The sequence below is a fragment of the Phaseolus vulgaris genome, chromosome 1 (assembly GCF_051622355.1).
Source record: "Phaseolus vulgaris cultivar YP4 chromosome 1, ASM5162235v1, whole genome shotgun sequence".
Taxonomy (NCBI): Eukaryota; Viridiplantae; Streptophyta; class Magnoliopsida; order Fabales; family Fabaceae; genus Phaseolus; species Phaseolus vulgaris.
This window is the reverse complement of record NC_143498.1, coordinates 48,705,041-48,766,858: the sequence shown is the minus strand read 5'-3', so window position 1 is coordinate 48,766,858 and position 61,818 is coordinate 48,705,041. Positions and strand designations below refer to the sequence as shown.

The 61,818-nt window shown below is 32.9% G+C and overlaps 8 protein-coding genes and 1 non-coding gene across 13 annotated transcripts; 4 read left to right on the top strand and 5 right to left on the bottom strand.

The window, feature by feature from the left end:
- Nucleotides 1-7,181: 7,181 nt before the first annotated feature.
- Nucleotides 7,182-8,642, top strand: LOC137814579 (uncharacterized). The gene has a single exon (XM_068617388.2). It carries the CDS (start codon nt 7,438-7,440, stop codon nt 8,293-8,295), a length of 858 nt encoding a protein of 285 aa, XP_068473489.1. The 5' UTR covers nt 7,182-7,437; the 3' UTR covers nt 8,296-8,642.
- A 7,195-nt stretch (nt 8,643-15,837) lies between these two features.
- Nucleotides 15,838-17,445, bottom strand: LOC137814574 (Glutaredoxin family protein). Its single transcript, XM_068617382.2, has one exon. It carries the CDS (start codon nt 17,259-17,261, stop codon nt 16,086-16,088), a length of 1,176 nt encoding a protein of 391 aa, XP_068473483.1. The 5' UTR covers nt 17,262-17,445; the 3' UTR covers nt 15,838-16,085.
- An 8,458-nt stretch (nt 17,446-25,903) lies between these two features.
- TRNAV-CAC (transfer RNA valine (anticodon CAC)) lies at nt 25,904-25,977 on the top strand. Its single transcript has one exon. It is a non-coding gene; the product is annotated as a tRNA-Val (tRNA).
- A 5,092-nt stretch (nt 25,978-31,069) lies between these two features.
- On the top strand, nt 31,070-31,734 carry LOC137814573 (uncharacterized). Its single transcript, XM_068617381.1, has one exon. The coding sequence runs from the start codon at nt 31,138-31,140 to the stop codon at nt 31,615-31,617; it is 480 nt and encodes a 159-aa protein (XP_068473482.1). The 5' UTR covers nt 31,070-31,137; the 3' UTR covers nt 31,618-31,734.
- Nucleotides 31,735-36,656: 4,922 nt separating this feature from the next.
- LOC137814576 (SOUL heme-binding family protein) lies at nt 36,657-40,636 on the bottom strand. 4 transcript variants are annotated; one of them, XR_016523191.1, is made up of 8 exons: nt 40,245-40,630; nt 40,068-40,154; nt 39,898-39,968; nt 39,109-39,205; nt 38,856-38,994; nt 37,890-38,025; nt 37,348-37,457; nt 36,657-37,253 (listed from the first exon to the last, which is right to left on the bottom strand). XR_016523191.1 is itself a non-coding variant. In XM_068617385.2 (8 exons), exons 1-8 carry the CDS (start codon nt 40,453-40,455, stop codon nt 37,179-37,181), a joined length of 897 nt encoding a protein of 298 aa, XP_068473486.2. In that variant the 5' UTR covers nt 40,456-40,636; the 3' UTR covers nt 36,657-37,178. The 4 variants fall into 4 exon arrangements, 1 of the variants encoding a protein (XP_068473486.2); XR_016523193.1 differs by having other exon boundaries at nt 38,856-38,960; XM_068617385.2 differs by having other exon boundaries at nt 38,856-38,960; nt 39,104-39,205; nt 40,245-40,636.
- A 115-nt stretch (nt 40,637-40,751) lies between these two features.
- Nucleotides 40,752-43,888, top strand: LOC137814575 (uncharacterized). 2 transcript variants are annotated; one of them, XM_068617384.2, is made up of 2 exons: nt 40,752-42,527; nt 43,535-43,888. In XM_068617384.2, exon 1 carries the CDS (start codon nt 40,752-40,754, stop codon nt 42,204-42,206), a length of 1,455 nt encoding a protein of 484 aa, XP_068473485.1. In that variant the 3' UTR covers nt 42,207-42,527; nt 43,535-43,888. The 2 variants fall into 2 exon arrangements, with proteins under 2 accessions (XP_068473485.1, XP_068473484.1); XM_068617383.2 differs by having other exon boundaries at nt 43,464-43,888.
- A 690-nt stretch (nt 43,889-44,578) lies between these two features.
- LOC137814578 (ubiquinol-cytochrome C reductase UQCRX/QCR9-like family protein) lies at nt 44,579-47,243 on the bottom strand. Its single transcript, XM_068617387.2, has 3 exons — nt 47,071-47,243; nt 46,939-46,986; nt 44,579-44,843 (listed from the first exon to the last, which is right to left on the bottom strand). Exons 1-3 carry the CDS (start codon nt 47,188-47,190, stop codon nt 44,796-44,798), a joined length of 216 nt encoding a protein of 71 aa, XP_068473488.1. The 5' UTR covers nt 47,191-47,243; the 3' UTR covers nt 44,579-44,795.
- Nucleotides 47,244-50,170: 2,927 nt separating this feature from the next.
- LOC150029672 (uncharacterized) lies at nt 50,171-55,600 on the bottom strand. The gene has a single exon (XM_090296871.1). It carries the CDS (start codon nt 55,598-55,600, stop codon nt 50,171-50,173), a length of 5,430 nt encoding a protein of 1,809 aa, XP_090152997.1.
- A 3,015-nt stretch (nt 55,601-58,615) lies between these two features.
- LOC137814572 (ribonucleoside-diphosphate reductase small chain) lies at nt 58,616-60,134 on the bottom strand. Its single transcript, XM_068617380.2, has one exon. It carries the CDS (start codon nt 59,734-59,736, stop codon nt 58,747-58,749), a length of 990 nt encoding a protein of 329 aa, XP_068473481.1. The 5' UTR covers nt 59,737-60,134; the 3' UTR covers nt 58,616-58,746.
- Nucleotides 60,135-61,818: the final 1,684 nt, after the last annotated feature.

Genomic DNA, 61,818 nt, shown 5'->3' with positions numbered 1-61,818 from the left:
TCATCCCACACAAGTTTGTAAACTTACAAAATCTTTATATGAACTAAAGCAGGAGAGTCGACAATGAAACTCAAAACTAACTTTGTAATACAACTTGGTTATGTTCAAAGTACAGTTAATCATTCTTTATTTATTCGCACAAACAATCATTCCTTCACCCTGTTGATATATTTTGATAACATTATGTTGGTTGGCAATAATCTTTAGGAAATTTACTCACACTAGGCCTGATATCAGTTTTGCAGCTCATAAACTCAGTCAGTTTATTTCAAATCCACAAGAACCTCATATGACAGCATCTCGTTGTGTATTACGATATTTGAAAGGATGTCTTGGTTTTGGTCTATTCTTTTCTAGTAATAGTAAAATTGTTATCAAAGTTTTTTTCTGATTCAGATTGCGGAACTTGCATGGATTCTAGAAGGTTTATAACTGGTTATTGTGTGTTTATGGGAAACTCTTTAATTTCATGGAAGTCTAAAAAGCAGTCTACAAAGAATTCCACAAAGGTCTCATTCATTTAATTCAAGTTTCTTCCTTTAATCTAGTGGTTGATATGTTGACCAAACTTTTGCATCCTCATGAAAGATATACATGTTTCAGCGCTATTAGATGATAAAAATGATCTCATATAATATTTTATCTATTGTAACTGCTCTATCGATTCTGTTGGAACTGCTTTATCGGTTGTAACAGCTCTATCGGTCGTAACTACTCTATCACTATTAGTTTTTTTTTTTTTTTTTATCTTTTATCTTTTTATGTGCCTTATAAATATAAGGCTCAATAATGTAAGTCTGCAACAATTATTGATTAATAAAATATATATTTTTTTAATGAGATATACAAAAACGAATAGTTATTACTATTTTCGGGTTGAGAAATTTGAAAATGGTTACATGATCAGAACCGTAGTATTTGCATCCTTTTCAAGCACTGCATTGTGGTTCGTAATTTCAAAATGGGCAACATTTTTTTTTCAGAGAATGGAGGATAGTTTGTAATGTGTATTAAGAGAAAAGTAGATGTTACTTGCAAAATCATTTCATGATCAATAAAAAAAGAAATGTAGATTGGGAAAAATAGAAAAGGGTTAAAGTCATATATGGAAAAGAACATACGCATATTGGATCCAATTTCAGAGACTGAAACAGTAACCATTGTGTAAATTGAAGAAAGGGTGTGTAATATCTAGTTTTTTTAAAATAATAAAAAAGGGGAGTGTAGCAGTAAAATTAGAGTACAAATAGCATTTTTCTTGTTACTCTCTATCTTTTTTGGTCTTGAGATGAAAATTACTGCACAATTGGCCGGTATTTCTTCCTACATCTCATAAGTAAAATGATCAAATATCACATTCACTCTCATTCTGAAAAACTTTTATCCAAAATATATTTAAGAAAAATTATTCTAAAAAACACATTCTATAATGTATTATAAAGTTCCATAAAGTGTATTCAAGAAATCCTTTTCTGAAAAATATTTTTTAAATTTTTTTGTTCATTTCCAGAAAATGTTTTCTGAAATATATTTATAAATTCTAAAAAGGAATGTTCCAGAAATTTTTTTGAAAAAAATAATCTGAAAGTCATTTAAAATAGAGAGTAAAATAGTCTTTTTCAAAATTATGCGGTGCACGAGAAGTTGATAGGAAGAAACACGCACAATTGGTGGAGACTGTTTCTTCCTGTGGAGGTGCAGAAAGAAACAGCCTTAGCGGATTACAGAGGAGGGCGAGGCCCAGGTCTTTATACTGAACAGGCAAAATAATTATAAATGTTGGCCCAAAATTTAAAAGATTCGTAAATAAAATATAATGCTGTAGGATCAATTTAGATTTTTATTAATATTTAATGAATACAAAAATAAATTTTATTATTTTATTTAATTTTTATATAATAAGAAAATAATGTTAGGAATTATATCTTCTCATAAATAACGAGACTATAACATACTAGCGGGAACACAGACACCTGTGTATCCGCATTTTTTATTTTTGTTTCTTTGATAATTTTTTTATTTTTTAAAATCAATTTCTCTTAATAACATTAAAATTAGAAGTTAAAGAGTATATAGTTAAAGAGTAGTGTGTATTTGCATTTTTTATTTCTTTTTCTTTAGTAATTTTTTATTCTTCAAAAACAATTTCTCTTAATAACATTAAAATGAGAAGTTAAAGAGTAGCTTAATAAAATAGTGGAGAACGGTAATTAAAAGTTACATACGGTAAAGAGAATGAATGAATTTTCTAAATTTAAAATGACATTATCATCATCATCATTATGTTGAATTCAAAACCGTCACTCAAGATAGAAAATAATTAAATAGAATTTGAGTTTTATATTTTCTTATAATTTTTAATATTTTATTAATTATGGGTAAAAATATATGTATTTGGTAATAGTTAAAATTTATTTAATACATTGCGTACCAAATCTCCACTCTCCTACTAAAGTGGTCCACAAAATATTACAAATATCTTTAATTTTTTATTTAATAGAGAAGAAGATCTTTAAAACAGAAAAGTAACTAATCAATCTCTCCACTCTTTCCACTCTCCAGTTAAATAATAACAAATAAAATAAATTAAAAAATTAAAAAATTATTTTATTAGTTTTTGAAATTATAAAATGTCCAAATAACCAAAATAAATTAATACAATAAATTATTAAGTAAGGATAAAATGGAAAAAAAAATTAAGAGTACTTAAGAGGGGAATAAGAAATGACACAATGACCATAATACAATAATAAAATTAAATATTAATATAAAGATAAAATAGAAAAAAAAAATTAAGAACAGTTAAGAGGGGAATCCCCTTTATATATAGGTATAGATAATTTATGTAAAAAAGTTTATAAGTTATGTGATATTTTTTAAGTGCTCTTATAGCTTTAAATTTGAAGTATTATTTTTGTGAATTGAGTTCACTCTATCCAATTATATTCTTGTAGAGTGGGTTGAATTTTTGGGTTAGGTTGAGTTTTGTTTAGTGTTTCAATCAAAACTAGATTAAGTAATAAATTCATAAATTCAAAATCTAATTCAATCCAATTATATAATAAAATATCATTTACCTAATAATTTTATTTTTAAAATATATTTTTTATTGTTATAGATCACATAAATTAATTGTTCTGTGTTAGAGATTAGGTAGTTCAAGTCAAATGAGATAATAACACTTACTTGTTATTATATATCAAATAGAAAGAGTGTTATCAAGTAGAAAAAGTAATACTCTGATTATAAATTAAATTTTAATTTTTGATTTATTGTTAAGTGTAATGAAGATTAGACAAGTCAAATTAACTCTAATCATGACTCTTAAATCACTACATTATTAAGTTGAGTTATAACTTTTAATATAGTAATAATTATTTGATCTAACATTTATCATATAAGTATTTTTTTCATATATTTTGTAAGCATACACTAAATATTAAGAAACATTACAAATGTTTTTGTTGATGTTTTTTTTTTGAAAAGGTAGCAACTTTTCAAAAATTACCCGATTGTGTTACTGGATAAAAAATAATTAAACTTGATCTATATATAATAAAACTATGCAATTGCAGTGAAAAAATATTATGTTAATGATTCTTTTTCTACACTTTAAACTCTTACATCTCACATCTTTGGAATCTGAAGCTAATCAAGTGGTGCTTATATATGCTATATTCTTAATTAACGAGAGATTATTAAGCATATAGCTAAAGATGTTTTAACAAACTTTGAAATTAAACCTATCTTTATACAATATGATAACTTATATAATATAAGTGATATAATATTTATTGACTAGTTCAATGTGTACACTTGATATGGATGGTCTAGAAACTTCATTTGGGAGGAACTTGGACTATTCAAATACTTTTATGGAAACTGTTTCTCCATCATAGTTGGAAGATATTTCCTTCTACATATAAGAATTTATAATATTTTATAAAATATAAGCGAAGTAATTTTTATTTTGATTTTATAAGATTAAGTTACATTTAAAGTATAATTTTTAATATAGTATTAGAATATTTTAATCCTATATCAGCTATAATTTATTAGATTTATCAGTTATCATATCGTTATTAGACCATTCATAAATATATAGTCTCACGAAATTAACAATTTTAATATGATAGAAAATATTAAAGATGTATAACATTTCATAGTATATATATAAAAGAATGCAAACCTCAACTTATAAGTTAATTTTTATAAGATTAAATTATGTTTAAAATTTATTTTTTAATATATTTTTTAAAATATTTATGACAAACTAAAAAATAAATAAAATTTTAAATGTAAAAAATAATCTTATCAATATTATTTCATTAAACTTTAAGTGGGAAATATCTTAAAAATTATTGTATCAATGTTATAATTTCTTATATGTAGAGGAAATATCTTAAAAATTAAAAAAAGATTTATATAGACTTTTATTGGCCTTCATTCTTAAAAAGATGACATTCACCTTAAGCATATAATTATAAAAGAAAAAGAAACCATGACAGGGCCAGCCATTAATTGAGCTAAATATCAAGTGAGCTACAAAATTGAAAGAAGAAGGAAAAGGACAGCACAACTACGTTTGAGCACTTTGAGGAAAGGTGTCGGTCTCAGTGTTTGGATTGGTGACACTACATAATTTCTAAGCAGTTAAAATCTCAAAAAAGTACTTCAACAGTCACTATCAATTTCGTATTAATTTCTTACTCATTTTGTTATGGTTCCTTATATTTTTGTTAAATTATAATTTACGGATAGTTAAAAATATAAACTATAAAAAATCACACCATTTAATTTTACAAGATATTTTTCTCACATTTTTGTTCTCTTCAGCTCACAACTGACTTTCACACGTCATGCAAAAATAAATCCATTCATTTTTTTTTCACGAAAAGATACATATTTTAATATATTTCCATTCCATCACATTCTCAATAAACTATTTAAAATAAATGTTTTAACTATTCCTAAAAAGATAAATATTTTTTACATTATCAAATGATTAAAAATTACTTTGAATATGATTCTGAAAGCAACTAATAAAAAAAATTAATTACTTTGAGAATTATTTGAATTAACATTATATTTAAAATAAATTCATTTTAAAAAACTCGACCTTATATTTTATTTCTGATATATCTAATTCATTTGAATGTAAAAGCATTTTTGAAGACGTCTTTACCCTGTTATCTTTATCAATCAATAACAATCTTTAATATAATTAAATTATATTTAGGAGACGTTCAAGTACTTTCGTCATGCACGTCAATATAATGTGTAATTGTTAAGATTTTTTAATATATATTACTGAGTTGCTTGCAATTGTATATAGCCATATCTTCTTTGCAATATTATAATTAATAGAAAGTTGGTGGAATTAATTAACATAATAATATAAGTTTTGGTTCATCTCATCATTCAACTAATCCATATGTTAATGCTCGTTTGGTTTGGCGTTGGAGACTAAGAATAGAGAAAAAAGAAAAAAAAAGGAAAAAATGGTTTTTCTTATTATAAAAAACTACAACATATATCATTCATAATTGGGCCCTCAAAATAAGCAACTTACGTTTCCTTTTAATTATGTCGTGTACAAAATTTAATATTAAAATATTCTTGTTTGGTTGGTTTACCATTATTGCTAACATAAAAATTGGATAGAACTGACTTTGAAAAGATTCAAAACAATTATATTAAAATGCTTGTTTTCATTAAGAAATGCAGCGAGTAAAATTTTAATAACGAATCAAAAGAGTCTTAAGAAAATTGTTTTCAAAATCATCTACACTTTCTTCGATAAAAAATAACTACATGTTATAAAATCTTAACAGTTATAATGTATTGAAGTTCTTTGATAAAAGAAATTATTGCAGCAACTTTTTAAAAATTATATAATTTTTGTAAAATGTTTAAGGTTGTTTCATTCAAACCAGTGAATGTTTAAATTTTTAATTTTAATGGAATTTTACTTTATATTGTTTCTAAATGGACACATTTTCTCTTATTTACATCTTTATGTGTTCACATGTCAAAGCATAACATCACCCCACTTAAAAAAATATCAAATTAAAAATATAGTTAAATAATTAAAAAACTTCATATAAATTTATTAATGATTTTAATCAAACATATTCACTATCTACATAAAATATCCTCTCTATATATAAACATATTAGTCTTGACCCTTACGAAATCAAATCGGTCTCATTTTTGTCTCCTACTTTGCATAAAAGTTTCACAAATCATAGTTTCTTTTAAATATTTTTTTCCATTGGTCTAATAGCGTACGTAGAGATAACTTAAATCTATATACAAATTTAATTTCAATTGTACTCCTTCAAATAAAACTTTTAAACAAACAGACGAAACTTGAAATTTGAATAAAATAAAATAAAGATAAAATGAAGCCATTATAAATGGTAATTCAACACATAGAAAATCTAATTGCAGCAGTGATTTTGGTAAATTTGTTTATGGAAGAATATAGAAACATATTGATTTGGTATTGTTTGGTTTGGAATGAGTTGGTAGCATGCATGATGACAAAAATAATGGTGGGGGGAGAGAGAAACAAATATTTGCATCACATAAAAATAAAACCCTAACGTAACGTGTTCTCTCAGGTGCGTACATATCCATGTGAACATGTTGATCTTGCGAAGATAGCTGAATGAATTCAAGTAATAAAAAATTGAATGAGAAATACCCAAGGCAAGCTTCATTATGCAGTGCCTATAAATTGGAATCAAACAACAGTTGTGTTGGAGGACGACGCTGAACCAACCAGCAACAAATTTAAGAGAGAAAAGGTAAAAAAGAATAGAAGAAATTTAAGTTATAAATTATAATATATAACCCGCTGTTTTAAAATATGCAAATTCAAAACCAAGGGCGTAGACTCTGACTATGCGTTTCGTTTCGCCATTGCTTTCGTATACTTTTGACCACCACAAACAAAGATGCTTTTCTTCCTCATCTCATCTTTTTTATCCCTCAAAACGGAAACGCTTTTATTCATTTTTAATGTCTCACATGCAATCTTCAATGTAGATACAAATAACTTATATGCTAATAAAAAATTAATTATATAGATGATAGAACCTTCTCAAAATATCTAGTGTATGTTAGAATGAAATTTACAAAATGGATAAAATGGAATAAAAAATTATATATATGATTTAAAATGGTTTTTATTATTGATGAAGACGAAGAGTTGGCATTTGGGAAATTGAAAACCAAACAAGAACCACTTCTACAGTAATAGTGTGACTAGGCACGTTGAAACTCTCCCTCCAAATTATATATACTCATTTTCTCTCTCATTCACACAACAACATCACAAAGTCACAATCTTCAACAATTTTCTTACCTCCTTCGCAGTATCTGCGTCTCTGTTTTTCTCTCTCTCTCTCTCCCTCTCAATAATCATTCCAAATGCTCCAGGTCGAAACACTGGTTTCAGCGTGCGCCGGCGGATCCAGCGATCGGAAAATCGCGTGCGAGACTCTCGCCGGCGACCACGCCACGGATCCGCCGGAGCACCACCCGGATTCGCCGCCGGAGTCCTTCTTTCTGTCCAGGGACGAGGAATACGAGTGGTGGGACCGCAACGCCGTCTACGAGCGCAAGGAATCGACCAAGGCCAATTCAAATTCCACCAACCTCAACCTCAACCCTGGCACGAGCTCCAACAACAACTCCCAGCGCTTCTCTCTCAATTTCAAGTCCAAGGCTTCCAACATCATTGGCTTACCTAAGACTCAGAAAGCCTCCTTCGTCGACGTCAAGAACCGCCGCAACAACAAACCTGGCAACATCAGGTTGTTCCCGAAACGCAGCGGTTCCGTCGGGAAGTCGGAGTCCGGGTACGTGGAACCATCCTCGCCGAAAGTCTCTTGCATGGGAAGAGTCAGATCCAAGCGCGATCGAAATCGCAAGCTGGTATGCTCCAGAAAGGATTCCCAGGATACGCGTACAAAAGAGAAACCGAAAAGAAACGGAAAGAAACACGGTTTTTTCGAGAGCTTACGCTCCATTTTGCGGTCCGGTCGAAAGGAAAAGGCGGACCGGAAACCGGATTCTACTGTTCCGTCGAAGAGCGGTGCGGTTAATTTGAAAGCGCGGGACAGCACGTCGAGCGTGAACGATGCGTCGTTCGAGGAGTCAATTGTGTCGCGGAACAGCGTGTCGGGGAGCGAACCGCCCGGTTTGGGTGGCATGATGCGGTTCGCGTCTGGAAGAAGGTCTGAATCGTGGGGAGTAGGTGATTCCGAGGGCCACGTGCCGCGATAGGATTGGTCGGAGTTAACCGTTCGGCGAGGGCAAACACGAAGTGGGGCCCTCTGCCCTTGGGTGTAAGCAATTGATGAAGAAAACATTATAAAATTGTGGCGACTGGCGAGTCTTTTTGTGTGGGACCCTGGGCGTCTGAAGAGCGCCTCCCGGCGTGACGTGGCGCGTGGAAAAATTTTCAGTTGTTACTTCTAGTATTTGGTTTTTGTACTACTGTGGTTGAATGAATTTACTGGGTTGGTGTTTTCGTCACTGTATTTTGTAGCCGCACAGTTTTGTAAATACACAGGAGTCATGAGTGTTTTTGTTTCTTGAAATTGGAATTGGAATTGGGCAGATGATGTATATTTTCTTTCTTGTCTTGGGTTTCAATAATTGTATGAATTGTCGAACGGTGCATGCGTGGCGGGTTCCTCTCCTTTGCGATTGAACAAAATTATTAAGCATGGGTGTTGCTTTACTGTTCTCAATTCTGTGTAGTTGAGGAAGACTACACGCTACACTGCTTAGTTTTCATGAATTATTGAATTAAATGATCGTCCATGGAGGAGGATCAACTTTACAAGATTAACCATTTTTTTACTAAGTTATATGTCTTTTCAAGAAATTGGGGTGCCGGTTAAATTTTAGAATACCAATTTGAGAAACTATTTTGTAAGTGTGTGGATGACGAGGCTTAAGTAATGTTGATCCACACAATACACAAATTGTTGTTGTACTAGTAGTCTCTGAATTCTTCAAAGCTCGCGTGCATGTGGTTGGTGGGATACTTGCGATTACATTCCGACGCTCAAGTCAATATTAGTTATTAGTTTTGTTATCTCAGGACATCAAAAAACGTACATTTTTCCATTTTAAAAGTCTTATTTATAGGTTGATATGAACCTCCATTTGCGTGGATCGGATAATCAGTTCATTAAGACGTGTGTAGTGGTCCTCAGTGTATAATGACTCTATGAAATCATGAGAGTGTACCCAAAGTATGTTCTTGACCTATTCAACGCCAATTATAACCACTTTCTTACTACATATTTATTATGTTGTATTATTAATTTCACGTGTTCGATTGTTCCAGATAACGAAGAATACACATTTTAAATTTCTTAAGGGGGGATTTGGACAGGAAGATGGTAGAAAAATCAATTATCTAATAACAAAACATCATAGAATCATCTGGAATTAGTGTACATGAAATATTGATAAAAGGAAGAGAATAATTCAGAGTTGTCTTAAATGGCTAAAATGTCAAACCCCATCACACATGATTCAATTCCACGCTTTTCCATTTGAACTTCCTATTCAATCATGCTTGCTAGCTGTATTTGCTCTAACTTTCTCCATTACACCTTAAAACAAACTTTTAGGTTCGACTCTGAAAGCTTTGACCCGGGCGACTAGAAGCATGAAGAAGACCACTAGGTTCAAACACGTTCCTTTCACACACGCAATCCTTCAATAGGGCAATTTTAGACGCCCTTGTTGAACTACTTAATAAAAATGGGATGAAAATCCAGAAAATGGAGACTAACATCACATTAACAAGAATGAAAGCAAAAGCTTTGGAGACTAGATAATGTTCTCTAATGCGTGTAGAATCGGTTCCAATCGGAGTATGACCTTTTTTTCTTCTACAATAAATTATCTTAAATGTCTACGCCAATTAAACTGGTAGTGGGTGCTGTAATACTTTACTAAGTCCACAAATAATAAATGTCATGTTTAAATATGTTGCAATTAATTTCCACATTTTTTTGGACTTTTACAGAGTCAGAGTTAAAGCTCTCAAAGTTCGAAGAATATTTATGGATAATTCCTCCACTTCAGACTTGTAATTTTGAAATGAGTTTAATGTTTCGCAATTGGATTGATCTTTTCTCTGTTTGTTCAATTAACCTAGTCTTTGAATGGAATGTGAGGAGTGATGTTGTGGTACTAGAGAAACACCAAATTCTTCCTACATTTTCATGTTTTTCTTTTCCATTCCCGTATTTCTGAAAATATCAAAATTATTTCTTAAGTTTTTTAATTTGACAATATATAATCAAGAGACTTTTCAGAGATTATGATATCCAGACGTAAATATTTGTAGCTTTTACTTTTTAGATTATATATTATATTTCGAAATATAGTATCTATAATATAATACAAATTTTGCATTCTGAAAGGAAAAATATACAATATAAATTTTATATTTTTAAATATATTTTTTATTATACAATTCAAAATGTGTTATTTTTTATAAATATATTATTAGTTGCATAATCTAAAAAGTATTTTTGGATAAAAAATACATTCTAAATTATATAATATGAAATATATTTAAAAAACATAATATATTTTGAATTCTACAGTATTTTTTTAAAATCAATCAACTTGAAATACAACAATAAAAAGTCAGTTCACCAACCTCTAGACCATATAAATTTTATCTTTGGCAAAAGGGCTGTGAAAGTGCTTTCCAAAATAAAAACGGACTGGGAGTGCGACTTAGAGAGAGAGTGCACCCGAAAAGATGAAGATAATTAAGAGAGGGTGTTGTAGGAGTTTTTTCCTCAACCATATAATTTTTTATATGCATCCAACCTAATTTTTTAAATTCAATATTGTCTTGTTTCTTTTGTTTTGAAAAAAACTGCAGAGGAGTGTTTGTTACTATGATGTACGTTTTTAACTGAGTTAGGGGTGATGAAGTGGGTTGCTGTAACAGTGGAGTGGAGGGGATAAGAAATCAACCAATGTGTTTCTCCTTCATACTTTTTCTTAGCTTAGCTGCAGATGAATCTCAATATCCGGAAGCCTGAGCGTATGGTTAAGGATGCAGGAATTTGGAAGTCATTGTCATGGCCTATGGATATAGAAATCTGGAAGGTGGTTTTTATTTTCTATTTAAATTTCTGAATGGACATATCTAGAAGTGAATTATGAATTATGAATTTTCATATCTATAAGTGATTTTTGAGTTTCGAATTTTTATATCCAAAATTGTTTGATCAAGTTTAAAGATATTAATACCCGGAAGAGCGTTGATATGTGAGTTTTTTTTTCTCAACATTGGCAATGAATACAATGGACTCATACATGATAATTTCATAAGAGATTGATGTGTGTGATGGATTAGATGATATTGATATGTAGTAGTCAATATCCTTTTCTCTCCATAAATTTCCTCTCCGTCGTACCTTAGAGAACTCGGTAGTGTGTATGTTAGGCGCGTAAAGGATTAGGAAATGCTTTGGTGTAGTGGGTCATAACTTTTATTTCATTAGTACAAAATACATTTTACATAGTTCATTAAGGGTACAAAATACATTTCACATAGTTTAAAGGTACAAAAGACATTTTACATGATACTATATGGTACAAGAAGAAGCAACCTTTTTTTTCTATTAAGGGTAAAACGACATTTCCATCCTATCAGTGTGTAGGATGAAATCATGGGGTGCACGAAAATTTTTCTAAGAGAAACAATCTATTCCATCTGGGATATTGCTTCTTGCATCCTCTTTTATAAACCTTCACCCCCTTCAATATGAAGTTTGCAAAATGTCTGAATTGTCCTGTTGAGTTTTTTTAATTTAACCTTAACCTTTTATCCCTTCCCTCCTCCTTCCCCCACTTCCTTCTGCAGCACATTTTCAGCTACTCTTCCGCCTCTCATTTTGTCTTTCCCTTCCTCTCTCTTTTCCTTGTCTATTGCTTTTTTTGTTGTATTATTATCACTAGAGAGCAAAATTCTTGTCTCACGATTTCGTCATTGTCATTGAAGGTGCCACTTTTCCCCCTTTCTAGAATGATTATTCTAAAATTGTCTCGAATTTAATTATAATCATAATTTTGTTCATATATATACAAAATAATCATGATTAGGCCTGTGGTCCTCTAAATGATCGCGTGCGTTCAACTACATCTATTAGACAAAAAGAACATTGAGGATCCTAGTTACATTAGTGAAGATGAGCAAGTAAAACAAAACATTCGACCCTAATATAACAATAACAAGACAAAATATATAAACAACATTTCTTGCTCACTTTACATCGGTCTGAATAACGAATGCTTGTAAAAATATAATAAAACTTTATCTTTAATTCAACAAATACAATAAATATGTTTCACGACTACACTGTAAATACTAATATGCCAACATTTATTGTAAACTAATCAATACAATTTTGTGAACCTACATTCATTATCCTATGAATTACAAAATACACCATACTTCCTATCAACATCATCTACCCCATTTGATATTTTCATATAGAACTCTCTCTTCATATTATTTATTCCAAAAATCTATTTTAGCTAAAAAAACATTTCCTACTTCTTACGTTCCATAATAGACAATTTAAAATAAAATAAAAAAATATTTTCCAAAAAGACTAATATAGAATAGTAATTATGCTTTCATAAGGTCAATCCAAAATTGTAATTATGTATTCTAGAAAGGTTTTCTGAAATGCAGAGTTACAATTTTAGATTAAAATTTTTCAAAAAAACACAATTACTATCCTTGATTGGTTTTTCTAGAAAACAAAATTTTCTATTTCAGAATACTCTTTCTTGAGTACACCCTCAACATAAACCTCCTAGAATGAATATTCTGGAAGTATTGTGAATTTGACATTTTGGAATCCTTGCACAGTACTTCTAGAATGAATTTTTTGAAATCTACAAATATGCTTTCAGAAACACAATTTTGGAATACAATAAGTACCTCTTACACTATTTCACAGTATATTTCGTAGAATGTTTATTCATCATTTTCGGAAACACTAATCCAAAAGTCAATGTTTATTGGATAAACAGATTCTGCATTATTTATTCCAGAAAAGACTTTTGAATTTCTCTAACTGTATTTGCACCATTAAAACGAATATTTTTTTTTTAAAAAAACACCTTGGATATGTAAAACCACCTACCCCAACTTAATCAACTCATTTTGGAGTTGCAGGTAGAAATTTTGGAATACAGGAAACAAATGCCATCAAATCTAAATAAGTTGGGCCTCTCATGGCCTAAAGGCTCGCTTTCTCCAGCCCAACTTACTTGTCTTTAATCTGAAATAACCAAACTTTTTCTTTCTACACCAAATTATTTTTAACCTGCATCCAATATAATTTTTTTCTTCGAAAATACCTCAATTCTGAAAATGAAAATCCATAACTGAAAATATTACATTATAAAAAAATATATCCAGAATTCAAAATTCAAAATTCAAAACCTCATTACAGATAAAAAAAATTCGTAATACATAAAATTCGTTCTAAAAAAAAATCCAAAAACATTTTGAAAAAAAATAAAATATTCGTAATGTATAACCAACCTTATTTAAAGATATTTTCCTCTTTTTATATTAAAATTGGTACACCAACTTTCAATTGGAAAAGATTGAAATAAAACTAAAATATTCTAAATTAAATTAATATAACGCGAAAAGAAAGAGTGTGATTTTTAAAATTATTGATCCTAACTGTTTTTATCAGTTATTGGTGATTTTGTTATCATTACATGACCAAATAATCCTAGGAATGGCAATAAATAATTTTTTCCTTTAGAATATTATTCATATTTATATCCATACAAAGTATTTAATATCTGTTTTCGTATTCATAAAACACTATATTAGACGTGTGAAAATTATTTATAATTTTTTGACAAAATTTCTATTCAATATTTAGTTTTATATAATTTACCAAATACATTGTCATCTGTGTATGAAAATGAAACTCATTGAAATATTATATGATAAAGTGATAATGTTTTTTTTTCTCAAATACACACTCAAGTAACTTGTGAGTTCCTCTTGATTTTGAAAAATATTTATAAGGTGCACATGTAAGAGAAAGATGTGAGATGACATTTGGGACATAATTACACAAGCAACTATTGACAATATAAACATGTGAATTCAAATATTGTTTCATATCTACCTGGTTATTGTAATTCACATTTGCTTTTATTTCACCACCTTTTGTCTTCAACAGGTTCTTTCCTTCTTTATGGTGTCTGAACAAATGATTCCACCCCACTCACAATAAGGGAAAACAGACAAATATCATCTGCTAAACGAATCTCTCTCTTAAATAATAACCTAAAGAAAATCTTTATGAGATTTTAATGACTTGACCGTTGGTTTTAATGTTTTGTACACAATAATAAAGTATTGAATTGTGTAAATCAGGAAAATAATTTTTTTCTTTCCTTTGATTTGAACTGAAATAATGATAGATTCACTGTAAACAAGGTTTTACTTTTTATTTTATGTATTTTTTTACTTCAAATGAATTAAATTTGAAATACTAAATTTAAGTACGAGGAGGTGAGTAATATTTAATTTTGTGTGAAACTTCACATGTCCATTAATAAATAATTGGTATGGAGAAAATGACAACTAATGTTATGCATGTTGGCATTTCGACAATTGATTTAAGTCAAACTTCAACATGGCTTTTAAAGTATAAAGTACCTCCATTGACCTCTAAATTCAAAATACCAACACATTGATTATAAGCTTAATGGTTTTAACTATATAATGCTAAATGTAATAGAGCTTAGAAAAAGTCACACAGAAATACATGAGACCTGTTGTAACACTTTAGAACCCAAAGAGTAGAATCAAACTAAATGCTCAAAGAAAATTATTATGCATTCATGAAAGTGTCAGGATGTAATCTCACTGTAATTTGGTCAACACTTCAATATACTTTTGATAGGGATCTAAATCCTTCATAATGTGCTTACTTCAATTCATAAGAAACATATTTTGGTGTCTTTTTTTTCTTTTTCACTTTATTTTTAATCGTTGAGACACAGAAGTGTAAGAACTAATTGAAGAAATAATAAGAGAAGACAAAAGGTTGTAAAAACTAATTGAACTTAATTGTACAAAATTGTAAAACTATTAAGGTGATCTCATATATTTTGATTTACTCAATAATATATATATATATATATATATATAATAAAATTATAATTATTGGAAGGTATAAAATAGAAATAATAATAAACCTCTACCCATTAATACAATAATAACAGTAAAATAGTTTAAGAATAATAAAATCAAAATTAATAATAATAAAATCATAATTAATAATCAACGTAACTCGCATTCATTTTATTTTTAAAAGTTGGGGCAGAAGCAACAAGTGAAGAAGAAAAAAAAATCAGTGATGGACCATTTGTGTTTAAGCATGCCTTGGTATTGGCCTTCAACAACTCCTTTGAAACTGAGACAATTGACTAAAAATATCAGAAGGGGACCATAGAATTTCAATCTATTTGAGTTTTGTTATTCATACAAAATGTCAGAATTTCTCTCTGTATCTTTGTGTCTAATTCTGATCATGCCCTTCCTTATTCTTGAAGATCCTGTTAAGTAAATCATTTCACTCTGATCCAGATTAGATTCATATGTGGATATTGAACCACTAGCATGCCATGCAAATCGCAATGTCCAATTCTTTCATTACAGTGAAAAAAGAGCTAAAGATAATGTAAGAATTTGGATTGAATGAAAAGAAAAATAAAAATAAAAACAAAGAATGAGCAGAAGTTAATGATTCGTGTAAATTAGAAATTGATTAGAGAAGGAACAACCAGTGTCCCAAAATACAATACTAGAACAACTAAACAACAAAAAGGGAACTAAAACACTCTTTAGAAACCCCCCTATTCTAAGAACATGACAACATAAATTGACAACTGACCAAGCACACCATGTTTGTTCTGTGTCTTCCTACAAATCCAGATCAGAAAGAAATCATCCCAAAAACTAAAACCAACTCACAACCTTAACGACACAAAGGGCATTGAACCAGTCCATTCTCATTGCAGTGACCACACCTCACATTCTTCTTGCATTCCTCATCCAAAACCTTACAACTTCCATTACACTCCACACACATCACAAACCTCATTCCACCACACCCTTCACAATCACCCAACGTCTTGGGAAGAATCCCCTCAAAGAGAACACCCAACTTTCCCTCTTCTTCCAACTTCACAACTTCCTCAGCTCCCCCAACCAACCTTCCCTTCACAAACACAACCGGAACCTTAACTTGCTTCGTCCCCATCAGCTTCCGCAACTCCTCCTTAAACCCTGAATCCATTGACACGTCTCTCTCAATCACATGCACGCAATAGGACTCAACAATGGACCTAACTTTATTACATTCCTCAAACGTCTGTCTGATCCCCCGCAACGTGGTGGTGTAAATGACAACGCAATTTTCCCCTTTGGGTGGACACTTTTCCTCAAAGGTGTTAACAAAAGTTTGTGTGTCCAAAGATTTTCTGACCCTTCGGGTTCTGGGGGTGGCCCACACCATTCTCTTGATCTGTTCTTCCTCTTCGGTGAGTTCTTTTTCGTAGGAGGCCAGAAGCTCTGGATCAAACAGAGGGCTAGGACTCCTCCTCTTTGTGTCACTGCCGAAACTGTTCCTTCGAGCACGAATCGGAGACGCTTTTAAGGGAGAAGAAAAATTAGAAGATTTGAGGATCCCCTTAGGACTAACATTGTAATCCAAGCGTCTTACACCGCCATTGGCTTGACCTTGAGCCTTGTTCTCCTTCCCTGTGAACTTCTTAAGACTCCTCGGTGACCCAAATTGGTTGAGAAACTTCAAGGGGGTTTTGGTGTCAGTAGCGAGGAACCCACGAAGGAAAGGTGTGGACTTGGGGCTTTTCTTAGGGTGGTTTGAAATGGGCACTCCCTCTTCGAGACCCTCCATGAGTTCCCAAGCGTTGATCACTTCGGGTTCTTCGCGATTCCGAGGAGGAGATACTTTGGCGGTTTTGGATTCTTCAACTGGTAGGGGTTGCTCCTTCTCCTTGTCCAACATGAGTGCTCCATAGGTGGAGGAAGTGAGGGAAACGATGTGGTTCATGTAACCGCCGCCATTTGTGATAGTAACTTGTTCTTGCTTGAGTTCTCTCTTGACGAGTTTTGAAGAGACGCAGCCCATAGATGGTGATGAGTGAGTGGGGGTTCTCTCTAACTCTATCTCTCTCTTTTGTTAGTTTTAAGGTATTGAAGAGGACGAAAAGGTGAAGGCAACGGCTCTGGAGGTTTTCTCTTGTCCCAACCGTTACATTGTCTGCAACGGGCCCAACGGTCAAAAATTCGAATCTGGAGCAATTCTACTTCTATTCTCATTTCCTTCTTCACCTTGTTTACTTTCTATCATTTTCAATAACAATAAAAATACCATTTTCCGAGAGTTTTCAGAAAATGCATTTATGAGAATAAGACAATCCAAGAATAGAAATTCAATATGTTTTTAGAAATTTGTTTTCCAGAGGAATCTATAAGAATTTTTAGTCTCTCTAAAACTGTTCTTTTTAGTTCTACTAATTATTACACTTTTCAATAAAAAATTTTATTTTTATTTCTCAACTAGGCATTTTCCTTTCTTAAACACGCCTCCAAAAAATTAATTGTCAAATTTTATTAAGTTTAAATGCTTATAAAAACTAGTGTCCAAAATATATTAAATTTATTTTTTAATATATTTAGTGTGGAGCTTGAACACTAAATTTAAATTGATTTTAATTTAATATGAAATCATAACTAAATCAAATTAATATTTTGTGATTATTTTAAATGAAATTTTATTATTTTTTTATAATTAGAAATGTTAGATACCTTTAAAAGGTTATTAAATGTTTTAAAATAAATAATAATAAATATTTTGTAACAAATTTTGGTGAGAAAAAATATATTTGAAGTTTTTTTAAGAAATGTTTTATATTCGTGTTCTTGTCAACTGACTTGGATCGACTTTGGTGGTAGACTTTTTCTTTTTGTCGTTGTTGCTTTGAGATACTTATAATTTACAATGAGTAAAGTTCCACTTGTTTACAAAACTCTAATGATCAAGTCACTGAGAGCATATAAGTATATCAGAATATAGTGTATGAGCATGGGATAGTATCTCAAAATTAAATTTACTTTATTCATGCCTAGCTAATTCAGTTATTCACTCAGTTGTTGTTTTTATTTTAGTTATCTTTTTAATATATCTTGTCAACGGTTTGAGCCGACTTCTTGACATGTCAGTGAGCTTATTATTATTTTGGACCGAACTAAGTATTTTACCTTTATAAACCAGATCAGTCAAGATAGCACGCTTAAGTGCTCGGGTCGGACCCGAACATGTTCGACTAGTACAATTTGTAACTTAACTTCTCATATAGTTAAAAATTTTAATATATTTTTTATAATATTTTAATAAATTCAAATGTATTGTAAGAATAATACACTTAAATTATAAAACAATACCAAAGAGACATATGTGTATGTTTGTACGGTAAGAATAATACAATTAAATTATAAAGCAAGAGAGAGACTAATGTTTGTTTGTTAGTACTTCATTAATTTTAAATATATAATCTTTTATTTAAATATAATAAGTAATTTGATTGGATTTCCAAACTAGAAGAGAAGAAAAAAAAATATTTAAAAATAGTTTTGACCCTTTTTTTTATTAATTTCGTTATTAACACCTTTAGTATTTAGTGCATTTTGAAAACATTTTATTAAAAGAGGAAGACCTTTATGGAAATTAAATACTGGAGTTATTCGATATCAGTTGTTTTCAAAGGGAGTTGTATCACAACAGGTATTTGTTTGAATTAGATTTGGATTTATTAAATAAGTTTTTAATTTGAGTTTTCTAAATGAAAAATTATTAATGGGGAAAATTGAACTAAAATAATTAAATAGATTAGTCAACAAAAATAACATCAGTTTATATTTCCTATGTTGTTAACTAAAGATTAGTTTGAAAATTAAAAATAATAATAAGAATTTCAACGTAAATTATAACAATTTTTTCCCTAAAGACGAATTAATTTCATTTTAAATTTTATTATTATTTTCCCTTAAAAAAAAATCATGAAATGGGAGGGAGAACTAAGGAAGACTAAAAATATTGTACGCATGGATAATTGCAAATAAGTTATTCTACAAAATCAAAATAGATACATGTAGATGAAATAAATGAAAGTTTTTTCTATACTAGTGCAAAAAAGACTTTTTATAACGATTTTACAGAACTTTTTATGACGAGATGAAGCACGAACTGGCCATAACAATACGAAATGAGGCATGAACTAGTGAGAACAAAGTACAAACAACGAAAAAGAATTAAGAGCAGCCACGAAAAATTGCAGGAGATTAGGGTTAGAAAAGAGAGTTTTCACGCAGAGAAGAGAAATCGGGTTTGAAGTTGGAGAAAAACTTACAAAGTGAGCGTATGCCAAGTAAAAATAAAATTCAACGTATTATCTCTAGTAAAACTGAAAATTATCAATAATAAAATAAGTTATTATGTCGGGTAAAATTGAAATTGTCATAATCGTAACTATGACGATCTTGACTTAAGGTGACATAATAAGTTTTACATTTATTACATAAATGTCACCGATCATTTTATATGACAAGTGAATTATATCGGTCATAAAATGTTGTCATTGTTTCCTATTTTTGCATTAGTGTCATCTACTTATTAACCACATGATAGACAGTATAAAATTACAAAGGAAAAAGTTATTCTGACACTTCAAAAAATTACAAACATTTTACAACAAATTATAATAATATAATTATTCTACTATAAAAGAAAATTGAGATAATTATTACTTCTTCCTTCGTCGTTCATTTTTCTTCCTCCATTCCTCACTTCAACAACTTCAATCCATTTAAGATAACTCTCCTCCTCCTTTTTTATCTATTCTCTCTCCTTCGTACACTCTTGGTTGGAATTCGGTATCCGATGTTTGGTGTAATTAATGTGCGATAATAACACATTTTTTTCTCGAAACTTGTGACTATTTATATCATTATTATCGGTCAGGTTAACATCTGAACCATAGTTAAGAACACACGTAACCTAATATTTATCCATTGTTTAGATTCGTTAATCTCTTTCTGAACCTTAATGGATTTGGATATGTCGGTTGAGATGAACCAGGTACCAAGCCTCTTATATTCGTTCGGTTCCGACCGGTACAATAATAATATTTTAAATTAAAAATATATATATAATTAAAATAATAATTTATTGGATTGTGAAGAGGATGTATTTTACTACTTACCACCCAATTATAAATATACACGTGATTATAAATTTAAATGTTATAGTACAAATTATTATTATAGTACTTATTATCTCAAGTTTTGTTCTATCATACATGAAAAATTTAATAAAATTATTAGTAAGTATTGCATAGTAAAATTATTAGCAAATATTCGATGAAAATTCTATTTTACTATGAAAGTAATAAATATTTGATTCTAAACTTATATTCTTTAATTACATCCTAAATTAACTTAAATATTGAAGTATAATAATAAGTACTTTGTGGAAAAGATTGAAGAACACAAAGGGAAAAAAGAATTTGAATACAATAAAAAATAATTTGACTTTAGAACAATTATTATTAAAGTTATTGAAATAATAATATTTTTTTCTACTCTGTTTTTTTCTATGAAAATAATCTTTATTTTATTTATTCACTTATTTCTCCTCCACTTACTTTATCCTACCAATTTACAAGTAAAATACATTTAAGCATTTTTAATATTTCTTTTATGTTGCATTTTGACTAAGGGTTTCACGGTTGGCAAGGAAGGAAGAACGAATATTAGGATTGTTTGCTTCCAGATGAATACGAGTGAGAGGATGAATATAAGGAAGAACGACTTATTCACACTTTCTCTCACATGAACGAATTTAAAAGGAAAGTCATGTTGACTAGAGGGAATTAACTTAAGGCCCTTTGTGTCCTTATATTTTGAGTTGATATTATGTCAATCTTTGTACGCGTCCCATAATTAATTATATGTTTTTAGTTGATAATTGATTATGCCAATTTTTGTATACGTGTCCCAACTATTCTTATATTTTGAGTTGATAATTGATTGCTAATATTATTTTTTTGTATTTTTTTAAATAATTATTTAATGACACTGAAAATAATATATAAAATTTTAATTAACTAAAATCTACACAAAAATACCTCTTATCTTATTTTTCAATTATTTTTAAAATAAAGATAAATTTGTAAACTTACACTTTAATATCTTTAAAAAAAATAAAAAATCTCTCACACCCACCTCACTTACAAATTTCAGAAAAATCTATTATACATAATCATCACTTTCTTCACAATTTTTTTCTCAAATTAATTTAAATTTACTTTCGCAAATTCTTAGTCATCCTTGTGACTCCCTCGACCTAATCCTTACCATGTGAATGCAAAAGCACCAATATTAGCATCACGGGTATCTAACCATATACTTTAAGTTATATTAATTCTGCAAACAGAAAAAAAAATAAAAAAAATGAGAAGGATTCAGCGGTGCCGTCTAACCAGTGAGAAGAAAGTGTCACCATCTTCATCTTCAACCAATGTATAAGCAAGATTATTATTTTATTATTATAGCGACACAAATGAAGAGGGAATGTTAGAAAATGTGTGTTGGGTGTGACAAATTGTGGAACTTTTATGTTCTTTTTCTTATAAAATTCTCTCATTTCCCTTTCACTACTTCATCTACAACACGTCAACAAAGGAGAAGTAAGTCATGTTTTACTGCCCAAGTGCAAAACCCAACTTTGCATTCCCTTAAAAAAAAAAAAGGTTGGATAATGATAATAGTTAAAACAACCTTCTTCAATTGTTCATTCATTATTATGTATTGCATGTCAAACAAAAAAAATCATCTAAGTTTTTTTACATGTATGTTTTTCAATTATAATAATATAAATTTGTTTCCTATATTTTTTTAAATAATTATTATGAATTTCAATAAAATTATCGTATATGGTTATCTGTGGTAGTATACAATTTGTTTTTGTCTTTCTAATAACTTTTTATATTAGCTATAACAATATTAATTTTAGAATAAATAATTTTCCACAGTATATTAGAAAATAATAATAACTTGCAAGAACACTTAAATGGTTAACTAAAAAAAATAATAAGAAAAATATACAAAATTTAATGTAGTTTAATTGAAGTGTTAATTAAGTTAAATATACATTCGTAAAGACAAACAATATAATCAATATAAACATGCTTAAACTATCAAATGATGTACTAGATCATAGTGTCTACTACCTTAATTTAAAATTTTATTGAATCAATCTTCGCACAAAATCTATTTATCACTTTTACGGTTATTATAAATTAAATAATTCACTCTAATAATATAATAAAATGATAATTTTGTCTAACATGAACACTTTTAATGTGTTCCTATAAAAGTATAGTATATGAATGAAGAGGAAATAGAAAAAGTGTGTCGAATTTGTTATTTATTTTATTTCTGTTATTTACTTAATTTCATGTTTATCAATTTATCTCTTTAATTTTTTTCCCACACTTCTTATTTTTATTCACTTGCTCCGTTCTTATATATTATTTTCATCTCTCCAAATCGATAATAAGACATCAAAATAAACTTTTAAACTTAAAACTCAAAAGAAAAATATAAATAAATAATAGACCCGTTTTTTGTTACTTTGGTCAGAAGAGTATATTATATATGAATTCTAATTAAAACTCGCAATTTGATCATGAACGGTCAAGAATAAAACAAATAAATCATTAAATTTTGTTAACTAGTTTTAATAAATATTTTAATCATTCATATATTTATATAATTTAAAATCATTTATCTTATTCTTATATCAAAAACAATTTTCTGAATAAATACATTAATTTTAAATATTATAATTTCATAATATATATATATATATATAATAATAATAATAATTCATAAATAAAAATAACAAGTTTTCAATTAGAAAGATATTAATTTTTTTTTCAAGCACAACTTCTACTGTGGACTAAAAAATCATTACAAATTAAAAAATTGTACGTATTTCACATTTTATTAAATGAGTTTCATTAGTAATTTTGTATTTTTCAATAATTTTAATTAATATAATTTATTTTATTTTAAAATAAATTTAAAAGAGTTATTAATAATATATTTATTTTTTAATTTAACTTAAATTATATTTGATCTAATTCTTTATAGGATTTCGTCTATCTGGCAAAAATTAGTACAAATACATATACTCTAGTAACAATCCAGCCACTACATATAACATGATCATAATAATAACTAATATATATATATATATATATATATATATATATATAAACTAATAAAGAATTTATCTTTATTAATTATTTTATATTTTTAGTCGAAAAGTTTCTCATTAAATTTTTTAAGTTATGCTCAATATGATGTAAGTAACTAATAAATACGATTTAATATATACTTGTTGTTGATATGTTTATTTATAAGATCATAATAAATATTTAAATTGAGATTAAAATTAATTATCGGGTTATCTTTATAATTTAAGATAAAATTTCATATCATACTTAAATTAATAATTTCTTACTAAGAGATTTTTTAGAATTCATAAAAACTATAACTATCACGACATTTAAACAATAACCAATCAATAAAAATATTCAATCAATAGTCTTCATCGATATCTCGATACTTTAAAGGTACAAAATGATAAAATTTTATTTCAATTAGTTTATTCAATTAAATTTGTTTTTTTCTAATAATTAATTATGTTTTTTCTTAATAATTTTCTATTAACATGACTGAGTCAAAACAAAATTTAATAGTTTATTCATAGAAGTTAATAATATGCAATTCTTCAAAGACTTGCTTCTAAAGATGAAGTAAAATACTAGTTGTCATCTTTACACTTTGGATTATTAATTTTGACTTTAAAATTTAAATTAATATAATACTATACAACTTTAATTATGTATATAGGATATTGTTTATTAGACTTCAAAGCTTTATGTAATTTTATCTTTAAAGTAAAGTTTCAGAAAGCTAAGAGAGAGAAATTTATATTAAATGGATTATCTTTAACTTCAATTCTCAAACAGTGGGAAACCATTCAACTATCTTATTACTACATATATTTTTAATAAATTTGTCTTATAAATTTTATGATAATAATTTATGAAATATCTTTAAACAGTAACTTATTTAAATTACAACCATATTTTAAATAACATTTTGTGCTACAATATTTTCACAGTAACTCGTACAATTGATAAATGACAATGTTTCTTGAGAATTCTGAAAATCTTATTAAAACTATTTTCCCACAAAATTAGTCTATAATATAAAATTTCTAAATAAAAACTTAACATTTTTATTTAATAAGTAAAATAATTATAGATGTATAAAACATTGATGAAATGGTCCAACTCCACACAAGTTGCTTGATTTATTCACTTTTTAAATTCTCACTGCTTGCTACCATCATGATGCACAAATATATCATTACTGGGTTTATAAATATTTTCAGAAAAGAGACAGTACTATCATTATTCTAATAATCATTTTCTATCTAGCCAGCTACTACAATAAATCCACAATCATTCTAAAGAGCTTTAAAATGGGGGCAGTGATAAGATCAAGACAAAATAAATAAAGTGCATGCATCAGGCCAACGTAACTGAGTGCACCATCTTGTAACCTAATTTTCATCATAACTAAAATTATATTTTTTGAAAATATCTACCCAGATATTATTTGTGTTATTAATGTGTAAATTTTAAATTCAATTTAATTTTACACTAAGTGTTAGAAGAAGAGGTCTTTAAATCTAACTCAATCCCATAAAATCGGTTCATAAGATGAGATTTGCACCTACTTATATACTATGAAATCTCTTAATCTTTAGTTGATGTAAGATCTCTAACACATCCCTAACGTCGAGAGTGACCATTTATGCATGAGATAACATATTATGGGTGATCTGATAACAACCGATATCGGGTGATCTAATAAGTCCAACAAACATTCGATATGATAGGTTTGAGATGACTCTGATACCATAATAAGAAGTGGACTTTAAATCTAACTCTTAAAAAACATCTTTATATCTCTACTCGAACTTTCATCATATATATATATATATATATATATATATATATATATATATATATATATATATACCCCTTTTTATGAAAAAGATAGAGTCATACATATATCCACAATGCTTGAAGTGGTGCAGCATATATCAGGCTAAAAGCCAGTGATAGTTTGCCAAGTTTACCACAATCTCAGAAATGATATTGATGATTTTCCATCAGAAACAAAATATCTTGATTAATTTGCTTGCAACCAAAGCATCTTTCACTATACACTTCATTTAATCTACAAAGCACATACTGAGATTTTTTTCTTAAAAGGGAAAAAAGTGTGTAAGATTTTTTGGAGAATTTCAATGATCTAATAATGAATGTTTCACACTTCGCCATGGATCACAAAACATCTTTGTAGCCAAGCAATGAGTCAAGTAATCTCATTCTGTCAGAATTTTTCACATGTAAAAGGGTTCAGTATATATTATGCCATATAGATTCTGTTCACACCTGCTTAAAACACACATAACTTGGCATATGCTGAATAAAACACTCTGCAACTCAACATGAAAAATGTTAATACGATCAGTCTTAAAAATTGATTTTTAGCATTTAAAGTAATAAGTTTTTATCAGTGCTCAATAAATAAATTTGATCTATATTAACTCTGTGAAGCAATGTGGTCTGGGTGGTGTAGTTGGTTATCACGCTAGTCTCACACACTAGAGGTCCCCGGTTCGAACCCGGGCTCAGACAACTTTTTAAGTCCATAAAAAAAATAAAATTCTGTGAAGCTTTTCCTACTCATTTCCTTTTTAAGTAATCGTTATAAGATTGTGAGATGGGACTTAAAAATATAATTAGTATTTTATTTTAAAAATGATTTCTATTACAGCCTTTATTTTATCTTATTAATATATTCTATTATTTATTAATTTTTTTTTAGTTTCTAAAATAATATTTATACAAAGTTAATTATGTTTTGTTTTTAGTTTCTATTTCAATAGTTTTCTTGTAGTGAAATGTTTTAAATAAATAAAAAAAGTTTGATAAGGATAATTATTTGTTCCAAACTTTGGGCAAGAATTATTAGATAAAAAGTTTATTATTTCTATCCTTATTTTTGTTTCGCTTCTTTAGGAAAAAAGTGTACTGAAAGAGAAAATTAAATTGTAACTTTTCTTAAAGAAAAAATATAAAGGGGAAATTTATTTATGTGAAATCTGGCAAAGGATTTTTTTCCTCCATAAATTAGCATGAAATGATGAATAAAAAAGGTCTATTTTTGGCAGATCTATTTATAGACAAAAAAGAACTATACAAATATATAGATTATAAATTATTCTTGCAAGGATGAATTTGAATACTTCAACAGTAGATAAAGAGAAAGTGTTATTTACACTGCATTCAAATTAGATGGAGTATTAGTGAAATAATAAATGTATAATAATTAAATGATAAATATCTAAAATGTATTCATTTACTTATAATTATTTATACCATGATGAACTTTGTTAAGTGAATAATCTTCTCGTAACTTTATATTAAAGAGTAATTATTTGTTTATATATATATATATATATATATATAAAATTTATAATCGATACTTATGTCATGGATGTGTATTCGATTGACTTTTAGTCATTGAATCTATAAGATTGAGATGATCTCCACCATATATACTGTACATAAAATTATTATATATATTTCATCCTTAATTACATGATACCATTTACTTGATAAAATGCAACAATATTTATTAAAAAAAATATTTAATTACTTCAATTTTTATAAAAAATTATTTATTTTATTTTAGATGAATAAATCAGTTTATGTCGCACATTTACATTGAGTTGATCTAACCAGACAAAAAAATAAAAAGGATTGAACTAATTCTTCTTTTGAATAACATATGATTAAATAATTTAAATGAAACGGATTCGTGTTAATTTATAGAGAAAGTGAAAGAGGGAAATTTTTCACTCCACCAAAGCATAAAGTGATGTAAAAATTGTAGAAGTTATGAATCCTTAAATGTTTGTTTAAGAAGGGAGGGTTTGTCTAAGAAGAACAGCAGAAGATGAATGAATGGTAATGATGTTAAAGTAGGTTGTAAGAAAGCCACTTCCTTTTCTTTGGTATGTAATTCTTATATTCTATAGATTTTTGAATTGAATACTCCTACTTCCTACCTCCACTACCTCAACACCCCCCAGAAGTTTCATTATTCTAAACCATGCGTCTTCACAGCATCACACTGCACTAATCTCCACTACTTTTGCCTTCTGTTTATCTTAAGCCCATTCATTGAGTTTTTCAAAAACACTCTCACAAAAATATTGACATTTCAATTGGATCATAAAATGTGCAATTAAGTAATAAAATTATACAAAATAACTAATTTCTTTTATTAAGTTATATAAGTGTACTGACACTACCAAACGACTTGGTGAGTTGGTCAGAAACTCGAACCACTCGACCATGATAAGAAGGTCACACGACAACACGTGGTTGACCAATCTATGATGACGAGCCATGGGTTGACCAAGTCAACATGATTAATTAATAATTAAGAGCTATTTAGCACAACCCTAAACATGAATCAACCTCCTAATCCGACCCACCAACGAAGGCCCATTAAGGTAATTAAATAACACATATTTCAAAAATCAGGTAGTCATTACAGTACTCTGACAACCGAGTGTCGACACCCTGACTGACTTGATCGTCGGAGTGCCTTCTATAGGTACCATCCCAGCTTGTGAGACCGGACGACCGAGAGGAGGAAGGCGAAATAGGAAGTTGAGAGTGACAGCGACCGATTGAAGGGAGGAACAAGACAATCGTTCTGTAAACCTCAATACCCGTTATAAAATTTGGTTGAGACTATAAAATGATAGTAATTCCGTTTGAAGTATAAGGATATGCATGTTGTTGAAGCATGGCAATGAGTAATTTGGCTCAAAATGTTGTGAGCTGGACCACCACTAACCTAAAATGACACAAGACCAAACCATATAATCAATACTAAGGAATATGTAGGACGATGTAATGGACGGAGATAACGACGTTGTTGATTTATGGTTCCCAAGTGGTGTTAGATTCCTATATACCAGATGTTTTCAAACAATACCAAATCAAAACTTAAAAGCAACACTTCCATTGGAAGAAGGTGTTGCTATTTTTAAACGTGCATTATAAGAATATACATCACAAGCAATCGAATTTGTTATCACAAGAAGAGGATAAAGAGGGTATACTCATTATTTCAATTTCATTTTTGAAATGAGGATCGATTTCATGTTGGGACAGATTAATCATAGCCTTCATCGGCTTTTGAATTTGAATGAATTTGCCAACCCAAACAATAAATTTGTAAATTTTCTGGTAGTTTCTTAGCTTTAATTCCTCCCAATATATATATACTAGGATGACGCGCATAACTATATAATGATATTGTACGTTATCAATATTTGGTATTTCAACTTGTAAGTAACCTGAATTTTCTTAACCTTGGAATTCAAGTATTATGAATTGAAAACTAAGTAGTTTTATTTATTTAAATAGTTCACCAAACTCAATGAAAATTAATTGAAGTTCAACCCATCCTTGGACATGAACAACTAATTTAATTAGTACTAGACCGAATATAATTCAAATTGTTCATCATCTGAGTTAGTTAATCTCTACTCTCACCAATGTTTATCATGTTATACGAGTTTTGCTGTATTTGAAACAAACATCTAGAAATTTGAATATTTCTTGTTGATAGCAGTGAACTTCAGCCGAAAGAGTTCATACTAAAAGATCAATGATTGTTGGAAAAATAAGAACTAATTATTTTTCTTTGGTGTAGATACAAAATTAATATTTACGGAAACAATAAGCAAATAGAAGAAAATAGAGTAAGATAAAATAATGACACTGATAATTTTTAATGTGAGAAAATTTTCTCAATTTAAGAAGTAAAATTCACGGAACCTAGTTCAAAAAATGTCTTCAGTGTGAAAGTAGAATTACAATATTTGTTTCTCTCACTCTACGAGGATACCACTTAATCACACCCAAAAAGGATGAAATACAAAGTATCTCTAACATCTCACTAAGATTTCTAATCTCACACTATGGTGGAGATCTATTCTTTCATTTACTCTCTATGTTGCTATTTCTCTTTCTTACTTTTCTTTTTTTCACAAGTTCCTTTTGTATAGATAACGAAGAGGAAGACTTCTTCACAAAGAATTAATGGATAATTAATGTTTATCGCATTTTCAAGATACATTTAAAATACTATCTTCAACTTTTTAGATTGAACTTTGTAGACTTTGGAATGTACATCATTAAATATACTCAATGGATCAATTATCAAGATTCATTGGTCATGGTCTCCCATTAATTAAGAAGGTATTTCCAAAAATAATTGACTACATAATTTATCTTTGCAATTCTCTTATATTTTAGCATTAAAAAAATAATCTACCCTCTCGAGAAACTCTTGATAAGCTGAATATAAAACTTTAGCATGTGAATTAGAATTGATTTTATATCTTCTTAATGACTTGATTGAGGGTTGATTATAAATTAATTTTATTGTGATAATCAATTTGGTATCCAAATTTCCTTAAATCAAGTGGTGCATGAACGAACTAAACAAATTTAGATAAATTGTCACATTTTCTGAGAAAAAATAGAAAAAAAAAATAATAGTAATTTGTTCAAACTTCTCCCTGTACCTCCACACATGCAATTCGTATATGTGTTCACAAGACCTCTTCCTCCGTTTATGTTTCATAATACGAGTTTTATAATTCTTTAATGAGATTTCTTTTCTGTTTCTTTATTCTTTTCTCATGTATACCAAAACGTTACAAGCTTCTTTTGCATTACCCTGAAAAGAACATTATGTTCTACATAATTCAGACCATGTTCTGCAATTTGTTACTAATCCTGCATTTTGGTACGTAGCTTTAACAAGTGCAACATAACAAAGTTAGGTCCATATACATGCTTGCTGATTGACTGACATAAGCAATGCTTTTGTTGTCCCAACATATATGCCATCTCTTTAGCAAATTAAGAACATTTTCATAATTATTTAGGCAAAAGACAAAGGAGGAACGTTTGCAACATGTTTTCAAGTTTGAACACTGTTGCCGACTTTAATGAGTATGTTTTTATTTGATGTAACAGTAGAGATGGCAGAGGAGGAAATAGTAAGTGTGGCACATATTTAGTCAACACAACTAAATCCATAGTGCACAAGTGGTCAACCACTTCAGCTTTTCAGGACCCCACTCCCATCCAACATGCTCAAGTGCACCTTCCACCGCCCAAAATCCACTTTTTTATTTTTTATTTTTATTTTTTCCAACACAACACAATTATACTTCTATGCAAAATCTCACCTTTTCTCTCTCAAAACTCTAATTAAATGGAAAATAATTAAAATAATTTATTTTTAATTAATCAACACGCTATGTGATAGTAATCAGCAGTCGGATTATGATATTTTCTCACCTCATTCCATCTTACACTCATAATAAAATATTAATACAATAAAAAAAATCTTCAATAAATAATTTTCAAATTTAAAAAATATTTTTTTTTAAAATAATTAAAATATTAATAAATAATAATTAAAATATTAATATTTATTAAATTGTAGGTGAAGCATGTAAAAAAGAATTTTGTAATTAGCCGCCTAAGGAGGCTAGGAGATAATGCAAGTTCCAAAAGAAGACAAAAAAGAAAAAAGAGCAAAAGGTATTTTGGTAATACTTGTTACAACATGAGGGTATTTTTCCAAAGCCATCGGCTTAAATATTGCACGTTTCATAGGTAATTTTCTTGCATTCACAAAACCGAAATTGCTTGTTACTTATAAACCACCATCAAGAAAATCACTACAGAAAAGCCATGGGAAATTGCTTGGTGCTGCAAGAGAACGTTGTGACAATCATGAAAACAGATGGGAAAATTCTTGAATACAAAACGCCCATCAAAGTGGAAGAGGTTTTGGTACAATTTTCTGGGCATGCAGTATCTGAATCTCTCACAGTCCTGCGGTATCTTGAGCCACAAACAAAGTTAGTTGGAGGGCAGTTGTACTACCTTGTGCCTCTACCACCACCACCACCACCATCACCAAAAACCAACAAGAAGGTGAGGTTCGCGGATCCAGAAGTCCAAGATGATGTACAGAAAAGTAACGTGGTCAGGATTAAGGTTGTTATTAGTAAGCAAGAGCTGCAGAATATGTTGCAGAATGGAGGGTTTTCAGTGAGTAAGATGTTGTCTCTAGCTGATGATGTTAAGGGTGAAGATTTGTCTCAAAAGAATGAAGATGTCTCACAAGGGTGGAAACCAGCTTTGGAAAGCATACCTGAAGTAAAGTAGCAATGTATTTGAAGTTCAAATGCAGTTTCATGCTTAAATTTCCCTTTTTTTTCTAGCTTGCCTTATACAGTGTAACAAGAGATACACATTAGATGAAAAAAAAATACTTAGACTTCATTTTCGGTATCTTCTCCTCTAGGCTAACTTTGTGTTCTCATTACATCAAACCAAAACTGTCCGCAAGTAATACAGAACAAACTAAGAAAGTGTGCAAGAAAGGGAGGAGAGAGAGAGGCAGGTTTCTAATTGATATGGTTAGGATTTTAAGTATTACTCTATCACACTAATTATTAGGAATTTAACTTTACACTTAAGTGAAACTAATAAAACCGACTTATGACATAAAGTTTGTACTCAGTTATATATTATAAAATACTCTAATATTTAGTGGATGTGAAATCTCCAACACACTTCTTCACGTCGAGAGTGACCACTCGTGCATGAGACAATATATTTATGGATAGTCCGATAGCAGTCCGATAATAGGTGACTTGATAAGCTCATCAAATATTCGCTATGATAGACTTTAAATGACTCTGATACCATATTAGGAAACTCAAACTCATAAAACTGATTTATGAGGTGAGATTTGTACCCATTTATATACTATAAAATGCTCTAATTTCTAGTCAATGTGAATTCATCAACACTAATCATATATAAAAAAGAAGACTCGCATTCTAATTACCGTTCAGTACGTTCAATATCTCACATTTAAAAATAACTTATATATTCTTTCCTCTCCAATATTTTTTAAAAACAAAACTATAACAAAATTCTAACTTTCTTATATAAAATATTGATATCGAATCATCAATTTCAAGTTTTTTTGTTTTTCATCTAAGAATCTCAATAGATATTATAAATAAATGAAAAATATGATTAATGAAAAAATAGTTAAAATCCACTCATATTTGTATTTTTTTTTATAACCAACGTTATTTGTGCAAACTTTCTTGATAACTGATTTCTTCTACAAAATCTAATTCACCATCTTTAACCTTAAGATAATCTCTTCTCCAGATTACCATACCCTGTATTTTAAATATAATCCATTGGGGAGAGGGGGGATAACTACAATTGCATGCAGCAAATATAGAGATGCAAACGTTATATGTGACTTGAGATAGTAAAATACTGCAAAAGCTTGATGCTCAACTCAGCTGCTAACATCCAACAAATGATAAAGAATTGGTTTGTTTATTTTAATTTTGAAGAGAAATTTTTAAGAGACATATTTTTATAAATATTTAAAATAAACAAAATATATTGTTTAGATATAAAATTTTAGAAGATATTGAAATTTTTTAAATTTAGGAAACAAATTTGACTCTTTAAAGTTATAGAACTTCAAATTTTATTAAGGAAGTAAGATTTTTTTTTTTCATTTTTTTCCGTTCAATTTTGATTAGGATAATTTTTTTTTTAACTTTGGTAATTATGTTGTCAGTTCAACTAATGTGGAATAATCATTTGTTCGACATAATCATGTCAACAAATATTTCTCATAAGTTAAAGTTTAAAGTGGGTAGTAATTATTTTTGAGTCATCCTTATTCTCAGTTTTGTTTTTGTGAATTTAAGTTAGTATTATTTTTTAGCTTATGTTAATTAAGATTTATTTAATTAGCATCAACAATTTTTTCACTAACATTAAATATAATTTTTTCAATTAATATTAATATTTATTATTTTCGGTTGATATCAGTTAGGTTATTTTTAACTAACGTCAATCATAGTTGACAAACTATTATTCTGAAACAAACGTTATTCAATATTTCATCTATCAACGTAACAAAATTATTGCTGATTAAAAAAAAACGTGACAAAATTATTTTTGAACTCATTTAAGTCATAGTTTTTTAATAGATGTTGACATAATTTTTCTTTTAGTTATCATTGTAGGGATTATTTACCACGATGTAGACCAGAGACATTTTTCAATTTTTATTTGTCAAAGTAATAATTTTTGTATTTTGTGATAAATTGAATACTTAATATAAATAAGAAATTTAATTTGAATTTACTTATCTTTTTTTTTTAAAAAATAAACAATTTATGATAAAAGTAATTCAAATTTAATATATTTTAATTTTCTTGGAAATTGTTAAATTTTCTGTCCAAATACTAGGATATAGGCTTGTGAACTACTCTAGGTTTAAAATGAGATGAATAATCTCCTATCTTTATAAAATTTGAAATTGAACAAAAACCTCGAGTAAAACCTCAAACTCCCCTCAGTTATTCATTTTATAAATTAAGTTTATGTCCCCTTCTGAATTAGATTACGAGGGGAAATATCTATGCGTATGTATATCCATTTTTTTATAATAATAAAATTAGACATTATAATAATTATTAAAATAAAAAAATATTATTAAAAAATTATAAAACAAGCTTTTAATTTTATTTTATTTTATTTTGAGAGAGAGTGTGTGTATGGCCATTTACACAGACAAAATTAATGCCTGCAATTAATTGTGAATCATTTTATTTTTACATATTTTTCATTTTCTACAAAACTCTTTCTATTGTTTTTTTTATATAATTATATCATAGGTACAAAAATAAAATATTCATAACTTTATAAACTCTTGATCCGTGTGATTAATCTCTTAAGTATAGTCAAACTGTTTCCTCCTTATAGATATACTATAACGTTTTTCAAACAATTATGTTATGTTAACGTAAAACAAATGCCAAGGTATAATATTTTTAAAACAATTAAGAGAGGTAAAATGTAAAGATAAAAATAACGTGAGAAATTTGTGTAATTTTAAACTCTTGGAGTAGTTATTGTAATTTACTCTACATCTGTAGATTTATAATTATTTCAATTTTAATTATATCAATTGAATTATGAAAACAGACAAAAATGATTTAATTTAAATTAAAAAGTAAAATAAAAACGGAGTGACCATAAGAAATAAGAAAAGATGTGAGGGTGGAGTTAAAGCTTAATAAATATGAGGTAAAATATAATATATATTATTTTCTGCATGCTTATAAATAATATGTTGATGAATCCGTTAGAAATCACTGATAGTTTTTTATTAGTTGTTACCACCCAACCTGAAGGTAAAGTGAGCATTCACACGGATTTTTCAAATGCAAATACAAGTTCCATGAAAAAGAATAAATAATGGAGAAAATATGATTATGTTTGCCATTCACACTGGAGTTTATGGGAAAATTTACAATGGTGTTGCTCTAATGCTCTCGTTATTGCATTGGATCAACTTCCTATTATTGCCACTACTCCATAGTCCATACATAATCTGATGAGAAGGGTCAACTTCTGATAAAACGTCTATATTCTTTGAAAGTGTAAAATCTATCATTTCTATCACAGCCATGTTATTTTTTAATGTTAATTCGGATTTAATCTCTACCACTTAGATCTGCATGATTATTTGACTCTACCAGAACCATACAATATTAATCAAATTTCCTACTTACGTATCACATTAATCTAAAAATTTATTAGGCACGGGGATGATGGGTGTTCAACTGAACTAATTGTATGAGAAACTACTAAAGATCGCCATCTCAGAAGATATGTTTTGGCACTAACCGCTGTATCCATACAAACAATTAATAAAACTTTCTGCTACTGTTTTGCTGCAACAGCTTGAAATGTTTAGATTCCATACCAATAAGCAAACGTGAGGACACAGAATCACGTTCTAAAAGATAGAGTAAATTTATCATTTTAAATTGCTTTTGTGAATAATCAACTAGTGTGACGTAGTAGGCAACTCAAGTTACCATGTGGGTAGACTTTATTTGCAGTGCAGTTGTTAAAATCCCATTGCAATCACCATCTTGTTAAAGCCACCGTATTAGACACTTCTGGGAGGAATAGTCACATACCTAAAAAGGTAGTAAAACTCATAAGAGGGCTAAAAGGTGTTTTTTGAGTCATGCACTAAAGACAAAGGAAGTTGGAAGTGACAAGGCATAAATAAAAACTCATAAAAAAGAGAAAGAGGAAGAGGAAGAGGAAATCAACAAAGAGAAGGAAAAGGTGGGTAAGGTTAATGAGCAACCGATTTTGACATAATCCAACTCACTTGGGGAGAGGGGTTAGGATAAAAGAGAAAATGTTGAAGTCCAAGTAAACCAGTAGAACTAGCGGACATGTAACCTCAACTGTTCCTTTTTCAAGTATACTTTATTTCAATTTAAATAAACTTTAAAAAATGTAAGATCTACTACATAACAACCATGCTTACCAACACGTGGCCTTGTGTAAAATACCATTCCTTATAATGCAGTCCTTCACACTCTTTTCCTGTTAGTTATTTATTTGTTTCACAGGTATTCCCGCATCCTTTAAGTGTAAGACTAGTCCTTTCAGGTGCGGAGCAATAAGGTTTAGTCCTCTTCAGAAGTTGCATCTTCAGGGCACAAACCTTTATCCTCCCCTAGGACTAGGAGCAAAGATTGCTTACCACTATGCCTAACTCCTACTGGGGGTATCTTTCCCTTATTAACATCATAATAAACTATTGGTTTCCATACATGTCAACAGACACATCATTTATATCAAAAGTGGACACAGTTTGTCATTGCCCATCATACATATTTTCACTCTGTTAACCAGGATAAAAAAGAAATTGACGTGTTGAGTTACACATACACCTACTAAATATATAGCCACGTATTGGGTGGAGTTTGATTTCGTTTTAGGAATTGTCTTTGATTTAGTTCAAACACTGTCTCACTTCAGCATTCAAAGCACATCTTTATGATGCAATAAAATCATGAACTATTTCATCCTATGTGATTGATCTAACATTTTGTGTGCAAAGGCATTAAGGAACCGTTTGGGACTAAGATAGGTGTCACTTCGTCACTGCTTGAGCATCAGATAGGTATCACTCGGGCATCAGATACAGAATTGTTCTTGATCATTTCAGACAGAATATAATCTTTCTCTACATTGTGAATGGATGATTGAGCTATCTTCTTTTATGTTTTTCATCACATAGCAAGGAACATTAATGCCTCAAAGCGGATCAAGAAAATTTAAGGGAATAAATAAACGCGGAGAAATTCTATATTTCAAATTGTAAAACATGACCTTCTTAACATCTGACATGTACAACAAGGACTAAATTCAATGAAGAATAAACCTCCATTTGACACAAGTTTAGAAGCACAATAACGAAAGGGAAAAAAATAAAGGTGTCAAATCATTAGCCAACTTCCCCGTCTCAGCACCACCAGAGAAGTGTAATAAAAAAAATAGAAGCAAAAGGTGTCTGCATATATAACAGAAAAAGTAAGATGGGGAATCTACTATTGGCAGGTCTTCTAGTTCCTGCTATTTTATATGTAACATCTCTGGAAACACGAAATGTAATTTTCGTATTATATAACAGACATTTACAATGCTAGATTTAAACATGCATTAATTAGTAGATCCTCCATCATTGATTGTAAAATTCCCTCTCTCATTATTGCAATCCGATACATGATATTCAACAGGCCAACTCTTACAGCTTACAGCATCAATGATGGAAATTCAGAAGTACCTCAAATTGGTGAATATTATTCCTACTTATTATTCCATTCCACCTCCAATGCAATCTCATTACGGCGTTGAAATGGAAGAGTAAACGGTGGATTATACTGCAAGCAAATAAAAGAGCAATTGATATTTGAAGAAGAAAAATATCAAAGGGTAAACCTCCCTTCAACACCAATATTGCATTAAGATTCTAACCTGTGCAACTTCTATTGAAGTTCCCTCTTTAATTTTAAACTGACTGTCACTTTTTAAAGCTTCTCGTAATTTCAGTTCGCGCTGCTTAATTTGTTCATCGTTCACAAAACCTGATTCTCAAAGGCAAGAAAATTATTTCTTTGATCGAGCCCTTTTAAATTGAACAAAAATTTATGCATATATGCCGAAAAACAAATATTTAAGAGGTCTAATTTATATTGTATAACTTTATGGTTAGCCAACTGTGATTCATGCCCAGGCATACCAGTATTCAATTGAAACAAAAATGCAACACATCTACTCAGAATAAAATGGAACAGATCGCGATGATTCTACACACGTAAATACATAGAAATATACATGTGATTGAAAATTTGAAATAAACCAACAGTGTAGTATCTGTGCTTCATCTAGTACTTAAATATTTACACTAGTAATGGGTTTCCACATATAAAACCCAAATAACAGACAACGGGGGGAAATTAAATTAAATTACGTTTGTATACAAGTTATTTATGAAATATATCAAGGCAAGAGCGCACCTGAAAAGGAGACTACAGCAACGATTTTTCTGGGCACCTCTTTAATTGTCACAGAGGAATCTTTAGGCAGTGGCAAGTTAGCACCATACTTTGATGGCATGACGAAAGACATTCTCCACTTGTCTTGATCTCCAATCTAAGATAATACATTGATAAATTAGAACATCATAAATTACAAATATAAATATAGAAAAATAAGTCCTAATCAAATAGATTTATTGATTATTAAATATAGAACTTCCAGAAAATAATATCACAAAATCCACACAGTTAAGTGCAAAGTGACACTTGTACACATGGCTATATCATAACATAGAAAACAAAGGGGGGAAAACAATGAAAGAGGAACCTGTGGCCTAAATGGTTAAAATAATAGTGTGATGTTATAATGTCATCTAATTGGGATAGATATAGGTGATTCATAAGATTAAAAATGGTATCAATTTATCCAATCTCAGGCACTTAAACTTTACATACTAATTAGCCCATACGTCAATGAACCTGTGAATTTGATAGAATTTTCAGGCGTCACCTTTAACTATGCATTTGGATAAAGTTATGAAAAATCAGCTTGAAAAAATATGCCAGGGTAGTCCAGACATTGCTGAATCATTATGAGAGATTTATTTCAATTGAACCTGAATTACAGAGACATGGTTTTAAATTGTGAATTATAGTACATTAAAAGTTCAGACCATGAAAATAAGTTAGGTGCAATTATTTCACAGCCATTATTGAAAATGTTTTAACAAACTATTGCACGGTTGCACCAACAGAAATTTAGCTTTGGCAGTTTAAGTATAGCCATATGTAAAAGGTACGTTGCTAAGTTATGTTTGCTGAAACGGATTCATATTATATAAAAAAATATAATTATACTAAACTTGCTGGCAATGCAAATAAAAATAAATAAGATAAAGATTGTAAATGAGATATTTCACAAAATCCATAAAATAAACATAATACCTTTGTTGTCAACACAGGAGTTGTCATATCCATTTTAACCCCTTCAGATTGATTCTTACTTGTGAAAACAGGTGTAGTCATCTCCATTTTCTCATTCTTTGTATTCTACCATGAAAACAACAGCACACATCTATACCTTCTGTCTTCTCTCAAAATAAAATGGGAAAACAAAAATAGGTAGTGATCGAATGCAACACAGTAAAATTTTAAAATGTATGAATGTCGTTAATTCTAAAATATATAACTACCTTACCGAAAAGGTACTCAGCTAAGACATTAAAGGACTGAGAAGCACCATTGAAATCAAATCCCCTCTTCCCAGGCATTGTTGCCTCTGCCACAAAGTAAGGCTGCAAAGATAATCATCAGATCGAGGGAGACGTTCCCAGTACCGGATGGTTTGTTAGTGACAACAAAGCACTTAGCATTGCATAGAAATGTAAAGAATTAATTAACAACATACCTATAAATACTAAGAATATCAAGTAAACTGAGTCTTTTAAATACAGAAGCATAATACATCACGCCATAAGTTCCAATGTTCTATCCCTAAATGCAATAACTTATTAGATTTGGCTGACCATTGTCTAAGGGCAACAATTACAAAAATAATATAAACAAAGATTATATTAGAAACATAACAAGAAGCATACCGTAAATACGCTAACTATCTATTAGGATTTTCTTGAAATTATAATTCTGTGTTTTTTTACCCCCTACACTAACATCTTTTAATTGTTTGAAAAACATTATACGGACACTTATACATTACACTAACCCTCTTCCTTGTTTGAAAACATTACTCCTTGCTATCGGATAAGAGAGGTTGTTGTAAATGTTAAAACAGTTTGAAGAGTTTGAACTCGACGGGCTCAAGGTTCCGAATGGCAGTTTGGAAGACATTTTCACAAAATCTCATAGATGATAAGCATAATTTACTCTAGCGTTAAATATTAGAAAACAGATATGTGTAGAATTAAAAAAAAATGAATTGAAGTGTAAAATTTATATCAAAGAAAAGAAAGCTAGCACACACACGCACCTCAACTTCCCTAATCTCATACTGGTCCCTTCTACTCAGAACTTTGAACACGACAGTCTCAAGGTCCGGAACTGCAACGAAGCTCCCAACATCGAAATAATTAAATACGCAAGAAAAGAGAACATCATAACAGCAATTTTCATTTTATAGGACGAAAATTAATTAAGTACCACTCATCAACGCCTCCTCGAGATTACGGCTTTCGAATCTCTTCGGAAATAAGTATTTGGCAGTCTCGGCAGCGACGTCAGCTAGAACTGCGGCAAGAAAAGTAGTTATTAGTTAGGGAGATTGCAGAGTGAAGAGAAGGAGAGAAATCACAAAGTTGGATGGCGAAAAACAATTACGTCGCTGGGAGAGAGAGTTGGCTTGAGAAGCGAGAGCGAAAACGAGTGAGATTCGCGATTCGAATGGCGAAATGTTACTTTTGCGCGTGCTGATTCTCTCGCCGGAGTTGGTGACCGAGAGAAACGAAGAGTGTCTGGTAGGTTTTCCGGGAATCGGAACCACCCTGACCGGTTGCAGAGAAAGAGGAGAAAGGTTGCAAACAGGAAACATTTTTTTCAATCGAATTTGATTCACGAGACGACCTTCTTCTTCTGCGTTTTGAATTTCTGTTGCTCTCTGCGATTTCGGTCCACTTGTAGACGTAACGATTTTTCGATGCACGGACTATTTATACGTGTACACCGTAACCGCTGCTACATGCTTTTGTCATTTTCTCCTCTTGCGCGAAATTGTTCTAATAAAAATATTTTAAAATTATTTTTACAATAAACAAAAATTAGGAGAAAATATTTTTTTCCTCTGAGAAGATTTTAAGATAATAATTAGGTCTGATTGAGAAGCAGAGAATGGCGATGAAGAAGTTGGTGAAAGCGAGAACATTGTCAACACCGAAACCTTCTTCTTCTCCGGCGATCCCCAACCTCCCTCTCCCCTCTCCACCCTCAGAGACACCCGTGTCCCCGGTTCACTACGCCCGCTTCCTGGACTTCTTAAAGGCCCATTGGGCCCCACCGTTCAGCCCAGACACTCTTCTCCACTTCCTGAAATCGAAGCTCCACCACCACCCCTCCTTCTCCCAATTCGACTTCCACCTCTTCACCTGGGCCTCCTCCCTCGACTCCTTCCACCACACCCACGCCACCTTCCACTGGATGGCCCGCACCCTCGCCGCCACCCATCGCTTCCCCCAGCTCCGTTCCCTCCTCCATCTCATCGCCACCCACCCGTGCCCTTGCTCTCCCTCCATCTTCTCCTGCCCCCACACCCAGCCCATCTTCTCCCACGCCATTCACGCCTTCTCCAAATCCTCCCAACTCCACCACGCCCTCTCCGCATTCCACTCCATGACCAAACTCATCGACTCCAAGCCAGATGTCGTCGTTTTCAACGTCCTCATCCACGCCTTCGTCAAACGCGGTAACCTAACCCAAGCCCTCCAGTTTTACCGCGAGATGGTGGTCACTCACCGCGTTAAGCCTGATGTTTTCACCTTCAACATTTTGATCAGTGGTTACTGTCGGAACTCGCAGTTCGCGTTGGCGTTGGAGGTGTTTCACGAGATGGGGAAAGCGGGGTGTGAGCCCAATGTCGTTACTTTCAATACCTTGATTCGGGGGATGTTTAGAGAGGGGAGGGTTGAGGACGCCATTGGGATGGCTCGCGAGATGGTTCAATTAAGGTGTGAGCTTTCGTGTGTTACTTGTGAGATTTTGGTTCAAGGGCTTTGTAAGGAAGGGAGGGTTTTGCAGGCGTGTGAGTTGTTGCTGGAGTTTTCAGAAAAGGGGGTTTTGCCTGAGGGGTTTGATTGTTTTGCTTTGGTGGAGGTATTGTGTGGGCAAGGGTGTGCTCTGAGAGCGTTGGAAGTTGTTTATGAGTTGTGGAATGGGGGGAGTGTTCCGAGTTTGGTTGCTTGTATTGTTGTGGTTGATGGGTTGAGGGGGTTGGGGAAGATTGATGAGGTGCAGAGATTGGTGAAAAGGATGCTTGATGAGGGTATGGTGCTGGATGTTGTGACTTTCAATTGTGTTCTTCGGGATATTTGCGATGCACGGAGAACCAATGAGGCGAATAGGTTGATGTTAGTTGCTTTGAGCAAGGGTTTGGAACCAGATGACATGACTTATAGGACTTTGGTTATAGGGTACATGGAAGAGGGAGGGAGGGAGGAAGGAGAGTTACTGGTGAACGAAATGTTGGATAGGGGGTTTATACCTGATCTTGCTTCATATAATAAGTTGATCAGTGGATTGTCTAATTGCAGGCGCTCTACAAGCCGTCAAGTAAACAAATTTGATCGCTGAAGATGGAAATATTTAAGAATTAACTTGGATTTCAATTGACACTGTTGATGGGCCAAGGTGGTTGTGAAATGATTATGAATTGAACTGGTAAGGGAATTGGAAGCAGGTGTGGAGAACTGCAACCTCTTGATAGTGCCATGAGATATGCCATTGGAGCTATGTTAAAACCACTTGATTAAATGCCAGAAGTGATTTATCATTTGACCTATGCACCATCTATCGTTTCACAAAGGAATGTTATTAAAGTGAAAAAGTCAAACCAAGCTGGAAGCAGTGTTGTTGAGTACTTGGATAATTGCAGTACCATTGTCGAGGCCAAAGGTATCCATATTTGTGTGTTAAAGTTTTGCTTTTGAAGGGTCAATTTAGTGCCTGCTGTATTATGTCAAGTTTTAAAGACATAGTAGTTTCATGAAATAATTTTTTAAGTAGTCAGTTACTTTTTTCCCTTAAATATTGCTATTTTTTTCTGGTTCTCACGAAATCTTTCTATGTTATGGGCTAACAGTGAAGAAATTACTTAATTTTCAACCTTTTTGTCTGTAGATCTCCTTGGACACTTTCAACATGTTTTGACAAACCAAAGAGATGTATAATTTTCTGAGTAGATTTTTTTAATAGATATTAAGAAGCGTTGTATGATGACAGTAGTTTATTAGAAAAACCATGAGTTATCCCCTCAGTTTTGGCCCATTTTAAGCCGGAATTTGCTTTTACTCACGCTGTCTTTTAATAGTTTTTATTTGTATTATCAGAAACTGAGAAACATTTGATAAAGCAGTAATAATTTGATATTCTGTTATAATTAGGACATTTTCTTAGCTATTATTGACATGGTTTTCATGACACTAGGTTTTCGTAAACTAGTTTGTTTTAATGTATTTTTCAACCTTATGTTTCTGTTTTGGTTTCTCTGAGAGTCCATAATTACCTTATTAATGATGTTTACCTACAATTACTTTCTTAGGTTTGATATTTTGTGTTTCCTCTTTTATGCTTTATATTCTCATAATGTGACAATTTCGGCCATGCTATTTAAAATCTGCATTGTGCGTAGTTCATGTTGCTGTATGTCACTTCATTGTTTGGTTTGTCATATTTTGCTTCTATAAAGTGAAGAACACACTTTAGAAGATAATAAATTATCTTTAAAAAATGAACTGCTGTGATAACGACCAAATGCATGAACGTATATAACAAGTTATTTGTATTATTTTGTTAATTTTTCAATCAATGATTTTATTTTATCCTTTGAAGTGCACCATTTGCTTTAGAGGAGACAAACCCTATGACTAAAGCTGCTTAAGCTCATTTCTTGTCTCCATCAGTGCAACCTTCATGCTGCCTTCTTTGGATGCATTTGTGACCCTGGTGAAATTGGTCTGGATTCTACAATCTCTTCTATGGGATTTCTACCAATATAGCAAAGATGTTCATCACTAAGTTTGGATCGAATGAACTGCCATATGTTGTGCGATCCATTTAACTACTAGAAGTTCGTTTGTTAAAAATTGGTAGTAGCTGCAGTTTGTATTATGTGTAGTTTTACTAAGGCGTGTATAGTTTTTCTAACAATTTTAAGTTAGATTGAGATGTAACCACTGATTTGCTTGTATTTAAGAAAAGAGACAAAAAAAATAGTTTCTTCAACCTGAACAAGAAATGGACGTGCATTGAGTCAATTGTTTTAGCGTATGCTTGATTCATAAATTGATACATCTATTTTCATGATCCACACGCCTAAGTGAACATGCACATAAACTGATGCATTTTTCATCATCTGTGTTTGAAGGAAATATCTTTCGAATTTCTCCTCATTTTTAAGAGAAAGGGAGAAAAGACGTGGTTGTAAGTGAGAATTAACTAGAACATAATTTCTCAAGTCATTTTCACCTCATCCTCCAAATCATTCTTATTTGTATGACTTTGATAAAGGTGTACTCTGCATGGCCAAGTTAAATTATTTTGACTCGAACTAAACTAGATCATCATTGAATCAACCTCAATCATAAATATTTAGAAGTGATTTATTTCAGCCTTATCACCAAAAGAGTATTAGTTAAAACATTAAAGTTTGACGGACCCGATCGCATTGAGGAGGAATTTTGGACTCTGCAAGCCAATTTTACCTTAACTCACGTGCAATAATTAGAAATGCACCCGTCGACCTCACAATATCTAACCAAGGCTAGTTTGACTCTTATAATTGTAAGCTAATCACATTTCATTGTTTCTCTCATTGACACTACTACTTGTACCAATTGGTGACAATAAACTCGGCAGTTGTTTACTCATTAGTAATGTTTTTGGGATTTAATAAGCATCAATGATTTTCCATGTTTCTACTTTCAGAGAATAGGCTAAGTAGAGAATTTGCAAGACCAATGATTCCAGATAAATCGTTTCAAAAAAATACAGAATTCTGCAATGGTTCAAAGACCAGATAATGAAACCACGCATAAGAGTTAAGCCTGAAAGAGACAAGCATAAGGATATTTATTGTAAAAATGGAAACTGCCTCCAGTACTCAGTGTCCACTTCAAATTTCATGAATATAATAAAAGTTGAAAAAGGCTAACAAACTGGTGATTATTCTGACTGCCTTTGCCCTAGCACGGGAATGTCTTCATATCGTTTCTGCACAAGAAAATATACATATCAAGTGTAAAATACTAAACAGCTTAAAGTAAGTGACCATAATACCATTGTAAACCATAATCCTTATAATATCCATAATCCTTATACTAGCATAGATGGGTTCGACAATACAAAACTGCTTACAGTTAGGAATCACAACTATTTTTAAGTTGAAATTATGAACTGCGATTAACCTTCGAAATTGCACAAATGAGGCAGAGAAACATTAAGTCAGAAATAGTGAGTATTCAAAATAACTAATAAAAATATAAAATGGAATATCAACCACAGCATATAGTCATTTGAATAGGAGATAACGGAAACATGGGAGTGGCAACACTCGTTCTCATTAATGGAATATCAATCACTGCATATATTTTAATCGATAACTCAACCCTGATCAAGAAGAAGATTTGTAAACTGTTTTTTGACTGTTTTAACAAATAATAATTATTATAATGAAACACTTACGTAGCATTTGGTACATGAACAAAACAGAAATGGAATATCCTATTCTGTTCCTTTTCCTTGGTTCCACTTTTTAGCAGAACAAAAATGTAACATTTTATAACCTCAAGTTTTGTTGTAAAATATTTTTAAACGATCCAAACATGAAATAGAACTCATATGTTGAGTTCCATTTCTTTGTATTACATCTATCAAATGTTATTATACTACCTTGTTTTAACTAATAGATTACCAATCACGACATATTCCTTCGCTGAGACAGAGGTCAAACATATAAGCAAGCTTACAGGCAAGTGAAAGAACTAGCAATGAAGGGAGGGAAATTAGAATTGGCATTGAGGACCAACTTGTGCCCTCTGCCCTCTGATAAATTGAGTTCTCAAGACAGGGAAAATTAAATGGGAAAGGGTAACCTCAGAGGCTAATAGGACAGGGTTTTGACATTATATGGGGAAAAATACATTTTTAAAATGCCTCTTTTACCTTGGGGAAGGTAAAGAAACCTAGAAGTAAAAAATGACAATTGATAATATGCTGACAAATCTTGAGCAAAACAATTAATACTGATTGGTGCAAGCAAAACTATGATTGTCCCAAATTGTATCATCTCAAACAATATGTACAATAGTGATGTTAGACTCTCCTCAAATTGCATTTGAGTAGTATTCAGACACATTGAATTCAACAGCAACATGTTAAGTAGCATCAAATATAGGAAACGAGGAACATAGTCACGCCTAATAGCCTATATGCAGTAATTACATGTGACATTAAGAAAAACTAACAAAATTCAACAGACCATGTGCATATTCAGAATTATTTGACCAGAACTTAGCATAGAAGTAATTAGTACAAGCCACAAGCAATTATGAAACAGTCAAATAAAAACCATTCCTCCAAATGCTTCCACAGCTTTTCAATTCGGAAACTGTTATACAAGTTCTGAATCTGCCTATAGAGCTCTAATTTTCCTTTAGAGCAATATCAATATTAATCCAACTGAATATAACATACATGGTAATCTAATTCTAAAACTAATAATGATATTTAATCAATCATGTACTATTTTGCAGTATGAGAAAACACTGAGTTGATTTAAAATCATACATAACCAATAGTCCAAGAAGAAATACATCACAATACAACAATAATCAAGCCCTAACCCCTTCCCAGGGTAGTCATAAAGATCAACCCTGTTTTATGTTGGCTACAATTGATAAGGTTAAAACGAACAAATAATCCAATACGAAGCTATTGAAAATCCGAAATCTTCAGAGATCTATTTAAAGCTGGAGCAATAAATTTACTAAGAAAGCGAAAAAATATCATGGACTATCTATTATCATAGCGCAAGTGAGCAACCACATCATTAGAAATATTAGAAGCTTAATCTCTTTTAAAAGGTTATACGATATACAAATCTTAAAACAAACATCAACGTGAAGAATATAAATTTACTCATTTTTTTTTTATAAAAAAAAGCCCCTCCTAAGATTCACCGATACAAAACCCAATCCAACTATATTTGAGCGGCCAAATTTATTGTTTCAGAAAACAAACAGCATATGACACGGCATGAAACATAAATCGCAATCAAATTAAGGATAGAGTCCAGAAGCTTCATTACCCCAACATTATTAGTCTCCCAGAGCTTGTGGACTCCATAATCAACAGCCTGCAACCAATTACTGAAATTCCTTAGCAAAAAAAACTTGAGAAAACAATTACCTAAATTGAACAAGAAGATGAAGTAACGGACCCGTTCTCCGAGGAAGGCACCAGCGATAATAAAGGTTACGTAGACAGAGTTGCGACGCATAACAACCTTGTAAAGGCTTTCCAAAACTCCTCCACCTCTTCTTCTAGCAACGGTTTCCATGGCGATTGAGTTTGCAGGTGCACCTCGCTTCGATTCACCAATCTAAGTCTAGGGTTACCTTTCTCTTTTTCTCTCCCTGTTCTATTTTTCTTCCTTCACTCACGCCAACGCAAACTAAGATCGAAAATTAGAAACAGATCACCGTTTCACACGGACTTTACGGGCCCACTCGGACCGTTATGTCTGCCCAATTCGCTCTTAATGGGCTGGGTTGAAAATCCTTCACGCAAGACTGTTTCTTCCTGCACCTTTTTTTATATTTTAAAAATGTCCCTTTGTAATAATTTGAATTACATAATTTATAAGTTTTTTTTTCAAATTCGTAACTAATTTTCGGATTATTTAATTTGTAAATTTTTTTTCAGATGTATAATTAGTTTTCAAATTACATAATCCAGAAGTCTAAATTAGCTTCTAGATTATGTAATCCGGAATCCTTTTTTCAAATACTGGATTACATAATTCGAAAATTACTCTCAAATCTAAATTTTTAATATTTTTTAAAAATATATTACATATTATTTTTAAATTTAAAATTAACTTTAAATTATGTAATACGATATTTGCATATTTTTGTATGGGGTGATAGAAAAAATATGGAATTGAAGGAAGAAAGCGTCTTCACGCAATTCAACAACTTCCACGAATTCGGGAAAAAAAAACTGTGCCATCTTTTATTTTTTTGTTGTAATGTGTCTTCAACTGTTTTTCTTATTCCTGTATTACTTTATAAATTAGTTCTATTTGAGAATAGTTTAATTTCTGTACCTGTATGGATATTGGGGACTGAGTAATGTCGATCCACGTCGATACAAGGTGTCTTCTTCACTCTTGGTTGTCCTATTCTTCAAGTCTTCTTTCTCTTCGCGTGCTTCGGTCGGCCGGCGGGGGTACCTGCGATTGCACTCCGACGCTCAAGTCAGCGATGGTGCTCAAGTGTGAATTTTCTGATAGTATGGAAAACGTACCTTTTCCCCCTTTTCAGAAGTCCCTTTAGTAGGTTGACCTGGGCCTTGGCCATGTGGGCCAATCAGTTGATGGTTAGAGACATGCTTAGTGGTCTTTGGGTCGTGCCTGGTGGTTTCCTGAAAACCAGGGGAGTGGTCTAGAGAACGTGTTTTTACTTCGTCAATGGTTGTCATAACTGCTCTTTTCTACACGTGTAACCACGTTCTGGATAAAATTAGATTTAATCGACATAAACCATTCGGCCGTCCGGCTAGAGGTCATGGAAGGACGAAGAGTCGTATAAGACGCAGGGTTTTGTGATGATTTTACCATGAGTACCCTGGGGTCGTCCGGTGCCGACCGGTACACTTGCCCCCCAGGCTCGAGGTCATGGAAGGACGAAGAGTCGTATGAGACGCAGGGGTTTTTGTGATAATTTTACCATGAGTACCCTGGGGTCGTCCAGTGCCGACCGGTACACTTGCCCCCCAGGCTCGAGGTCATGGAAGGACGAAGAGTCGTATGAGACGCAGGGGTTTTTGTGATAATTTTACCATGAGTACCCTGGGGTCGTCCGGTGCACAAAATCTATTCTATAATGCCGCTGGAAGCACAAAATTTCCATTCTATTGGACGGAGAATCCCATCTCTCTTGACCATCGGCTTTGGGAATCTTTGTCTCCCATCGACCAAGAAATTTTGATGGCCGTGAATCAACTACCGTGTAGGCTCCCTACGCGGGAACTGATAGCTCTTTATGGGTCGTCCAAGCAGCAGGCGGAACTAAAAGGTGAGCACCTTCTTCTTGCGGTCGTTCGGCTAATAGCGTATCTGTTTCTTACTTTCGTGTTTATGTTGCAGAGATTGTTGAGCATAGATCCGGGTTTGAAGAAGTATATGATTCGGAGAGCCGTAGTTATATAATCTCGACCGAATGAACGGTTAATTAATAAATTGATTGAATTTCTGACCAAGGTTGGTGAATAATTGTAATGATATAATTCTGATGCCGGACGAGGCATAAATAATTCGGATTACCTTAAAGTAATAAGATAATTCTGATGCCGGACGAGGCATAAATAATTCGCATTACCTTAAAGTAATAAGATAATTCTGATGCCGGACGAGGCATAAATAATTCTGATTACATTAAAGTAATAAGATAATTCTGATGCCGGAGGGGCATAAATAATTCTGAATAATTCTGATGCCGAACGAGGCATAAATAATTTCGATTTCTGACCAAGGTTGGTGAATAACGTTCAAGTTATAATTCGTTATATATTCTGGCCGAACGAACGGTTAACGAGGCATAAATAATTTCGGATTACCTTAAAGTAATAAGATAATTCTGATGCCGGACGAGGCATAAATAATTCTGATTACATTAAAGTAATAAGATAATTCTGATACCGGACGGGGCATAAATAATTCTGAATAATTCTGATGCCGAACGAGGCATAAATAATTTTGATTTCTGACCAAGGTTGGTGAATAACGTTGAAGTTATAATTCATTATATATTCTGGCCGAACGCACGGTTAATGAATTAATAGATAATTCGGATGCCGGACGAGGCATAAATAATTCGGATTACCTGAAAGTAATAAGATAATTCTGATGCCGGACGAGGCATAAATAATTCTGATTACATTAAAGTAATAAGATAATTATGATGCCGGACGAGGCATAAATAATTCTGAATAATTCTGATGCCGAACGAGGCATAAATAATTTCGATTTCTGACCAAGGTTGGTGAATAACGTTAAAGTTATAGTTCGGATAACTTTCGTTATGTATTCCGACCGAATGAACGGTGAATTAATTGAATTTCTGACCAAGATTGGTGAATAACGTTTAAGTTATAATTCGGATAACTTTCGTTATGTATTCCGACCGAATGAACGGTGAATTAACTGAATTTCTGACCAAGATTGGTGATTTAAAGTGCCTCGTTAAAACCTTCTCGGTAGAAAACCCTCCTTAGGGATAAAACTACCGAGCGAGGAAAGAGTGCACTAAGTTTATTCATCAACTGTAATAGAATTTGAGATGCGTGGCATTCCACGTTCTCGGTGCAGATTTTCCTGACAAATATTCTAAGTAATAAGCTCCTCCTGTTGCTGTGTCGGAGATGCGGAACGGACCTTCCCAATTGCTTGAAAACTTTCCTCCGTCCTTCCGGGCGTCGCTGCGCATGCGCCAAACTAGATCTCCTTTCTGATAGCTTCGTGGCTTCACTTTGGAGTTGTACCTTCGTGCTGCTCGTATCTTGCATGCTTCTTCCCTTATCTTGCATTTGTCCCTTAATTCATTGATGAGGTCGAGGCCGACTAGTAGACTTTCCTTGTTTAAGTCTAGGTCTAACGTCTGTCGGCGTAGTGAAGGCTCGCCGATTTCGACCGGAATCATGGCTTCTGTGCCGTACGTCAGGCTATAAGGTGTTTCTTGAGTTGTTGACTGGGGAGTACAACGATAAGCCCACAGAACCTCTAACAATTCTTCAGTCCAATTTCCCTTGGACGGGCCAAGTCTCTTCTTTAACTCATTGAGAATAACTTTGTTGGCGGCTTCCGCCTGACCGTTGGTTTGAGGGTGTTCGACCGAACTCGTTATATGTTTGATGTGAAGTTTCTCATAGAATTCAGCTAGCCCACGGTCGGTGAACTGTCGACCGTTGTCTGTGATAATGATCTGAGGTAGGCCGAACCTGCAGACAATGTTTTTCCACACAAAGCTTTGTACGTTCCGGGCGGTGATGGCTGTTAGTGGTTCAGCCTCAATCCATTTGGTAAAGTAATCTATACCCACCAGTAGAAACTTGCATTGCCCTTTTCCGGGTGTGAAAGGTCCGATAATATCCATTCCCCATTTCACGAACGGCCAAGGGGATAGGATGTAGTGCAAATGCTCTGGTTTTTGGTGCAATAGGGTGCCGAACTCTTGACATTTCACGCACTTTTGAACGTATTCAGTGCAGTCTCCTTGTAAGGTCGGCCAGTAGTATCCTGCTCTCAGAATTTTGGCGGACATAGTCCGCGCTCCTGAATGGGTTCCGCATATCCCTTCGTGTAACTCGGTCATTACATAAGTGACTTGTTCTGGACCAAGGCATTTTAGGAGGGGACGGGAATACCCTCTCCTGTAAAGATCTTCGCCAATCAGTATGTATCGGGCGGCTTGTAACTTCATCGTTTTCTCCAAATGTGGATCGCATACACCATCGGTAAGATATTGTTTTATGGGAGTCATCCAGTTAGGTTGGGTGTCAGTCGCCATGCATTCTTCGGTACCAACACTTGGTTTAGCCAGGGTCACGTGTATGGCCGACCGGTGGGCGCCTTTCTTTTTTAGGGTAGCCAATCTCGATAGAGCGTCCGCCCTAGTATTATTTTCCCTCCGTACGTGTTGGAAGGAGATTTCTTTGAACCTGTTTAGAAGATTTTTTACGAAATGAAAATACTGTTGGAGTAATGTTTCTCTTACCTCATACTCCCCTGTAAGCTGTCCGACGACTAGACGGGAGTCGCTTTTACAAGTTATATTTGTTACCTCCAATTCAATCGCCAGATGCAAACCTGCGATTATAGCTTCGTATTCGGCTTGATTATTGGAAGTTTTAAATTCAAATTTCATGGCTTGTTCGACAACAATCTCCCCTGGTCCTTCAAGTACAACTCCTGCTCCGGACGAACGACTGTTAGATGACCCATCTACGTATAGTGTCCATCGGGGAGTCCGTTCGGTCAGATAGGGAGTGAGTTCTGCTGTGAAGTCGGCGAGGGCTTGGGACTTGATGGCTCCCCTGGGTTGGTATTCGATGTGGAATTCTGACAGTTCGACTGCCCAACCTATCATTCGTCCGGCGAGGTCAGGTTTGGTGAGAATCTTCATAATGGGATAGTTAGTCCTAACAATGACCTTGTGATTTTGGAAATACATCCGCATCCGTCGTGCGGTGATGACCAAAGCGAAGGCAACTTTTTCGACCATTTGGTACCGGGTTTCCGCGTCATGTAAGACTCGACTTACAAAATATACCGGTCGTTCTTCCGCTTTAATTTCTTGTACCAGAGCGGAACTCACCGCTTCATTGGAGACGGCGAGGTAGACCACAATGGGTTCCCGTGCGTTCGGTTTCTGGATGACCGGTGGAGATGCCAGAAATGCTTTTAACTGTTGGAAATTTTGTTCACATTCATCTGTCCATTCAAATTTACTTGTCTTCTTCAGAAGTTTTATGATGGGTCTCGTTCGATCGGCAAGCTTAGGTACGAATCGAGACAACGAAGTGAGACGGCCGACTAGTCTCTGGATCTCTTTGAGTCCGTTGGGACTTCGCATTTCGGTGATTGCCTTGCATTTTTCTGGATTAGCCTCTATACCCCGATGTGTGAGCATGAAGCCTAAGAACCTCCCCCCTTCTACGCCGAACGCGCACTTCTCCGGGTTTAAACGCATGCGGTATTGACGCAAGGCTTGAAAAACCTCTTTTAAGTCAGAAACATGTTGTTCGCAAGAGTCTGATTTGACGACGATGTCGTCAACGTATACTTCTACATTCCGACCGATCATGTCGTGGAATACGTGATCCATGAGTCGTTGGTATGTGGCTCCTGCATTCTTGAGGCCGAACGGCATGACTTCATAGAAGAAATTATCAGAATCTGTTCTAAACGCGGTTTTTTCTCGATCACGGTGGTACATTTGTATTTGATTGTAACCTGAATAAGCATCAAGGAAACTTAGGATTTGATGACCGGCTGCACCGTCGACCAGCCGGTCGATAGTAGGTAGAGGATACGAGTCCTTTGGGCACGCTTTGTTAAGGTCTGTGTAGTCTACGCACATTCTCCATTTTCCATTCGTCTTTTTTACCATCACTACATTGGCTAGCCATGTCGTATAGTGGGCCTTTTGAATAAAACCAGCTTGAATTAGCTTGTCGGTTTCTTCTCGTGCGGCTTTCCGCCGTTCTTCACCTAGTTTCCTTTTCTTTTGAGCGATCGGCCTGGCCTCTGTATAAACAGACAATCGATGGGTAATCACATCTGATTTTACCCCTGGCATGTCTGCAGCCGTCCAGGCGAAAAGATCAGCGTTCTTTGTTAATGTTTTACCGATCGTCTCTCGGTCGTCTGGTTTGAGGGATGTTCCCATGTATGTTTTCCGGTCTTTGTCCCGAAGGAATATGGGTTGAAGATCTTCTCCTGCTTCCATTCGGGGATCATCCAGTCGAGGATCTAGATCGACTAAAGCGACCAAGTGTCTTCTAGATTCTCTTCCTCTGGAGCGTCTTTCTGTTGACCGACCTCTTCGCTCTGTGGTCCGTTCGGCTGACGTGGTATAAAGCCTTCGGGTCGGCTCCACCTTCAGGCTAGCTACATAACACTCTCGTGCTGTCTTCTGGTCTATATGTACGGTTGCTATGTCTCCATTGACCGAGGGGAACTTCATAGCTAAATGAGGAGTTGAGACAATGGCTTTCAATCTGTTGATAGATGGTCGACCGAGCAAAATATTGTACGATGTATTGGCATTAACGAGTAGATATCGTATGTTGATGGTCTTGCTGAGGTAATCATCCCCGAACGTGGTGTATAGATCGATAAATCCTTTCGTATCCACTCTTTCCCCTGAGAAACCAACTATCTGCTCGTTGTAGGGTTGTATCTCTGCTTCTGGAATCTTCATCTTCTTAAACGTTTCCCAATATAGGATGTCGACCGAGCTACCCTGATCTACCAAAACTTTTGCAATTGCAAATTTATCTATCTCCACAGTTATTACCATGGGGTCATCTTGAGATGGATCGATTGCTGTGAAGTCTTCGTCAGTGAAAGTGATTGGTGGTATATGCGGTCGGCGTTGTGTGGGAGTCGAATGAACGGATTGAATTGCTCTCAAATGTTTTTTCCTTGCCGAATTAGAGCATCCTCCACCCGCAAAGCCGCCTGCAATGTAATTAATTTCTTGAGGGGGCTGACCGAGCGATACCGGTCCAGCGATTGTATTGATGACTGTGCGAACTTTTTGTTTAGTTCGACTTCTACGTTCAGGGCTTTCGCTTTTAGGCCTCGTTCGTCTGATCGGACTTTCGCTTCTTTTTCTTCTGCTTGAACGATAGTGGTTGTCACGGGTCCGGTCGTCTCTTCGTCCCGAACGTTCGCGGGGATCATGATCACGCTGGGGTGACCTGGGTGCAGTGATGGTGGTTTTCACGAACTTGCGCAGGTGACCGGCCTGGACGAGCTCTTCAATTTTATCTTTCAGTGCTTGGCATCCTTCGGTCGTGTGGCCATAGTTACGATGGTATTGGCAACGTTTACTGGTGTCGGCATTGGGAGGGGTTTGTGATGGCCTCAATGTCGGAATCAATTCAATCTGCAGTGCTTCGTCGAGAACCTTACCCCTTGGTACAATCAAGGGAGTGTAGTTGTGGAAACGGGGTCCCCTATTGGGGCGATGTCGTTCTCGGTCGGTCGGTATTGTGGGGGGACGAATTCCTTTGCTATTGTCCGTGTTCTCAGCATAAGTTTTTCGATGGTAGTCAATATGTTCTTCTATCTGCATGAACTTTGTTGCTCTTGTTCTTAATTCATCCATATTGCACGGAGGTCGTTTGATAAGGCTTTCAGTGAACCTTCCTGGTAGTATGGCCGAGACCAAATGATGCATGGCTATTTCTGGATTAAGATTACGAATGTTCATACACACTTTGCTAAATCTGTTCATGAACGTTCTCAATGATTCTCCCCTTTCTTGTTTGACATTTAGAAGAGACATGGAGGATGTCCGATGAGGTCTACTTGTGGCGTATTGCGTGGTGAACTTCAATTCCAAAGCGTCGAAGCTTGCAATGGAATTGGGTGGAAGGTCCGAAAACCATCCAAGGGGGCCTTCCCTGAGAGAGGTGGGGAAGACTTTACACCATACCGTTCGGTCGGTTGTGTAAAGGGTCATTTGAGTTCTAAATATATTCAGATGTTCGTCTGGGTCTGTGGAACCGTCATAAAGGTTTATCGTTAGGCCCCTCCACTTGTCAGGGAGAGGAGTGGCTATGATGTCATCAGTGAACGGATGGCCTTTCGGGTTTGCTACCTCGTTTGGGGTTACTGGCTTTGCACTCTGACGGGTGTGTTGAACGAGTGACGTGTGAGGTATAGCCTGGGCTATTGTTCTTGTTCCTGATTGGAACGGTGATGGAGAAGGTGCACGTGAATGCCCTTCGCGTTCAGATTGCTCAAGTCTATCCAACAATCTCTTGTTCTGTTCTTTCAATTGTGCTATCTCCTCTGCGTGTTGTTGACGCTCTTCTTCTCGTCTTTTCCTTTCTTCATCCTGGCGAAGTTGATCGATGACTCCTTTTTGGAGTAACTCCTGCATCTGAATCTGGAGGGTTTGGAGTATGGTCCTATGCTCTTCGGAGATATCATTGTTGTTGTTTGCCGTTGAGTCCATCTTCAAGCGTTGGGATCCTTGGGTCTGGGAATAATGATTACTCGGGCCCCACGGTGGGCGCCAATTGTACCTGTATGGATATTGGGGACTGAGTAATGTCGATCCACGTCGATACAAGGTGTCTTCTTCACTCTTGGTTGTCCTATTCTTCAAGTCTTCTTTCTCTTCGCGTGCTTCGGTCGGCCGGCGGGGGTACCTGCGATTGCACTCCGACGCTCAAGTCAGCGATGGTGCTCAAGTGTGAATTTTCTGATAGTATGGAAAACGTACCTTTTCCCCCTTTTCAGAAGTCCCTTTAGTAGGTTGACCTGGGCCTTGGCCATGTGGGCCAATCAGTTGATGGTTAGAGACATGCTTAGTGGTCTTTGGGTCGTGCCTAGTGGTTTCCTGAAAACCAGGGGAGTGGTCTAGAGAACGTGTTTTTACTTCGTCAATGGTTGTCATAACTGCTCTTTTCTACACGTGTAACCACGTTCTGGATAAAATTAGATTTAATCGACATAAACCATTCGGCCGTCCGGCTAGAGGTCATGGAAGGACGAAGAGTCGTATAAGACGCAGGGTTTTGTGATGATTTTACCATGAGTACCCTGGGGTCGTCCGGTGCCGACCGGTACACTCAATTTGTGATAAGCTCTACTGAAAAAGGTGAATATATTATAACTTTTTTTTGACTTGTGGTTCTCCACTTACATTACATCTTTTGTTGTAATATTCTTTTAGTAATTCATAATTCATTTTTTTACATGCAAAATTGTGTTAAAACTGAAAATTCATGAAATCCTTAATTATCTACAATATTAAGCACTTAAAATAATAATTATTGAATACAAACTTGAAATATATTTAGTGAACTGAAAAATAGTTAATGTTACGTCTGGTTATTAATAAAAATATATTAAATCACAATGTATGCTGGTTAATTAAGATCACAACTAAAAGTCACCCAAAATCAACAATATTTGAAGGAATATATAAAGGATTAATTTGATTATTGGTTAGAAAAATGTTAAATAAAACTATTTATAATATTTTAGTAAACAACTTTACATCCTAAGAAATTCAAAGATAAATTTTAAATAAAATAACAAATTGTTTAAATAATATATTTGTATAACTATATAAGATCTTCTACGTTCGTTTCAAGTTTATATGTGGGCTAGGCATTCAAGTTCTAACCAAAATACATCTCAACATAATTTGCCAAAAGTGCAGTGGATATCACGTTTTCATAATTGCTGGGATGCTTCTTCCTGCACCTCCATACCTTCTTCTCTCACCTCCATAGATTTTCGTATTTCCAAAAATACCCCTCTGTAATATTTCGGATTACATAATTCGGAAGTCATTTTTCAAATTTGTAATTAGCTTCTGGATTATATAATCCAGAAGTCTTTTTTCAGATGTATGATTACTTTCCGGATTACACAATCTGAAAGTCTTTTTTAACTTCCGGATTATGTAATCTGGAAGTCTTTTTTTAAATGCATTTTCGGATTACATAATCAGAAGTTATTCTATGAAGGTGGCACAAGAAGAATAAAATAATAATGATATTAATAATAATAATAATAATAATAACCTTGCTCACATCAAAATAATATTTTGGATCCCATTAACAGCACTCCCTGTAAACCATTAACAGCATCGAAACCAAAAATACAGTGTAATGATGGTATTTACAGTGTGTTAATTGACAACCAATGTCTAATTAATCTAATTTGAAGCATGTTTCAAAACGAATCTTCCTTTTTCTTAACTGGTATTTACCTTTGCAAGGATGGAAGATTGACCATACAAGTTACTTGCGCTTTGGCATGTGCTTTAACTTCTCAATAATGTATCCAAATTTTGCATTCTAGCAGTGTACTGGTGATGAACCACCATTCACAATAAAATTGTAATATATAAGTTGTTTCGAACGCAAATTAATCCAGACACGTACTAAAATGAGTGAAGATAATCATACCAAAGTGCTACCATTGAAGATCATTAAAATATTTACACTCACTCAACCCTTGGCATGAACAAGATTATTCCACATGCCTTCAAGGGATCTAAGCATTGTATCCATCAAGATGCTTGAAGTGTTAATCAAGTACACTTATTCAGTGAAATAACTGGAGCAGAAAAGCGAGTAACGGTATTATCACTGGAATTCTGCTTCTGATTATCACTGTGATATCTGTAACAGAGGTACTTTGGCACAGAAATTTTTAAAAAAAAAATCCCATATCACATAGGATGCTAACTTGCTCCCTTATTCCCCCTGCTAGCCATGCCAACTTGGGGGAAGTCATCCGTCATCTTTCAGTGTTTGTTTCACTTTTTCCCATTGCTATCTGCTAAAAAGCATTAGATAAGTTTTGCATGAGGACAAAACTAAATATTCAATTAGGATGCATTCTGAGACAAACCGACATACACCTCCAATGATGACATTGGTGCTGCTGCTGCAGTCTGCAGCCACAGATATTCTCATGACCACACAGAATAAATAATTATATGAATATGAGGCTCTAATATCACTAAACAATAAACCATAACGACATCAAGCTCAAAATATCTCTTGTAATTGCAGTTGCCACAGCAAGAGTTTGCTACACATCATTTATCACTTCAAGAAAATGCAACATGATAACTCAGGCAAAAAGATATTTGTGAACCGACTTACAATGAATCAGCATAAAATTCAAACCGAGCACACACAATGGCGTTGAAACAAAACTGTAAAGATGAGTAGTTCTGATCCAACCCATGTTGACAAGTAAAAAGATGAATAACTCTTTGAACTATAGTGGCCATAGGATCAAAACTGCATAAGAATCAATTAGATTTTTTAACTATAGTAACTAGATAACAAGATCCAAAATTATAAATGTTCAATTTGGTCAGAACACTTACCTTCGAAATAGAAAAACAGATTAAGATGAAACTCTAACCATCACAAGGTAAAGAATTCAAATCAAATTAAAGATCAACAGGGTAAAAAGTTGACAAGGAAACACAGTCAAATTCTTTCTGGGCACCAACACAATTTTTTTTTTCTTTTATCAATTCAACAAAGTTACTGTAAACTGGAGACATGATACAATGAAATATACGTCGTATTACACTGAAAATTAATATACTAAAAAAAAATTAAGTTAAAAATCCTCATCCATGTTGAACACATGTGCCCCTCCATTTCCGTTCAAGCTAGACATAACAGAAGCCTTCTGATAGTCTCCAACGCGCTTTTCAAAGAAGTTGGTTTTCCCCTGGAGTGATATAAGCTCCATCCAATCAAAGGGATTCTGAACATCGTACACCTTCCCACACCCAAGCGCACCCAGCAACCGATCCGCAACAAACTCAATATACTGACTCATCAGCTCCCCATTCATACCCACCAAAGCGCAGGGAAGCGCGTCGCACACAAATTCCCTCTCTATGTCAACCGCGTCGCGCACAATCTCCTTCACGCGCTCCTCAGTGAGCTTCTTTCTGAGGAGAGAGTACAAGAGGCACGCGAAGTCGCAGTGAAGCCCTTCATCTCGCGATATGAGTTCGTTGGAGAAGGTGAGACCGGGCATCAAACCGCGCTTCTTGAGCCAGAATATCGAGCAGAAGCTGCCAGAGAAGAAGATTCCCTCGACGCAGGCGAAGGCGACGATGCGCTCGGCGAAAGAGTCGGTGGCGTCGATCCAGCGCAAGGCCCACTGTGCCTTCTTGGCGACGCAGGGGATGGTGTCTACGGCACGGAACAGGTGGTTCTTTTCGGTGGAGTCTTTGATGTAGGTTTCCAAGAGGAGGCTGTACATCTCGGAGTGGATGTTCTCGATGGCGATCTGGAAGCCGTAGAAAGCACGGGCCTCGGAGACTTGGATTTCCTTCATGAAGCGGGCGGCGAGGTTTTCGAGAACGATACCGTCGGAGGCGGCAAAGAAGGCGAGGACGTGGGTGATGAAGTGGCGCTCGCCGTCGGTGAGGGAGTCCCAGTGGCGGAGGTCTTGGGAAAGGTCAACCTCTTCGGCGGTCCAGAAAGAGGCTTCGGCTTTCTTGTACATTTCCCATATTTGGGGGTATTGGATTGGGAACATGCAGAAGCGGTCTGGGTTCGGGGCCAGGAGTGGTTCTTCGGGGATCGCAGGCATTGTAGTGGTTCTTGAATTGAAGCTGTTTCCGAATTTGAAAAGAACAGAGATTCTGGTTGGAACTTGAGGAAGGAGATAGGGGGGGTTTATATAGGGAGCGATTTGGGTTTCACTTTTTGAATTTTGGAAGGACAAAAGGGTGCCGCCAGCGGGTGATTTTAAAATTTGGGGAAAGCTTGCGGAAGAAGAATGACGGGCGGGGCAATATAGGTATTTCCGGAAAACAAAAATCCCGTGACTGTCGGGTTGTTTTACGAACGTGCCCTTTTGGAGAGACAAAGACTAGAACAAACTATCTAACATATTTTATTTAACTACTCGTGAAAATAGTTATTAAATAAATTGTAAAATATATCGATTGTAGATTTTTATAATAAGAGTAAGGTATAATTACTTATTCGTGCTCAATATTTTAGGACAATTTTTATAAAAATCAATTTGATTTCTATATTTTTTAAAATATAATTAAATTTATCATTCTTGTTAAGTCACACTAAACAGTGTCAAGTGGTCCACAGAAAGAATGGGTGATGTGGACTATCAATTATGAGATTGAGTGTTTAAAATTTAGAGGCATGAAATTAGGTTTGGCAAAGATTAATAAAATCTGGTGGTTAGAATTTTTGTTTTGTCCTAAACATTCTTAGACGGTGGCTTCTTCATATATACTTTAGGGTTGACAAATACGAGGGTCGTTTTGTGGTGGAGTCCGAAGTTGTGGATTCATTGGCGGGGGAGTAAATAGGTTAGCAGGTTGGTTCGTAGCTTTATTTGTAGTGAAAATGTTTGCCTAACCTTAAAAACAACCGAGCACAAAACTGCATCACGCTCAACAATGGTTGCACCTCCCATAATCACTGTCCTCACATGGACTCAAGATCACATATAATGAGATTGAACTTTAATCGCAATTCACGGGATCACACCTCACAAACTCATTGTTTGCAATTAAAAAATCATAACCCCTAATTACAAATCAAAAAACACTCCTAATTGCAATTCTAAAAACCCTAACCTGCAATTGATTTTTCCCTAAAAATCACCCATTCTCTCTGCCACATACGCATAAAAAAAACATAAAAACCAAATTGATTGTTTTTTAAAAATCACTGTACTAAATTGAATATTGACTCTAAATGTAGAGACAAATAAGAAAATTATACATAAGAATAATAAAGGTTAAAATTATTTTTATTTATTATGAACACAAAATTCATGCTTCCCCAAAATATTTTATATTTATTTAAAAAAATTCAGATTAAAAAAATTATATTTCGTATATACTAGTTTTTTTTTAATTCCAAATTTCCTTTGATAAGTAAGACTTAAATTTTTTGAAATTTGAAACTGAGAATTTTAATTTTCTTTTTCTCTCGTAGAAATCTTGTTTGTAAATATGACTTGTAACTGTGGTGATATGACCATTGGAATGATCTTCATGTATTATAAAGTGACACTGTGAAGAGAAACTATAAAAGCAACAAAATTATACTATAATAAATTATATTTTTTTATTACTTGTAAATAAGCATTAACTCAGATGAAGATATTAAATTAATGTTATTATGAGAATTGTATTGTTTGATATATGAGTCTCTGCACCATGATATTTTTTAAAAAATAAAATCATTTCATTATATTTGACATTGAATATAATAAATTATATATTATATTTCAACTAGTGAAAATAATATTTTTAATTAAAAATAATTATAATTTAAAAAAATTTCAATCAAATTTTTTTTTTAATAAATTTTAAATATTAAAATAAATTTATAAAATTATATTTTTATCAATTAAAAAATAAAATTTCAATTATATATGGTATATAACTCACAAATCTTCATAATTTTTTCTTATATTTTCAGCTATATTTACTTAATTCAAATAAAAACACAAGTAACATTGAGATTCAACCAACATCAATTGAAAATAACTTACACTAATTGAAAAAAATTAATAAAAAAATTGTTGACCGAGATGATTTTACGTAACAATCAGAAATGAAAAATAAGCTTACCTAAATTTGATAATAAAGAAACCTTGCCTTAATTAAGCCAACGATGTTAAAATCAAAATCGA

Coding starts and splice junctions, on each gene's coding strand:
- LOC137814579 (XM_068617388.2), top strand. CDS start 7,438: ATGCTCCAGGTCGAAACACTGGTTTCAGCGTGCGCCGGCGGATCCAGC.
- LOC137814574 (XM_068617382.2), bottom strand. CDS start 17,261: ATGGGCTGCGTCTCTTCAAAACTCGTCAAGAGAGAACTCAAGCAAGAA.
- LOC137814573 (XM_068617381.1), top strand. CDS start 31,138: ATGGGAAATTGCTTGGTGCTGCAAGAGAACGTTGTGACAATCATGAAA.
- LOC137814576 (XM_068617385.2), bottom strand. CDS start 40,455: ATGTTTCCTGTTTGCAACCTTTCTCCTCTTTCTCTGCAACCGGTCAGG. Junction 38,961..39,103: donor CTGAGTACCTTTTCGGTAAG/GTAGTTATATAT, acceptor TTTTCATGGTAG/AATACAAAGAATGAGAAAAT. Junction 37,458..37,889: donor TGCTGTAGTCTCCTTTTCAG/GTGCGCTCTTGC, acceptor TTTGAGAATCAG/GTTTTGTGAACGATGAACAA.
- LOC137814575 (XM_068617384.2), top strand. CDS start 40,752: ATGGCGATGAAGAAGTTGGTGAAAGCGAGAACATTGTCAACACCGAAA.
- LOC137814578 (XM_068617387.2), bottom strand. CDS start 47,190: ATGGAAACCGTTGCTAGAAGAAGAGGTGGAGGAGTTTTGGAAAGCCTT. Junction 46,987..47,070: donor GTGCCTTCCTCGGAGAACGG/GTCCGTTACTTC, acceptor AATTGGTTGCAG/GCTGTTGATTATGGAGTCCA. Junction 44,844..46,938: donor GGGAGACTAATAATGTTGGG/GTAATGAAGCTT, acceptor TTTCTTGTGCAG/AAACGATATGAAGACATTCC.
- LOC150029672 (XM_090296871.1), bottom strand. CDS start 55,600: ATGGACTCAACGGCAAACAACAACAATGATATCTCCGAAGAGCATAGG.
- LOC137814572 (XM_068617380.2), bottom strand. CDS start 59,736: ATGCCTGCGATCCCCGAAGAACCACTCCTGGCCCCGAACCCAGACCGC.